The following is a 72,089-nucleotide window of genomic DNA, read 5'->3' as shown; positions in this document are numbered from 1 at the left end:
TACTTTCTCTGACCTTCATAGTAAGAGAAGACCCATAATTTTGCACATTTTGTAAAGCCTGGCTATGAGACAAAGTATCTCTCCTATTGGTTGGTTTAAGGTATGAATGTCATCATCACACCTACATGCTAGGCCAAAATATATGTGAGAATCTCACGTTTGAGTAGTCAGCAAGCAGGAGGGTCTCATCACCTTGGTCATTGTAGGGATATATCACATTCTCCCCTGAGGACAGGGTCAAGGCAAGAAAGTCACATCCCTAGGTATTCTGCCAGGGATATGTTCTTGCCCCCTCCTGAAAGCATGACACATGCAGCAGAGTCACCTCACCTGGCTTCTGGGCCCAGTGACATGTCACAATTTTCCCTGTGAGCAAGGCACAGGCAGGAGAAACACATCACCTGTTTGCTGGGCCCAGAAATATGCTACAGTTTTTCTTGTGAGCAGGGCTCAGGCAGAAATGGGGGGATCACATTTTCTAGGTGATAAATGCAGAGCTATGTCACAAGGTCCCCAGTAGTCAGGGCCTTGGCAGAAGCTTCCTATTGTCTAGGCGATTGGCCCAGTGATACAACACAATAGCTAAATTATGCAGGGCCCAAGGCAAAGAGGAGAGTTGCATCACCTAAGTGATGAACAAAAAGATACGTCATAATACCCAGGTGGAAATGGCCCATGCAGGTGAGTCACATTACCTAGGTGTTGGACCCAGTGATATGTCACAATACACAATATATGCAGGGCCCAGCCAAGAGGGGAGAGTCAAATCACCCAGGTGCTGGGCCCGATGATACATTGTAATCTGTCTTTGGTCAGAGCCCTAGCAGTAGAAGAAACTCACATCACCTCCATGCTGAGGTCAGCCATATGTCACAATACCCCTGAGAAATGAGCCCAGGAAAAGAGTCACATCATTTAAGTGAGAGGCCCATAGATATTTTGCAATTCCTCCTGTGGGTAGTCCTCAGTAAAAAGACAGTCACATTACTTAGAGTCTGTCCCCAGCGATGTGTAAGAATCCCAGCTGTGAACAGGCACCAGACAGGACAAGAGAGTCCCATCACCTGGGTGAACAGTGCACAGATATGTCACAATGACCCCATGTAGGCAAAGTCTAGACAAGAGTTACATCACCTGGGTGTTGGACCCAGCAATATGTCACAATGGCTCGTGTGGGCAAAGCACAGGACAGAGTCATATAACAAAGTGCCAGGACCAGTGTTAGGTCAGGATACCCTTTATGGGCAGTGCCAAGACAGGAGATTAGATTCATATTAATTAGATGCTGGATTCAAGGATATATCACAATCTCATCTGTGGGCTACACCCAGGCAAAAAAGTCAAATCACTCAGGAGCTGGCTAGAGGTGTACGTCAGAATCACACCTGCAGGAAGGTCCATGGACGAGACTAACAATCCCTCATAAGTGCCAGTTCTCGATATGAGAGTGAGCGCCTCCTGTATGTTGCATCTATGTGCATAAGTCACAATCTCAATGGAGGATTGGCTTTTTTCCATGAGAGCCTTAATCCCTTTTGAAAACTGAGTTATCTTAGTGTAGTCACAGCCTCACAAGTGTTTTGGATCTTGGTCAGGGAGTCACAAACCCACTTAAGGACAATATCCACTTATAAGAGCCAATTTTCCAACTTTTGACTGCCTCTGGGTGTGAGTTTCAGAACCTCATTTATGTTCCATGTTCGTGTAGGAGAATGACAATTTTGACAGATGGCTGGGCTCAGGCAGGAGCCTTTCATCCTGCAGGTGTTGAGACAAAGGATACATCACAATACCCAAAATATGCTGGGTGCAGGCAAAAGAGGAGACTCATATTAGCTGGTTGCTAGGTCCAGTTATATGTCACCACCTCCCTTTTTGGCAGGGCTAAGGAAAAAGAGGAGAGTCAGAGCTAAAGAAATGTCATAATGTCCCTGTGGGTAGGGCCTATGCATGAGAGTTGCAACACCTAGTCATTGAACCCAGCCATATATTATAATACACAATGTATACAAGGCCCAGGCAAGAAAGGAGAGTAATATCACATAGGTACTAGGTCTAGCAATATGTCACAATACACCCTGAGTGGAGGCTCCAGGCAACAGGGTAACATTACCTAAGTGAAGTGCCCAGAGAGATGTTTCAATGCCCCTGGTGGGTAGGATTTTGAAAAAAGAGAAGTTACAGAACCTAGGGGCTAGGCCTAGCTATGTGTCACATTCATCTCCAAGACGGAGCCCAGACATGAGAGAAAAGTCACATGATGTAGGTACTGGGCAAAGTAATATGTCACAATCCTTATGTGAGCAGGCCCTAGGAAAAAGTAGAGAGTCACATTACCAGGCTGATGAGCACAGAGATATGTCACAATGCCCCTGTAAGGCAGGGTCCAGACAGTTGGGTTACATCGCCTGAGTAGTGGACCCAGCAATATAACACAGTGTCCCATATGGGCAGTGCACAAGCCGGAGAGTCACATAACCTGGGTGTGAGGCCAAGCTATATATAAGAACGCTTCCAGTGGGCAGCGCCAAGGCAGAAGAGGAGACTCACATCTCCAGGTGCAAGGTCTAGCGATATGTCAAAATGCTCACTGTGGGCAGTGCCAAGGAAGGAGAATAGAGTTACACCCTCAATGTGCTGGATCCAGCAATATGTTAATATCCCATCTGTGGGCTGGGTCCATGCGAGATCATCAAGTCACTCAGGTGCTAGGCACCGGCAAATTTCACCATGAAAGCTGCAGAATGGTCCAGGAATTAGATTAACAATCCCACAACTGTCTCAGTTGTAGGCATGACATTCAACACCTCCTGTATGTTGGGTCTAAGCCCACGAATAACCCTCTCAACAGCAGACTGGATTTGTGCATGAGAGCTTCAATTCCTCTGCAGACTGACCTGTGTTCCCGTGAGAGGATGACAATAGTTACTGTTGGCTGGGTGTGCATATGAGTGTCACAATCTCACCTGTGTGCTCGGCCCAGTTAGCACTCTCTGTGTACTACCCAATGGCTCTATATAGTATGCATGAGAGTTGTAATCAACTTTGAGACCTTCCTAACGGTAGGGACCCATGATCATACTTGTAGCATTAAGCCTGGTATGAGAGTCAACATCATTACAATTAACTAGGTCAGGATAGGAGAGTCCTCCCTCGCCTATGAGCTGAGTTTAGATGTGGGACACCATTTCAACTCTGGTTGAATGTTTATATATGAACACGGGCCTAACACCGAGGTGATGTGAGTGGCCTAGACACTTCAAGCAGGAGGCAATGTTACATATCTCTGGGTCTATCAACTATTTAATGTGACCTTCCTTTTTTACCTGAGCTTTCCCCATAAAAGAGATGTGACATATGTCTAGAGCAAGCACCTGGGTGATGTGACTCTCCTTTATTGACTGAGCCCTGTGTATTTTGGGTATTCTGACGTATCCCTGGACCTAACTTCTGGAAGATAAGAAGATCCAACATGGGCCCTGCCTAAAAAGTTTCTTGTGACAAATTTCTACATGAATCACCTTGGAGATTTGACTCTCCTCTCTTACCCGAGTTTTGCCCATAAGAGAGATTGTTACCTCTGCAGCAAGCACCTAAATGCTGTGGCTCTTCTTTCTTGCCTGGGTCATGCCCAGAGATGAAAGAGTGGCTTATCGCTGTGTCCAGCACACTGGTTATGTGATTATGCTGCCTGATCTCTGCTCACAGGAGCCATTGTGACATATCCCTGGGCCCAGAAACTATTTAACACGACTCTCTTCAATGACCTTAACTTGGTGCCTGGGATAAGTTGTGACACATCTCTGGATCCAGCACCTAGGTGATGCGACTCTCCTTTTCTGCATGGGCTATGCTTACAAGAAGGAGGCTGACTTATTGCTGTGTTGACAACTGATGTGATACCTCTGTTCTTGTCTTCTTAGTTTTTAAGAATTTAAACAAGAGACACAAGGAAAAAAAGTACAGCATAATTTATTGGAAAAGAAAATATTTGAAAGTTAAGTGCAGAATACAGTACACCCTGAGAGAGATACTCCAGGGTGGGCTGCTCGTAAGAGTGAGACAGCGTGGATTGTCGCTGGAGAAACCCGCTTACGGGAGTTTTACATTATTATTAATAAGGAGGAGGGAAGAGGAGTTGCTAATAAGCATGTTCTGAGTGATATTCTGGGTGCACATACGCAGTGACTGTACATGCTTGTTCATATGTTGCATGTCTCGTTAGCATCTTAGATCTCCACCCAGGAGTGTATTTCTGTTTGTTTGTTTGTTTGAGACAGAGTCTCCCCATGTTGCCCAGGCTGGAGTGCAGTGGTGTGATCTCTGCTCACTGCAACCTCCGCCTCCTGAGTTCAAGCCATGCTCATGCCTCTGCCTCCAGAGTATCTGGGATTACAGGCATGCACCACCATACCCTGCTAATTTTTGTATTTTTAGTTGAGACGGGATTTCACTATGTTGGCCAGTCTAGTCTCAAGCTTCTGGTTTGAAGTGATCCATCTTCCTCAGTCTCCCAAAGTGCTGGGAGTACAGGTATGAGCCACCTTGCCTGGCTAGGGCCTATATTTTTTGCTATTAAAATAAGCAAAAGTTAAGTTTGAGGACAGGTGAAATCAAAATGCACATGCTTTCTAGAACAGAAAGTCCTTGATGAGGATAACTTTGCTTGAATAAGCCCAATTACAATGCGAATGCTACGGCTTATTGTGTTGGCTGTACAGTCACCATGGTTTCTGTATCCTGAGATCATGGTCATTTTCTGTACTATCTATTCTGCCTCAATTTCCCCCTAAGAGATTTTAGGGCAATAATCATATTGGAGGTTGAGGGGTTAGGCCATTATTTCTGGAGCTGTTTCCTGCTGAGTGGGTGTTACTTCTGCCTAGCCTGGGCCTTAAAGTTTCTTCCTGTGTGATCTAACAGGGTGTAAACCATGTCGTTCGTGGAACCAGTGGGAAGATGTTGGCAGCCAAAGGTTGAAAGCCTTGCAAAACCATCATGCAAACATGGAGCTGCCGTAAGCAAGAGAGCAAGAAATCAGTTAACATTTTAAACAAAATTGGAACAAAACTAAAAGCTGAAAATATAATAATGACTGGTACTATTAAAGAGAGCAAGGCAGACAATGGACATTGCTTTCATGTTCCCATGGAAGTTCCTAGAGATTCAATTTTGTCTGCCTGGGTGATGATATTATTAATATTTTCTTCGACTAAACCAGACTGATTGATATCAAAAACAGCATTCTGCTTTTAGATATAAACACGTTCCTCTTTACCCGGCTGGGAGAAGATCCCAGGCTCTTTGGTTTTGTCAGACTACAGTGGCCATGGAGTCCAGATGTTGCTGAAGTCTATTGAGGCCCTCTGCTGCTTGTTGGGGACCCATTGAGTTTTCCTGAGATAGTTTCTATTGGATTCCCGAGGCTCTACCTTATGGTGACATTTGTGCTGCAAAGGAATTCTGCATTAAAATGGTGAAAGCAGCAAAAGTTTTAAGTCTTTTCTATTTTTTGCCAATAAGCAAAAGTTTTCTGCAGCTACGTGGTCAGCAGTCATTGGGTCCATTTATGGATGGTGAAGTTGAATGGTGGTCAAAGTTAGAGCCTGGAAGTCTTCAGTAAATGTGCTGAAGTTCTCTGGGAGCCATCAGAGCTGTTGCTTGCATTGGATTAGATCATTTGTTGAGAAGAGAACAAGCACTCTCATGGTCCTCTCTCCATTTGGGACTTTCTGTAAGGGGATCAAATTCTCTGGCCCTGCATGGTGTGAAGTTCCACCGTGAGTAACTACAGCTGGGCTGGTCACTATTGTACCTGGCAAAGGCTGATAGAGAGGAGCATAAGGAGGAGGTGAAACAAGCTTAGATTCTACAGAAGACTCTGATAGTGTGGGGATGCTGCAGATTCTACAGGAGGTGTAGGCCCCTGAGGGTCCCTATCTGGAGCTGGTGTTGGGCTGTTGGGTCTGGGGTCCCTTCCCCTTAATAAGAGATGATCTTCTAATGCTTCTGAGGGACTTTGTGGCTTACTAGGCTTTAGCCCACAGGTGCTGCATAGAGCTGGGTTTTGTTGTCAGTCCATAAAGGTTTGCACATAGGATATTTCAGACCATTTTCCCTGATTTCTACAGAAAAGATCTAGCTGTAGGAGGGTGTTAAAGTTCACAGTCTCATTCCCCAGACATGTTTTGTGAGATAATCTGTATGCAAGCTAAATAGTATTACAAAAGAAGATAAGTTTTTTTTTATTATTATTATTTTTTGGTTCATTTAGCCAAAAGCTGTTTCAATTTTTAAATATACATCTCAGGGGTGTTTCAATGACAGTAGAGGAAGCGGCTCCCATGGTGCCGACAGAATCTTGCAACGTCAGAACATGTACTAAAGTCCAGGAGGCCATGGGCATCACAATGGGACAAGCGGAACCACCAAGGTATCCAGCACATCCCCTCAAGACCCCATTAACTGAAGCTCTAGGAGGTCATAGGCATTTGCCATACACCGTCCTATCTCTCACCAGCGCTGCCCATCTCCAGCCCTGCCGAGATGACCCCCACTGCTGGCTGGGGGGCACATGTCTGGCTGACAAGCCTTTCCCTAATTTACTGGTTTGCCATTTATGATGCCCAATTATAACACCTGCAATGCTCAGATTCAAACCCCACGACCGGGCATCTACATGACTTTGAATCGTTTGTTCAGCAAAGAAAACCTGTTGAAGAACAATTTCAAGGAGGTGGGAAATGCATAAAGCCTGAAGGGACAGGGTTCTCTTAATATTCCACTCAAAACAAAACAAAACAAAATTGTAAACAGAAAACCCGATCAGAAAATAAAGTACAATAGCCACTAGGTGGCGATCGAGTATTGCTGAAGGGACAGCAAACGCTGAGTCTGAAGGGTGGCCAGAAAGATGTGAAACTAAGCAGCAAACTAGCCCGAATATGAAATGTTGAGAGCAACCCATGTGGTTAATGTCATTTATGGATAGTACAGATGCAGCAGCCAAAAGGAGAGCAGACATATATTCTCTCTCTAGAGAATATAGGTGATTTAAACACGTTTCCCCCAGAACTTTAGTGAAACAGCGCTGGAACAACCAGCGATAGTTAACCAGGTATTCTGGAAGTGCCATAGTATTCACTGCAAGTAAAGGGAAACTGAAATTAATGGAGCAGACAAACCTCTCTCCGGGCCATGGCAAAAGAAATGTTGATGGCTGATGTAATACCTTGGTTCTTATCTTCTTAGCTTAAAAGAATTTAAACAAGAAACATGCAGCAAAAGAAGTACAACATAGAGTAATTTATTGCACACAAAAAAGAAAAGAATACGTTGAAAATCAAGTGCAGAATAGACGGTACAGTCTGAGAAAGAGATTCCAGGGCAGCCTGCTCATAAGAGTGAGACAGCATTAATTGTTGCTGGAGAAACCCTCCTTCAGGGAGTTTTACATGATTATTCATAAGAAGGTGGAAAGAAGTGTTATAGAAGGCATGCTTTGAGTGGTCTTCTGGGTGCACATGTGCAGTAGCTGTACATATTTTTGCATATGTTGCATGTCTCATTAGCATGCAATGACATTTCACCCAGGAATGTCTTTTTACTTGTTAAAATGAGCAAAGGTTCAGCTTGAGGACAGATAAAATCAAAATGCACATGCTCTCTAGATGTAAAAGTCCCTACTGAAGATAGTGGGTTTCAAACGACCCCAAGTGCTCCACAACTAAAAAGTCGCTCCCACGAACCTGGAACACTATCTGTTCCTGAGGGATCAGGTCCCATTTGTGTCTCTGAGACACTGGCAAGTCAGGCACGACTTGGGATGAGACGGATGATTTTAATTGTAAAATGCCTAAATAGTCAGCAGCTTCAGGTTATATTTTGGAGCTTGTCCACTTAAATGGGTTGATGAAAATGGCTCCCAAAGCTCACGCTTTGGAAAGGGGGTTTTCTCCTTTGCTCTTAGATTTTCTGCAACCCATTAAACTAACCTTCCTGATGCCTCGACTTTCACATTCGTGAAAAAGGCGCCATTGAGAGTGACGTTTCCAGGAAGGCTCAGCCCTTGTCAGCCCCTGCAGAGCTCTGAAGCTGTTCACAAGGAGGCCATGTGGAAGATTTCTCTCAAAAGCGATTGAGCACGCGCTCTGGCTAGACAAAAAAGAGGGCTGCTGCACAATGGACAGTGTCTCAGACATCAGGATAGTTTCCACAGCAGTTTAGGAAAGAAGGCAGTGCCCTGAGCTGCAGAAGGTGCAATGCTCTGGAAGGAACCCTGGGTGCAGCTGAAAGAGGAACCTGAGAAGCATAGGGCCAATCGGGTGAGGACAACCCGCCCGATTTGGGCAAAGGTAAGGTGCCTACATAGGGTAATACCCTCCTCAATGCTCAGCCCAGACCTGTCCTCCAGTTCCACCTCTGTACTCACTCTCTGTGACAAAGAGTCGGCATAGCATAAGAACTCAGCAGTGCTTTGGACACTGGGAAGTCCACACCGCTCTGTCCCTCCCTCCAGGGCTATGCACCCCGGATCCCGGTATATGCTGGGATTATGGTTCTGAAGCCTACCGACAAATAGGCTGACAGCAGTTAATGGACTACAGCTCCCAGCATATTAGGTGGGGCATGTACCACTTTGCCCCTTCTTCCAGGGCTATGCTTTACCCCGGAGACTGGCGCATGCTGGGATTGTAGTCCTGTAGCCATTTGACCAAAGGGCTGGGAGTGTTTATGAGAATACATCTCCCAGCAATCCTAGGGAGGAGCACACAGCCCCGCCTCTTCCTCCAGTGACACTCATTGTCCCTGAGACAGGTGCATGCTAAGATTGTAGTCCTGAATCTCTGCGACCAAAGAGCTGGAAGTGTTTATGAGCATATATCTCCCAGCAAGCCTAGGAAGACGCACACAGCCCCTCCTCTTTTTCCACTGACGCGGACTGTCCCTGACCCCAGTGCATACTGGGATGGTAGTCCTGCATCCCTGTGATGAAAGTTCTGGGAGTCTTTATGAAACTACATCTCCCAGGAAGCAGAAGGAGGCGTCCATAGCCTAGCCTTTTCCTCCAGTAATGCGCACTGTCCCTGAGCCGGGTGCATGCTGGGATTGTAGTCCTACAGCCTGGTGATGAAAGGTCTGGGAGTGTTTATGAGACTACATCTCCTACCAAGCCCAGGAGGTGCACACAACCCTGCCTCTTTCTCCAGTGACGCCAACTTTCCCTGAGCCCGGTGCATGCTAGGATTGTAGCTCTGCAGCCCTGTGACTAAAGGGCTGTGAGTGTTTATGAGACTGCATCTTCCACCAAGCCCAGAGAGGCGTGCAGAGCCTCGCCCCTTCCTCCACTGATTAGCGCATGCTCCCTCAGTCACATGCATGCTAGGATTGCAGTGCTGCAGCCCTGTGACCAAAGGGCAGCCCAGTGACCAAATGGCTGGGAGTGTGTGAGAATACATCTCCGAAAAAGCATAGCGAGAAGAGCACAGGTCCACTTCTTCCTCCACTGAGGCGCGCTCTCCCTGAGCACGGTGCATGCTGGGATTGCAGTCCTGAAGCCCTGTGACAAAAGGGCTGGGAGAAATAATGAGACTACATCTCCCAGAAAGCCCAGCGAGACGCACGTACCCCTTTCTCTTCCTCCATTGAGGTGGACTGTCCCGGTGCCCCGTGCATGCTGGAATTGTAGTCCTACAGCTATGTGATGAAAGGGCTGGGATTGGTTATCAGAATGCATCTCCCAGCAAGCCCAGCGAGGCACGCACAGCTCCACGTCTTCCTCCAGGGACACACACAGTCCCTGAACTCGCTTCATGCTGGGATTGTAGTCCTGCAGCCCTGTGACCAAAGGGCCAAGAGTGTTTATGAGACTACATCTCCCAGAAAACGTAGGGAGACGCACACAGCCCCACATATTTTCCCAGTGACGCATACTGTTTTTGATCCTGATACATACTGGGATTGTAGTCCTGCAGACCTATGACAAAAGGTCTGAGAGGCTTTATGAAACTACATTTCCCAGCAAGCGCAGCGAGGTGCGCACAACCTTCCCATCGTTATCCAGTGAAGGGGAATGTCCGTGAGCCCCAAGCATGCTGGGATTGTAGTCTTATAGCACTGTGAGCCAAGGGTAGGGAGAGGACACGAGACTACATCTCCGAGAAAACCTAGGGAGACGCACACAGCCCCACATCTTTTCCCAGTGACGCATACTGTTTTTGATCCTGATGCATTCTGGGATTGTAGTCCTGCAGTCCCGTGACAAAAGGTCTCAGAGTCTTTATGAAACTACATTTCCTAGCAAGTGCAGCGAGGTGCACACAACCTTCCCCTCATTCTCCAGTGACGTAAATTGTCCGTGAGCCCCAAGCATGCTGGGATTGTAGTCTTATAGCACCGTGACCAAAGGACAGGGAGAGGCCATGAGACGACAACTCTCAGGAAACCCAGCAAGGCGCACACTGCCCTGCCTCTTTCTCCTTAGACTAGCGCACTGTCACTGAGCTGGGTGCATACTAGGAATGTATTCCTGCAGCCCTGTGAGCAAAGAGCTGGGAGTGTTTATGAGAATACATCTCCCAGTACTCCCAGGAGGTGCACACAGCCCTGCCTCTTCCTGCAGTGACTAGCGCACTGTCCCTGAGCTGGGTGCAGGCTGGGATTGCAGTCCTTGGCGATCTATGACCAAAGGGCTAGGAGTGTTAATGAGACTACATCTCCCAAAAAAGCAGAGTGAGAAGCGCACAGCCCTCCCTCTTCCTCCAGTGATGCGTGCTGTCCCTGAGCCCAGTGCATGCTGGGGCTGGAAGTGTAGTCCTTCAGCCCTGTGATGAAAGGGCTGGGAGGATTGATGAGAATACATCTCCCAGCAAGCCCAGCGAGTAACAAACAACCCCGCCTCTTCCTCCAGTGACGCGCAATTTCCTTGAGCCCGGTGCTGGCTGGGATTGTAGTCCTGCAGCCCTGTGACCAAAGGTTTGGGAGTATTTATGAGACTACATATCCCACCAAGCCCAGCGAGACGTGGACAATCCCTCCTCATCCTCCAGTAACGCGCACTATCCTTGATCTTGGTGCATACTGGGATTGTAGTTCTGCGGCCCTGTAATGAAAGATCTGGGTGACTTTATGAAACTACATCTCCCAGCAAGCCAAAGGAGGCACACAAAGCTTTGCCTCTTCATCCAGGCACACGCACTATCCCTGATCCCGGTGCATGATGGAAATGTAGTCCTTCAGCCCTGTGACCAAAGGGCTGGGAGTGTTTATGAGATAGCATCTCTCAGCAAGTAAAGCAAGGCCTGCACAGCCCCGCCTTTTCCTCCAGTGACGCTCACTGTTCACTAAGGAGTGTTCATGAGATTACATTTTCCAGCAAGCCCAGCGAGTTATGCACAGCTCTACCTCTTCTTCTAGCAACGCGCACTGTGCCTGATTCCGTTGTATGCTGGGATTGTGGTGCTGCAGCCCTGTGACCAAGGGGGCTGGGAATCTTTATAAGACTACATCTCCCAGCAAGCCCAAGAGGCTCTCACAGCCATGCACCCCCACCTCCCGCCCCACTTTTCCTTCAGTGACGCGCACTGTCCCGTGAACATGGTTCATGCTGGAATTCTCCTGTTGCGGGATTCAGGAGGACGAGACAGACCTCAGGTTGAAACAGCAGAATCTATTGAGTGCACTCAGGACCAGCTGACTCACGTCAAAAAGACTGGGCCCGGAACAGAGACAACACCTGACTTTTATACACACTTCACAAAAGGGGGTGGGCTAGCTTGAAGCGAGCTTACAGTGGCGTGAAAGCAGGGATACAGAGGCAGGACAAAGACAGGATTGCACATGACCGTTGCCAAGCAACCCACACGTCCATTATCTAGGTTTCCCTGGGCATGGGCTTATCCTATAACCCTCACTATGGTTCCCAAACAGCTGTAGTTCAGCCTGCTCAGGCTTCTCATGACTTTCATTGTACTTCTTCGATAAAACACAATATTTGAAGTCACTAGTTACAGAGAACAAGAATCTATAAACTCATTCCATAAAACAAAGGGAATTTCTTTTTCTTTTCCCTGTGTTGGGGGAGTGTTGGGAGAACCTCCAGAGCACATTACATAATATTATCAAGAATTTTCCTGGGTCTGGGCTGTGCCTATTGCTGCCTCTGGGACAAGTCAGCCTAATACAAGAAAACTTATTTCTCTTTCTTTTTAATTTCATTTTTCTTTAATTTCCTTCCTTAGTCCTGCAGCCCTGTGACCAAAGGACTGGGAGTGCACAGTTACACATCTGTTCACTTGTCATGAGACTGTTTGCCTTTACCCCCATGAACATACTTACCATAGCTTCTTTCAAATCTTATCTACAGATTACAGCATCTTGCACATCTTGAGAATAGGTTCTATTGTCTGCTTTTTATCTTGTGAATCGATTACATTTTCATGCTTCTTCACGCATCTCATAAATTTTTAAATTGTGTGATAGGAACTACAGGGACTCTGGATTCTGTTGTATTTCTTTGAAAATTGTTATTTTATGAGGGAGTCAATTTGAATAGATGCAAACCCCAATCCTTATCTCTTCTACAGTGGCACAGCTAAAATCTTCATTCAGTTCTTCTAAACAGTGTGCGTTTCTATTTAGCAAAATATAGTATTTTATTAAACTTTATTATAGTATCTGTGAAACAGTTATTGAACAATCTACTCTACTTCATTATTACTGGAAGCCAGAACCTCAGTTGTGTTCACTTTCTGGATTTTATATAAGTGAAATTGTACAACATGTATACTTTTACATCTACTTTCTTCTATGCAATTTTATATTTATGATATTAATTCATCCTATTGCAGATAGCTATAGTTTGTTTATTTAAAAAATATTTTTTACATTGTGGCAAAGTATACATAAAATTAACCATTTTAGCTATTTTAAGTGTGCAGCTCAGAAAAATTAACTACACTCACATTGTTTTGCAACTATTATTCCCATTCATAGGGACCTTCTTTCAACTTCCAAAACCAAATTTTAATTTACATTAAATAACAGCTCCCTGTTACTCCCCCTCCAGATCCTAGGAACCACTCTTCTACTTGGATTTCTAGAATTTAACTACTCTAAGTATCTCATAAGTGGAATGATACAGTATTTGTCCTTTTATGACTGGCTCATGTCACTTTGCACAATGTCCTTAAGGTTCTTGCATAACGTACCATGTGTCAGAATTTTCTTATTTTACATAACTGAATAACGTTCCAGTGTATGTATAAATCACATTTTATCTATTTATTCATTGATGATAATTCAAACAACACGGGTAATTCAAAAACCTTTTGGGTGATGTGAGTAATGCTGCTATGAGCCTAGGTGTACGTGTATTATTTTGTGTCTTTGCTTTCACATCTTTTGCTACATACCCAGATGTGAAACTGTGGGATCATATGGTGACTTTAGGTGTACATTTTTTAGTTATTATACTGTTATTTTATAGCAGCTGCAGCATTTTACATTTCCAACAACAGTGTACAAGGGTTCTAATTGCTCCACGTCCTCACCAACACTTGTGATTTTCTGTTTTGTTTTGTTTCTTTTGGTAGTAACTATGCTGATGTGTATTAAGTGATATGTCATTTGGAGTTATATTTGCATTTTACTAATGATTAGTTTTGTTGAGCACCTTTTCATGGACTTATTAGCCATTTCACATAATTTTTAAAGAAATGTCTGTTTAAGTATTTTGCCCATATTTTAAACAAGCAGTTTGTTTTATTATTGCTCAATTGTACTTTGTATATTCTGGATAGAGTCCTCTTTATTTTTCTTTTGTTTCTTGCATTTTTTGTGTCCTGTTAAAAAAAAATCACTGCCAAATCCAGCGTTATGACGTTTTACCTACATTTTATACTAAGAATTTTGTAGTTTTAGCTCTTACATTTAGGTTTTTGTCCAGTTAGTTAATTTTTTCTTATGGTATAAGTTAAGGGAACAGCTTCACTCTTTTACTTGTAGGTACCCAATTTCCCCAGCACTAACTGTTGTAAAGGCAGTTCATTTCCCATAAAAATCATTTGACCATATGTATGAGGGTTTATTTATATTGGCTTTCTCTATTACTCCATTAGTCTATTTGTAGCATGCTATTTTGGAATTTTGTAGTAAGTTTTGAAATCATTAAGTGTGACTTCTCTAACTTTGGTATTTTTTTTTCAAAATTATTTTTGCAATTTAGGGTCCCTTGAGATTCCTCATAAACTTAAAAATTGATTTTTTAATATCTACACAAAATAATTGGCATTTTGCTTCTTGGTTACTTCCTAAGTATTTTATTCTTTTGATGCTATTGTAAATTGAGTTGTTTTCATAGTTTTCTTCTCAGGTTATTCGTATTAGTACATAAAATACAGTTTATTTTTCTATGTTGATTTTGTATGCTACTACTCTGCTGAATTTATTAATTTTAATATTTTTTGTGTGGAATCTTTAAGATTTTCTACATAAAAGAATATATTTTCTGTACACACTTTGATGCAGTTTATTTCATTGTCTTTTTTAATTTCTCTGAATGAAACTTCTAATACAGTGTTGAATAAAAGTGGCTGGCAAGAGCAGACATTCTGTCTTCTGAGCTTAGACGAAATAATTTTGGTCTTTTCCTCTAGAACATATAGTTTGCTGTGGGTTTTTTATACGTGAATTTTACAAAGATGGTTTTCTTTTATTCGTAATTTATTGTGTTTTTATTATAAAATATTTTGAATTTTGTAAAATACATTTTCTGTATTAATTAGATAATGTTTTCTAAAAATTTTGTTAATGTGTCATATGCATTGATTATTTTTCATATGCTAAAACTTTTGTTAAGAAAGGCTAGCTAAGTGAACCAGTGAGACTGGAAAAAGGATAAAGAAATCTATGCTGGTTGTGATCAATTAGTTGTAAACACCATTGCACTGAAACCATCCATACGCTAAATCTTCCTTACATTCCAGTAATAAATTCCCCTTGGTCATGTGGTGTAATCTTCCTAGTATGCTGCTGAATGTGGTTAGCTAGGATGTTGCTGAGTAGTTTTGCATCCGTGTTCATAAGGGATATTAGTCTATGGGTTTTTGTAGTCTCTTTGTCTGGCTTTGGTATGAGCTAATGCTGGCATCATGGAATAAGTTTGGAACTGCTCTCTTCAGGCTTTTGGTAGATTTTGGAAAGGATTTTTGTTCTATAAATGCTTGATCTAAATCACTAGTGAAGCCAACAAGACAAGGGCTTTTCTTCATGAAGAGGTTTTTAGTTACTGATTCCATTTCCTTAGTAGTTTTGTATCTATTCAGATTTTGTATTTCTTTGTAATCAAGTCTTGTATACCTAGGAATCTGCCCAATTTATCTAGGTGGTGGCTCACGCTTGTGGTCCCAGCACTTTGGGAGGCGGGCGGATCACCTGACGTCGGGAGTTCGAGACAAATTTTGTCTGCTCAGAGATTATTGATAAGTGATCTCCATTTTAATTTATTTTAACAAATTTTCTGTACTTTTACTTTCCATCCAAACTGTAACTTATAAATTATTATTGTTGTACATATGTAGGCCCATGTTGTGTATGCTTTGAAGACATGTACTGCTTTCAAACTCATTTGTATTATGTTATTATTGAATTTGCCCCATTTATTGGAATTATATACTGCAATCTCCCAACTACAAGAGGTATGAGTTCTGAGGAGATCACAGTAAAGATGAGTCAGAAGTGAAAACGGTTCTCCAACTCATGCATGCAGTAAAATCAAATTTCACGTGGATACAATGAGTAATTATTTAAAATTTAAAATACCCTGAAAACATTAACGTTTATCTCATTACTATGTAATATGGAAATTACAAGACCAAAAAACCCAAAGACTTATTTTTAAAATAGAAATAGAGTTTTTTATATGATGAAATGGTCTATAATTTAAATGTAAAAAGTGAATAGGAAATATATGAAATAAAATAAAATTATTTGTAAAAGTGACAATGCCTGTATTAGATTTAACAATATCTTACAATAAAATAAGTTGAAACCTACAAAATAGAAGAAATTTTAAAATTAGGCAAATGTTATGAGCCAGATGAAGAATAAATACATATATCAATAAGTATTTAATGTATTTAGTCATAGATTTTATATGAAACAATAAAAAGTAAGCAAACCAATAGCAAGGTAATTTCACCCTGATTGATTCAAACTGAAAACATATTAACATTTCTCCATTAGAAGTTGGATCCATGGATTGGACTCATGCTGCTTTCAAGGCACTTTGGCCAGGACCCAACACTCATTGCCAAGAGTCAGCAGGCTAGAAGTTTGCTTTTAAGATGTTCCCCGGCCTGCAACCCAGACACTTTGTCTTGACTACTTCTTCAACTCTGACATAGGTTTTGCTGATATAAATGGAAACCCAGCTCTATATCTACCAAGCATCTACGTGGCTAGAGCTGCACATTGAGCATTTAGGCACTAGGCAAGAGGTCTTCCGAGGTTTCCAAGCAGACTTTCTAGAATTTCCCCAAAATACTGACATTGTCTTTTTCAGACCCCATCTCCCAAAGAGAATCAGAGAGGCGGTCTGGAAGCCATTTAGAATCTCCAGCCTCCAACCTAGTAACAACGGACTTGGATACAAAGACGCAACCTACTGACCTCAGACACCAGCCCAGATTCTGGGCATTGAATTCCTGCCTCCCCATGAAAGATCTCATCTGAGTCACATCAAAGCCCACACTCTTCTTCAACGTTCACCTTCCAGACACGCTCCAAAACAGCCCTTCAGAATTGTCTTGAGATGAAACAAAAGGTGATGAAGCTTCAGGTTTGGAATGCCTGCCTCATTCCTCACTCCTGAAAGTCTACACCTGCTGTTTAGAACTCTCACACCTTAGGGAGCCCGGGCTCTCAGAGTGCATCCTCTAACAGGACCTCCTGGCCTTTTCCTCCTTGGAGGAGAGTGCCCAAGAATAAGAGGGAATACATGGCCTCCACTCTCACTTGACTTGGTTGACTGATGAACTGATGTCGGAGGAGGAAACATATGTAGGGAACAGCCTGGGTCTTTTGAATCCCTGTTTCCCAGCTATGATGCCTGTGCAAATGGAGGGAGAATCCCAAAGTATTATTGGGTGGTAGAGAGACACTGGCTAACACAATTAAGTAAATATAAGGTTACTTGAAGGGGAATTTATCATATGTCATATACAAAATTTTAGTTAGTGAACTTTATTTAAAAACAGTCACAATTTGTAAGGGGAGTAAAATATAATTGTAATAGGGAGCTATGAAAATTATCTGCACTTGCTATGTAAATGATTGAGTTAGGGGTAACTATCTGAAGGTCATGAGCTTGATATCTGCTACTTAATTTCATAAGACATTTACTTGCAAATGGTTGTCATTTTTGCTCTCACCATATGAAAATTTTTTCTTGCTAAGAGCATTCCTATGAAAGAAAAACTAGAAATTTTGCCAATTTCGGTTATTAAAACAATAAAATTGGTTTGTTTGTTATTCTTAACAAACATATGTGCTCCTACAGATGGCACATAGTACCCATGCTTTGATTGTTTTTTTTCCCACCTTAAGTCAATTGCCTTTCAATTTATTCATCAAACCGTATTTACTGTGGATAGACATTGCAGTTGTCATGTGCCCTATGGATTTGTACTTTGTTAGAAATATGAATTCTCAGGCCGAGTATATTGGCTCACGCCTGTAATCCCAGCACTTTGTGAGGCTGAAGAGAGTGGATCACCTGAGGTCAGGAGTTCAAGACCAGCCTGGCCAACATGGCAAAACCCCATCTCTCTACTGTTTACAGTTGGCATTGTACCTTGCAATGAATATACGCTTTATCCAAAAAGCCTAAAAACAATAATGAAATTGGGGGTGGGGGCATGGCTGGAAGTATAGATAAAACAAAAATGACAATGACTAGTAGCTGTTAAAGCTGGGTGACTGGTCTGTTATACTTTTTTTGTATTGTGTATACTTTTTTAATGATCTGTAATAAAACACTTGTAGAAAATGACAAAGTTTATCTGCACTTAGATCTTAAGATCTTGGTTACCTTTGGGAAGGAGAAAGTGTCAAGGGCATGAACAAATCTGATTCTTATATACACAAGTGCACTTATTTAGTAATAATTCATCAAGCATTCCCTAAATGTTTTGTGCCTATATTGCTGTATGCATGTTATACATCAATAAAAATTTAAAGAGTACATATTTGCATAACAATCTTAAATTAATATTTTAGAATAATAGCAATGTTTTGTTTTGTTTTAAAGTGGGGCGTGTTCACTCAGGACATCATCAGGTGTATGTTAATGTTCCAAGTTATTTATTTATGTTTTAACTTTTGGGTGAGCCCCCCTGGGTCTTTTAATTTTTACTTCAACACTGTAAGTAGCATGGTTTTAACTTTTTGGAATGCAGCTTTGTTTTCAGAAAGGTTCTCCCCGAAGAATGATGCTCACCCAGGCCAGGGCACACAATGATCCGTGCACAGGATGCACTGAGCACACACAGTACTGGGTGAATCAGGAACAGAGGGAGCAGCACTGCCTGGGTCTGCAAAATATACTTTGCAGGAAAAGCAGGTAAAATTGAAAGGTCACAATTCAGCAGCAAACGTTTTTACATTCATTTGAGAAATCATTTCTAACAAAAGCTCCTGGTTAAAGCCATGGTTTTGTGGCTTGCCTACACATTGTAATCACCTGCACAACTTTCAACCATATTTTTTTTCAGATCCAGCTCCAAGGATTCTGATTTAATTGAGCGGTTACAACTTCGGTTTAAGGGATTTTGAAAGTTTTCCTCCCCGCAGGTGATTCTCTTGCGCCAGGGGTAAGAAGCGCTGGATAGGGGTGAGGGATGCTTTAGCTGTGAGAGATAGCCATGTACAATTCAGGATTTGCCCCATCGCATATCTGGAGTTCGGGGTCTTAGAAAGCTTTCTTGCCCTGTTAAAAATTAAAGGATGGCTTCAATACTTACTTAGCTGCTTGGCTACATTGCAGAAAAAGAAAATGCCTTTCCAGAGATCAGTTTTTTGAGTCAGGGTTTTGTTCTGTCAGCCAGGCTGGAGTGCAGTTGTGTGATCATGGTTCATTGCAGCCTTGACCTCCCAGGCTCAGGTGATCCTCCAGCTTCAGCCTTCTGAGTAGCTGGGACTGAAGTCATGCTCCACCAGGCCTGGCTAATTTTTCAATATTTTTTTTTTTTTTTGTAGAAATGGCTTTCTCTATGTTGCCAGGGCTGATCTCAAACTCCTGGTCTCAAGTGATCCTCCCACCTCAGTCTCCCTAATAGTTCGACCTACAGGCATAGGCAAGCACGCCCGGTGTATTTATTAAAATGTAGCTACTAGAATATTTAAAATTCGCATGTGCCTCACATATTATTTCTTAGAGAATTGCCTCCCTTTTAAATCTCAGGCTGCCTGCTCTAAAGCCTAGATGTACCAGGAAAGTAAAACATCTGAAATTTTAAAATAATTCTCATTATATTGTTTCCATGTATGAATAACACATATATATTATTCATTAATACAAATAATCTTACATACAAATGTAAATGCAAATATTTTACAGGCAGGGCCAGTTTCTAGTTCACGGAGGAAGCCCTGCCAGAAAAGAATCCAGGGAAAACCTGTAATTCTTGCTTTATTCAACCCAGTGTCAAATCACATATGTCACTCATGGCCTGAGGGGGCAGGGTAGGGATTTGAACTATATCCAATCATGGGTGCCGGAGTGGAAACTATATAATCAGGTGCACAGCTGGAGAAGAATGGGCAGATTTTTGGAACTAGGGGGGCCTTGGCCTGTCTCTCCACTCAGAGCTCAGGACACTAGAGCCACCTCAACATAATCACCTGTTTTTTAGTTATTTTAACACTCCAAAAGAGAACTAGTTTTCTGATGCATTTTCCAAACGTGTGGCAGGCAGAGACTCAAATCTACCTCCCTGTTGCCCCAGCCTAACTCTGGCTTGCAATCGGATTTTAAATTTCCAGTTCTTTCCTGACACTTACCAACAATAACTAACCTTCGATAATCCACAACATTATCAACTGTTCTTTACTGTACATTTCAGACACAGTATTTTAATTCTTCATTTTGTCAAAAAGCAGTGGACGTCATTTAAAAAAATTTCATTTGTAAACATTTTACAGGAGATGAAAGCAGAGAATAATCCCCTGACACCCCACTGTAAAAAAAAAAATAAAACGCAGAAAACCTTTGTGTCCCTTTCTTTAATCTTCCCTTGGCACAGACACCCCATCAGAATGTCTTTGGGTTGAGGTTTCATTTTGGAAACTTCACAGGGCAATACATCCTCAGCCATCCTGTTATTTTCTTGGTTTTGAGTTTCAAAACTGCTTGAGAATTCCCAAAGATGCCAACAGTGGCCATGACTCTTGAGGTGTCTAGTAAATAGCATCCCTTGTGTCACCTCCTCTCAGGGAACAGCCCAAGGTATGGGAATGCAGCCTCTCTGTGGAGTGGTTGGATGAGCTGTGCCTGGAAGGAATCTCCAGGTATACCCTTGCACTAAAAGCAAACCCCTTAGGACATTAAGATTTTCTTACCCCAAAGATTAGTTTCCATTCCTTAGAGACACATTGCAGGCCAGGCAAATGGATGCTGATATTGAGGAAAAAATGTCCTCAGAATGGTGAAGGGAGAGAAAATATTTCAAAGCACAAAGAAACCCAACCCGGTGAGGCAGTGCAAAAACCTGCAAAGTAAAATGCACCTCACAGACACAGTGGAGCACAGCGCAGCGGCTCCTGGTAGGACGCTCATCACCCACTTCACTGAACCAGATGTGAGTGGGGAAAATATCCCAAGTTATAGAATGGCTTGACTTGACACTTGGGTCTGATATGTCTGTGTTTCAATTGGCATTGTCACCTCCTAAGTTTGTCACCTTGAAAATATTTTTGTACTTAGTTTAAATTCACTTTTTAATTAAATGTAAATTATGTTTTTATCAGTAGAGCTTGAAAGGTATGAAAATATTTATAAAGCACATTAAGTTGGTGAATTTTGAATAAAATTAAGTAGTAATATATTTCACTTGTTAAAAATTGTTACTTGCCTATTTCTTTAACAGAATGAGCATAGTATCTTTCCCAGTTCTGTTTTTTATTTGTTTGAGAGGTGATTTCAAGCAGAATCTCATGGCTTACTGTTGGAAATGTTAAAGACAGTGATAGTCTCTCTTCCACTACTGTGGTAGGAAATGAATACATATCTACAAGCACATGAGGTAGATTAATTGTCAAATTACATACATTTATTACATCAGTTGTTCTTTTTTTCAAAACAGAGAATTTGTGAAAGTGAATATCTCTGTTCCATATGCTGCTATCTGGGTGTTTGAGGTTAATGCTAAGTTTTAGGAGCTGGGACTTGGCACCTCCTGGAAGTGTTCACATATGATTAATTGTTTACTAAATGATTTGTTTTGAACATAATTAAATTACATGTTTATTTTCTGAAAGGGGTAGATACTTTGGCTTTTCTTGTTGAGTTATAAAATGTAAGCCCCTTATAATTTTCTTTTTTTATTTTTATTTTATTTTTTAGACTTAGTTTCACTCTTGTTGCCCAGTCTGGAGTGCAATGGCACGATATTGACTCACTGCAACCTCCACCTCCCGGGTTCAAGCAATTCTCCTGCCTCAGCCTCCCAAGTAGCTGGGATTACAGGAATACACCACCACCCCCGGTTAAGTTTGTATTTTTAGTAGAGAGGGTGTTTCTTCATGTTGATCAGGCTGGTCTCGAACTCCTGACCTCAGGTAATCTGCCCACCTCGGCCTCCCAAAATGCAGGGATTACAGTCATTAGCCACCATGCCTGGCCATAATTTCCTCTCTTTTAAACCTTAGATTTGAATAATTTTTGCTGGATTCTTCAAACATGAAGTATTTTTTAAATTGAAAACTAACTGAATGACTAATTGGGAAGTAGAAGTCTTAGACCATTGACTAAAAGCTAAGGCTAACGGTGACCCTGCAAAAGGGGGCCACTGATGGCCCAGTTGATTATTCCTGAGTGTCTGTCCTGCAGGTATCGAAGCCTGCTGACACCAACCATGGAAGAAGCCTTTGTCACTGTCAGAAGATACAGAGCTTTGGTAAGTTGGAAGTTCACAGGCAGATGCAGTTGAGATTGAGATAGAAGAAATGTTGGGAGATTCTTTCTTGAATAGAATTGTTATTGTCCTGAGACTGTTTCTAGGCTTTGTCTAAGAAGTTACTTAAGAAGTGTTGCAACAAAGAAAAAGTACAAATGATTAGATCTTTGGGGATCTCAAAGGTTAGGCGGAAAAGGGCTTTATTTCCTAGGAAGGAGAAAACAAGTTTACAAAGAAGGTTGGAAGGGAAGCACAGGATGGAGGGTAGCAAAATCAGATCCCAGATAAGATAATGTTTCACCTTGAAGTCAGCCTGTTCTTAGGAGGGATGTGTATAAGTATGGGTTGTAGGTTCTCTGAGGCTGTGGGTGAGTCAAAGTTCAGGGGCTGAGGGAAGAAGAGGAACAAGCAAAGTTTTGTTAACAAGTACTCTGTTTTGACCACTGAAGACTAAATTACAGAATGGTTGTTCATTTTTAAAAATGGGAATTTGCAATCTGTGTCCATCTTTGTGATAGGTTAAAAAAAAGGGGGAGAACATCCACAAAGTCATAATGGGAAGCACGTTCTCTTCACTAAGCTGTTCTTTGAGAACACAAAGAATGGGGGAATTTCTTTAAATATAGCTATTTCAAGGATTACCTTCACCCACAACTGTTCCTTGTCCTAGACATCTCTTCCATTTGGCAGTTTCTGAGTTATATTTTTATAATAAAGTAGTAAATATAATTAGCCTTATTTGTTGAGTTTTTTTTGAGTAATTCTATCAAATTATTTAACTTGAAAAGGGGTTTATGGGAGTCTCAGATTTATAGGAGGTAGCTCAGAAGTATAGATGGGCTTCTGGGATATGTGACTCTCCTCTGCAGTGAGAGCGGTGATGTGGGACTGAGCCCTGAATTTGTGGGATCTGTGCAAACTCTAAGTGGTGTCAGAATTAAATTTTTGGGCAACAAATGGATGTTGGAGAATCAGTGGGTTTTCAGGGAACTTTACACATTTAGGATCAAAATTGTTGTAAGAAGAAAGACAATGTGGAGCCTCTGCTGGAGAGAGACTCCAGGTATCTTGGGGAAGGTAGGCTCTGCTCTGCACACAGGCTGCTACACCATGCACTGCCCTATGGTTCCAGGCATCCTCCCACGGTGAGAAGGACCGAGGACTCTGAGGGAAGAAGTTCTGAGAACAGATGCCTTCTACCCTCCTGCCAACCTGAGGCCACCACATATCTTTCACCCACTGAACATACGCACTGCGTGTTGATGTGATCAAGCCCCTCCCAGCACAGGTCTCTGGCATCAAGATTTTTGCCCATGCTACTTTTCCTCATAGACTTTCCCACCAAAAACCCACACACATGCCTACAAGATCCCTGGCATATGTTCTATCTTAGACACCGAATCTGCAGTGGCAACCTGTTTTTTTCACCATCCCAGGTTTCTGTGCCACCTGATCATAATCTCGTCTTCCTGCATGGACATAGAAATAACTCAGAGGAAAGTTTCACCTGGGTCAGTATCCATAGCATGAACCAGTCCTTCCACCAACCCTGTACTGTCTCCCAATTGTGGGTTCTTAATAGCACCTTCCCCTCTTTTACCTTTTAGTACACCTCAAACTCTTTATTTTATGTGCACACAGTGTGCACAAGGCCACCCCTCAGTTGCCTGAATCCAGCACCTACTAAAATCCAGATGTCCAGTAGTTCAAGATCATGGGCCTAGACCAAGTTTTTGCAGAAGGAAATACAAATTAGAAATGAGAGGCTCTATTCTCCCATTTGAAAATAAAAAAAGATTTTTTTCCCTTTTCTTAAACAATGTAATTTAGAAAAATTTCATTATTAATTTTTTGAGACAGAATCTTACTCTTTTACTTACCCTGAAGTGCAATGGCATAATCATAGCTCACTGTAACCTTAACCTCTTGGGTTTCAGCAGTCCTCCTGCCTCAACCTCTTAATTACCTAGGAATATAGGCATGAACCACCATGCCTGGCTAGCTTTATTTATTTTTGTTTTTATTTTTTTTTCAAGACAGTGTCTTGCTCTGTGGACCAGGCTGGAGTGTAGTGGCATGATCTTGTCTCAATGCAACCTCCACCTCCCAGGTTTAAGCAATTCTCCTTCCTCAATCTTTTGAGTAGCTGGGATTACAGGGGCACACCACCATGCCTGGTTAATATATTATTATTATTATTTTTAGTAGAGAATGGGTTTCACCATTTTGGCCAGGCTGGTTTCAAACCCCTGACCTCATTATCCACCTGCCTCCAACTCCCAAAGTGCTGGGATTACAGGTGTAGGCCATCATGCCCAGCCATATTTATTTTATTTTATTTTATTTTTTTGTAGTGACAGAATTTCACCATGTTGCCTGCACTGGACTCAAATATTTGGCTTCAAGGGAACCTCCTGCCTTGCCCTCCCCAAATGTTCGGATTACAGGCAGGAACTACCATGCCTGGCCTGGAAAACTTGTATATGTACCTTTTTTTCTCTGCTTCTTTGAAATATAAGCAAATCATTTTAACAGCTAAATAAGCCTTTTGTCATTCTTCATGACAAAGAATTGTCTTTATCTAAGACCTGGAAACTATTGCTTTATTTTTAATTTGGCAAAGATTTATCGATTTTTTATTTTCAGTCTTTTGAAGTAGGCACAGCTCAGTACAGTGGCTCATGTTTTTAATCCCAGTGTTTTGGGAGGCTGAGATGAGAGAACTGCTTGGGCCCAGGAGTTTGAGACCAGCCTGGGCAGCATAATGAGACTCTTTCTTTATAAAAAATTAAAATCAACTAGCAGGGCATGGTAGCACAGGAAGCTGAGGTGAGACAATCATTTGAACCCAAGAGTTTGAGGCTGCAATGAGCCATGATCACAACACTCTACCACTGTACTCCAGCTTGGGTGACAAAGGGACACCCTGTCTCTAAATAAATAAGTAAATTTAAAAATGCGTTTTTCCATACATAAAAATAAGTAAACAGATAAATAAAATAGACATAGATTTGCTTAGAATAAAGCTAATTATGAGATAACAGAAAAGTGAGCACCAAAGATGAGGTTCACCCTAGCAAATGAGTCCAGCCTCTTAAGACACTCACAGAATATTCCCTGCAGCATGACCGACATGAAAGTAGAATGTCATCATGTCAGGCTGTACCAGCGTCGGAAGACTAAACACTGTGGGGAAGAACCTCCCTTATGGAATATTATCAAAAGGTGAGAGCCCAGCCCCTGCCCTGATGGGCTACAGAGATGAGTTCTTGAGATAACACATTGCAGAAACATGCATAGAAAAGTTTAACCTTTTTTGTGTGTAACCCTTTCTCCATTTTCCTGTGAAATCCTCCCTAGTAATAGTGTTAGCTTTTAAGTTTTGAGGGTCTGGTAGGACTGAAGCTGCATGCTGCAGCAGATACCTGGGGCAAGAAACTAATACAAACTGCAGCCACAGGCACAAATACTCATGGCCTAATGCAAAGTGAAAACAATAGAAAGGCCTTTACTGTTATTCACACAAGTTGAGTGAACAGAGACTTTCCACATAACCAACTTGCAACTGACACTAATGTAGGCCAGATTCCACTGGATCAAGACTATCAGTTACTCATGGGAAGGCCATAGGACACAGCCCAGAGAGTTTTCCTATATGAGTCTGGGTACTGGGTCTGTCCCGGTCTTCTCGGGTTTCTGTCTGTAGAGACCCCTATGTGGCTGCTCTTACCACAGCCCGATGCTGGCTGTGGTTGCTGGTTTAGTGCACCTGCTCTTTTTCCAAAAAGAGGGTGGAGTTGGCCACATCAAACAGCTCCTCATCAATCTGAACGCAGCTCTGAAAAACGTGCCTAGAAACCACGCAAAGAAAAATCAGTGGTCTGCCTTGTTTTCACCATATGTGACACCTCCACTAGAAATTCTGCTTTTCTCTGCACTCCAGGCTGGGTGACAGAGAGAGACTTCCTCAAAAAAAAAAGAGAAAGAAAGAAAGAAGAAAAGAAAAGAAAAGAAAGAAAAGAAAAGAAAAGAAAAGAAATTCTGCTCTTCAGATTAGGCACATAAGGAGAATCTGTATAAATCTCCAGCAAGGAAGGAAACCAGAGGACAAGTTAAAGTCTTGGAATTCACATCTGAGTACACAGACTCGGTCTTCAACCCTCTTCTTTTTATTCTGACAGCTTTGGCCTAGGTATGAACATGACAGGTACACAAGAGTTCCAACACCTGACAATCTGCTTCAGTCCAAGAAGAGTGCCCTCCCTCTTGCTCCCCATACAACTCATGGTACTAAGAAGTGGTGTGGGACGGCCCAGATGAGTTGACAAGAGAGGACTCACGTGGAAGGGCCTGTCCTGGGCTGCCCTGTGTTATTTGTAGGTGCACTCGACCAATAGCCAGGGACATCAGTGATGAGGGCTGAGTTGACATCCGTGTTTTCAGATAAGACTTTTACATTGAGCCTTTGTAAGGCCAAAACTCAGAAATTTCAGGGCACAATGAAAGAACATCTCACTCTCTTGAGCATCTCTCACTAACAGAGGTGGATACAGAGCTGTCTCAACGATGTGGGTTCCTGGTTTCTTAACTGCTGTTGGATTTTGTCACCAAGAAAGTGTGTTAAACTCTTCAAGGTTCCATCTACTGGGCCCCTTCTTTCTGTAAGACCTACCCAAAGGTCCCACTATGCTACTAACTGCTCAGTCTCCTCTTCAATGTCAACTCTTCATTTGTACACAATTATGCAAACACAACTTCCCCTTAATTCCCTGGAAAGAACTAAATGCAGCCTAGGTTCCAGGATATAAGAGACAGCTGGAACATAAACTTGTTTTTCTTACCAGCTCTGGGACCCAATAAAAGTCACTGTGTATTCGAGGCTTCCCCAGCCTCCTAGCATGCACAGTGGGGATGATGCTAACATCTACTTCCTAGGGATCGTATTAAGTGTATATAAGATAAAACATAAAAATCATGATGTGGTGTTACCTGTAGATAATGCACACACTTAGAGATGGAAGCATTAGGAGAAAAGCTGGGAGGTAGCATGGGCCACAACTCAAACAGTCCTGGGTCTGGCAGGGTGATCTTGGGAATGTCACTTCTCCACTGGGCCTCATTTTCATTCTGCTCCAGTATGGAGTTGAAATTAAATGTAGATATTGTCCTCTGGCATTCATATAGTTTAGCTGTGTATCCCACCCAAACTCCTCTGTGTATTATAACCCCCAGGTGTTTAGGGAGAAACCTGAGGGGAGAGGATTGGATTATGGGGACGGGTTCTCCTCATGCTGTTCTTGCGATAGTGAGTTCTCATGAGATCTGATCGTTTCATAAGCATCTGGTACATCCCATGCCCTCACTCACTTCACTTGTCAGCCACTGTAATTGGAAGGTTTCTGAGGTGCTCCCCCAATTATGTGGAACTGTGAGTCAATTAAACTTCTTTTCTTTATCAATTACCCAGTCTCAGGTACTTCATCATTGCAGTATGACAATGACATAATACAGCCATTCAACTTTCTAGTGCTTTCTCTGTATATTTAGAATCATATCCATGTGCCTTATCACACCTGTGACAGGGGAAGTCTTCACAAAGCCTCCCAGTACTAGGTGGTGAGTGACTCCATTTTTTATTGAATAAAATGGCCTACTGCCTGATGCCAGTAGTATGGCCCTTGGGTTTTGAGGAAAATATCATGTTGTAGGTTGGCCAACAAGGAGATAGCAGTCCAGCTGAAATTTGTTTTCTTATACTGGCTTCAAGACAGTGATTAGAAAAGGCCTAAGAGGTGGGTTCTATAAGGGATTGCTGGAAGGAAAGTAGGAATATGGAAAGTCATGAGACATACACAGTCATCTCTTCTTGCTTCCTCTCAGGTGACATGCAAATTCAGGGAGAGTTAGTATGAAACACACAATGGAAATTTGGGCTCTAACATCTGCAAACTGGTTCTTCATGGACTTCATTTAGCCATATTGGTTCCAACAATTTCAGCCAATGTTCAAAAATCTTATAAGCCGATAAAATTTTAGTGTTTCAACAAGCCGTTTCCTATCTTTCATTATGAAAATCCATTTTAAGTCTTTTTTTTAACAGTGTAGTGGTACAAATTCAGCTTCTGTCCAATGAAATACAGAGAAGGATATCACTTTTCTATTACTTCAGGCTGCTATGCCAAAGAACCATAGATAGGCAGCTTACAGACAACAGTACTTAATTTCTCATACTTCTAGAGGTTCGAAATTTGAGATCAGGTTGTCAGCATGGTTGAGCTCTGGTGATGACTAGCTTCTGAATTTCAGACTGCACACCTCAAGTTTTATCCTCATTTTGCAGTAGGAGGATGAGAGGCCTCTGTGGTTTCTTGTATAAAGCCGGTAATCTCTATAATGAGGGTCCCACCCACGGGAGTTAATTACATCTTACATCCTTACAGCATTACACCAGGGGTTACAATTTTAACACAAATATAGGAGAAAAATTATTTTAACTCTCAAGATTTTTTTTCCTTTTTTTTTTTTTTTGAGACACAGTTTCGCTCTTGTATCCCAGGCAGGAGTGCAGTGGTGTGATCTCGGCTTACTGGAACCTTCACCTCCCAGGTTCAAATGATTCTCCTGCATCAGTCTCCCAAGTAGCTGGGATTACAGGCATGTGCCACCACACCTGGCTCATTTTGTATTTTTAGAAGAGACCGTGGTTTCACCACGTTGTCCAGGCTGGTTTCAATCCCGTGACCTCAGACGATCCACCTGTCTCAGCATCCCAAAGTGCTGGGATTACAGTTGTGAGCCACCGCACCCTGTCAAGATATTCTAAAGCTCTCATTTTTCTCCTACTGGGTTTTTCCTGTTTGTGCCCTCGATTTTTCTCTCTCTGTGTCTTTTTGTGTAAACCTTTTTGTCTAATTCTGTCCCTATATTGTATTCCTCAAACACAGGAAGCAAGCTTCAATGCTATGAGATGCTCCATGTAGTGACTCACATAACAGAGAGCTGAGGGGGTGCTCAGACCAGTAGAAAGAAGGAAAGTCAGGCTCTCCAGCCACACTAAACCCTACCAATTTTCACATGAGTCAGCTTAAAGGCTGATGCTTTCCCAGTCCTGCTTCAGTTAAGACCACAGCCCCAATCTCATAAAAGACCTGAAGGCAGAGGTAGCCAGCTGAACTGTATCCAAATTCTGGTCCACACATTATGAGATATTATATGTTGTTGAAAAGTGCTGAGTTATAGGGCAAAGTTGTCAGAAAGGAGCAGATATCTAACCTCATCTCCCAGGCCCTAGGATTCTCCAGCCCTCTGCTTATCTCTTCCTCAGGCTGTCTGCAGCCAAACTAGTCCCTTTCTAACCTCTGCCAAACTCACACCTATGAACCTATTCACTAAGGGTGGCTTCTTCCTGACACATACTTGTGCAGAGACACCTCCCTGTTGTCATCCTTATCATGGATTAAAAGTCAACTCAGTGAGGCCTTAGGTCCTCCCATGCAATAATTTTCCAGCTTTTCTTCTCAACATTCTACTTTATATTATAGTCCTTGCTCTTTTCTTTCACATATACTTGCTTTAGTGCTTTTGTCCAGCTGTCCTCAGACTGTTTGGTCCTGAGTTGGGGGGTGCAGGCATCATGTAATAATTTTCTGTACCACGTTGCACCCACCTGGTTAGCTGGCAAAGGGTGAGCACAAGGGAAAAAAGACTGGCTAAGTGATTATATGGGGGATCTCTAATATCCCTTCCTCTTTTGACCACCTGATAATGTGGAGATCATTGATAACAACATGAGGTGTGTGACTCTTACTTGTTCCAGCTGCTCCAGCAAAGCTCAGTGGGCACCAGAAACAGAGCTGGCTGTAACCACCTCCAGGCCATCACTAACCCTACAGCCCCATGCAGGAGCACTATGGAACAAATCAGGTACCTTGATTTTTCTGTCCTCAAGACACTGGTTCTTCAAGGTCCTAGGGGATAAAGTAGCAGAATCTGAAGGCCCCAAGTACAATGAGTGACCTGGGAATCCCCCTTTGCCTTCTGTTTGCCTCTGCCTTTTAGGTTGTGCTATTTATTCATGAGGTATCCTCCCCTTATCCAGTGAAATTATTTTCTACCACTTTCAAATGAGGACCTTAAGAGCCCAACAGGAGCTGGGATTTTCCGTGGACTTCAGCCTCAGAGTCCAATGCTCTGGCATATTTAGCTCCGTCTCATCTTCATCTACCCAAGATGCCTCTGAAGCTGCCATGCCTCCCTTTGATTTGAAGGACCGGAAGAGAGTGGATGCATTTTTGCACAGTCTCAGAGCAAGAACCCAGGCTGGCAGACACTTATGAGTATGTGAAATCATCGAGGTCACGCACTTCAAGCACTCCTATTTATGAGGAAGAAAACAGGCTTTCCTGTAGGCATTGTCTACATTAGGCTGAGGTGGAGCATAGCTCATTTTACTTCCAGGTGCCCTCAGAGCTGGATGCAAAACCCCAGTCCTGTTATCTTGAAACTCACATGGAGAGGTCCCCATGTGAACAGAACCCTGGATCTGCTCATTCTCTGTGCCCCTGAATGTGAAGCTACAGGCTCTAACTTCCAAAGCAAACCTGATAGGTGGGATGGAGCCAAGGCCTAGGAAGCTGGAGCCCTCCCTAATGCTCTGGAGCCTGCCCACCTCCTGAGATCTGGATCAGTCCCTGCCTCTTTTGGGGCCTCACTTTCCCAATTGTAATGTAATGAGAAATTAAATGTAAAACTGCATAAGCATATGCTCTGGGAGAATTTGGTGTCAGAGTCCTCGATACTGGATGATATATTAGGATGGGATGGGTTTGGGCCCCAGGGGTTCTTAGGCTGCCTAACATACCCAGTGCAGTAGGTGTAGAGCTCAGGAGAGCCAGGTCTTCTTTCCTGAGCCAGCTGATTGCAATACAATGGACCAAGGGCTCTGAACTTAAATATGGTTTCACAGGATATCCCACCTTCAGCCACCACCTGCTCTGTGTTTCCCATATTTTGGGGATCTGATGACAACCCCCATTATAGTGAGGAAGTCCAAGAAACTAGACTTGTGGGCCTGGAGAAAACAAAAAACACTTTTCTATTTCTCTCAAACTGTAGAATCTGTTGTCAAATATTTAATTTTGATTATATCTGAGCTTGATATTATGTTCATGTGTTAACAGCTGCTTAAATTTATTTTTTCTGTGAAGTGTGGGATAATGCCTTTTCTCATATTTTAAATCAACTTCTAAAAGCTCTCTTTAGAGTGGAGATGTGAGCATCTTTGTGATATAAACTGCACGTATTTGTTGCCAGTGTGTTCTTTTTGTTTTTGTTAAAATGTTTTGTTTTATTCTGGTTTGGATGTCCTTCGGGGTTTTGTTTTGTGGCTATTTATTACTACAATGCAACTTCTCCCCTAATTCACTGACTGGTTTGTACATTCTCAATAAAATATTTTGGTAAAATATTTGTAAAAACTGTGTAGTCAATTTTACAGTTTACATAAACATAAAACAGTCAAGAGTATCATGATGAAAAAGAAAGATTGAGGGCTTAAAAAGTAAAATACGACACAGCTAAAGTAGTGTGCAAAGGGAAATTTATAGCACTAAATGCCCACAAGAGAAAGCAGAAAGGGTCTAAAATCGACACCATAACATTACAATTAAAAAAACTAGGGAAGCAAGAGCAAACAAATTCGAAAGCTAGCAGAAGACAAGAATTAATTAAGATCAGAGCAGAACTGAAGGAGATAGAGACACAAAAGCCCGTCAAAAAAATCAATGAATCCAGGAGCTGGTTTTTTGAAAAGATCAAGAAATAAATAAACTGCTAGCCAGACTAATAAGGAAGAAGAGAAGAATCAAATGCATGCAATAGGAAATGATAAAGGGGATATAACCATTGATCCCATAGAAATAAAAGATACCATTAGAGAACATTATAAATACCTCTTTGCAAATTAACTAGGAAATCTAGACGAAATGGATAAATTCCTGGACACATACACACTCCCAAGTCCAAACCAGTAAGAAGTCGAATCCCTGAATAGGCCAATAACAAGTTCTAAAATTGAGGCTGTAATTAATAGCCTACCAACAAAAAGAGGTCCAGGACCAGAAGGATTCACAGCTGAATTCTACCAAACGTACAAAGAGGAGCTGGGACCATTCCTTCTGAAACTATTTCAAACAATAGAAAAAGAGATACTCCTTCCTAACTCATTTTATGCGGCCAGCATCATCCTGAAACCAAAACTTGGCAAAGACATAACAAAAAAGGAAAATTTCTGACCCGTATCCCTGATGAACACCAATGCGAAAATCCTCAATAAAATACTGGCAAACCGAATCCAGCAGCACATCAAAAATCTTATCCACCACGATCTAGTCAGCTTAATCCCTGGGATGCAAAGCTGGTTCAACATATGCAAATCAATAAATGTAATCCATCACATAAACAGAACAAATGACAAAAACCACATGATTATCTCAAGATGCAAAAAAAGCCTTCAATAAAATTCAACACCTCTTCATGGTAAAAGCTCTCAATGAATTATGTATTGATGGAACTTATCTCAACATAATAAGAGCTATTTGTGACAAATGCACAGCCAATATCATACTGAATGGGCAAAAACTTGAAGCATTCCTTTTGAAAATCTGCACAAGACAAGAATACCCTCTCTCACCACTCCTATTCAATATAGTATTGGAAGTCCTGGCCAGGGCAATCAGTCAAGAGAAAGAAACAAAGCGTAATCAAATAGGAAGAGGAACTCAAGTTGTCTCTGTTTGCAGCTGACGTGATTGTATATTTAGAAAACCCCATCGTCTCAGCCCAAAATCTCCTTAAACTGATAGGCAACTTCAAAAAAGTCTCAGGATACAAAATCAATGTTCAAAAATCACAAGAATTCCTATACACAATAATAGACAAACAGAGAGCCAAATCATGCATGAACTCTTATTCACAATTGCTACAAAGAGAATACCTAGGAATCCAACTTAAAAGGGATGGGAAGGACCTCTTCAAGTAGACCTACAAACCACTGCCCAAGGAAATAAAAGAGGACACAAACAAATGGAAAACAATAAGTGCTCATGGATAGGAAGAATCAATATTGTGAAAACGGCCATACTGCCCAAAGTAATTTATAAATTCAGTGCTATCCCCATCAAGCTCCCGTTGACTTTCTTTACAGAATGATAAAAAAAACTACTTTAAATGTCATTTGGAATCAAAAAAGATCATGCATAGACAAGACAATCCTAAGCAAAAAGAACAAAAGTGAAGGCATCACGCTAGCTGTCTTCAAACTATACTAAAAGGCCACATTAACCAAGACAGAATGGTACTGGTACCAAAAAAGATATATTGACAAATGGAACAGAACAGAGGCCCCAGAAATAACATCAAACATCTACAACCACCTGATCTTTGAAGAACTTGAGGAAACCAAGTAATCGGGAAAGGATTCCTTATTCAATAAATGGTGTTGGGAAAACTAGATAGCCATATGAAAAAAAAATGAAACTGGACATCTCCCTTACTAGTTATACAAAAATTAACTGAAGATGGATTAAAGACTTAAATGTAAGACTTAAAACCATAAAAACCCCGAAGAAAACCAAGGCAGTACCATTCAGGACATAGGCGTGGGCAAAGACTTCATGACTAAAACACCAAAAACAATGGCAACAAAAGCCAAAATTGACAAATGAGATAAATAAAACTAAAGAGCTTCTTCACAACAAAAGAAACTATCATCAGAGTGAACAGGCAACCTACAGAATGGGAGAAAATTTCTGCAATCTATCCATCTGACAATGGGCTACCATGCAGAATCTGCAAAAAACATAAGCAAATTTACAAGAGAAAACCAAACAGCCACATCAAAAATGGGCAAAGGACGTGAAGAGACACTTCTCAAAAGAAGACATTTATGCAGCCAACAAACATGAAAAAAAGCTCATCATCACTGGTCATTAGAAAAGTGCAAATCAAAAACACAATGAGAAACCATCTCACACCAGTTAGAATGGTGATCATTAAAAAAATCAGGAAACAACAGATGCTGGAGAGGATGTGGAGAAATAGGAACACTTTTACACTGTTGGTGAGAGTGTAAATTAGTTCCACCATTGTGGAAGACAGTATGGCAATTCCTCAAGGATCTACAATGAGAAATACCATTTGACCCTGCGATCCCATTACTGGGTATATACCCAAAGGATTATAAATTATTCTACTATAAAGACACATGCACACATATGTTTATTATGGCACTGTTCACAAGAGCAAAAACTTTGAACTACACCAAATGCCCACCAGTGATAGACTGAATAAAGAAAATGTGGCATGTACACATCATGGAATATGATGCAGTCATAAAAAGGATGAGTTCATGTCCTTTGCAGGGACATGGATGAAGCTGGAAACCACCATTCTCAGCAAACTAACACAAGAGTAGAAAAGCAAACATCACATGTTCTCTCTCATAGTTGGGAGTTAAACAAAGAGAACACATGGACACAGGAAGGGGAACACCACACACTGGAGCCTGTCAGGAAGTGGGGGACTATGGGAGGGATAGCATTAGGAGAAATATTCCCGGTCTAGGCCACTATTTACATTTTCTAAATTTTGTTTCAAAAACATGATATGTTTCAAAAATCGTTATTGATATGTAATTATACAAATATATAGTTCAGAAAAAAGTATCAACATTAATTATGCTTTTTCCAAAATACTTTATGGTTTTGAGCTCTTCTAGCAGTGACATTTTTGCTGTAGGTAGCTGCTGTATATCTGGTATATTCATCATAACATCCTTTGTGCCCTTTACACTTATCCTTCAATTTCCCACTTTCCTTACGTGTAAATTTTCAAGGCCAGGGCTCCCAGATCTTCCCAATAGTACTTTTTGAAAAGAAGCTTCTATGTACTGTTTTCTCTGGGTCTTGGTTGGATATAATGCTAAAAGAGCTGAAAAATATTAATTTTTTAAAAAATTCAGTTATGAGATTAAGGAAAATATATTTTATAAATCGAATGTACAAAATGAGGCCAGCTGAGAACACAATGACAGTTGAAGCAGAACCTGAGATCCTGTTTCTCTCAATGGATGTATGAACTTAACTACAATTGGGCGAGCAAAGCCAGTTGAGTTTGTAGCACCCCACATCAGAAAAAAGCCAACCATAACCACATTTAGAAGAAAGAAAATTTGGTTACATTTGTGCACTACAGAACAGTGCAGTTAGATAAAAATCTGTCCATTCTATGATTCTCCCTCGGGAAAGAAAAAAGGGTGAAATGTGTATGCAAACTTCTGACTTATTGAGTCATACCGGGGTTCTCCAAAGACTGGATATTGCTTCCTTTAACATTTAATGTTGACCAGAATAGAGATAGAGTTTAAATGACAGCTTGGGTCAACTGAGAATAAAGATAAATATTTCTTACAACAACAGAGATGGTAGTGCCTGTAACAGTGACAAAGGGAAGAGGCTAAAGGCTCCTAAAAGGAAACAGAGGTAAACCTTATTAACACGAAAATACATACACTAGTCCAACGAAGACACATTTTGACAACAGATTGGAGAAGCTCCCAGAATGACTAGTGTGGCAGAATGTTGTCAATTTTCCCATGTACAAAGCTATTTCATAAAGGATAAAATAGGTAGTGGTTTCTTAATTGACCAAAACCTTAACAAAACCACAGTATGTAAAAGCAACCAGGAAATATAGCCTAATCTAATGAGAAAAATATATATTCAAGAGAACCAAAAGAAGTGGAGATCTATGAATTTATTTTTAACTTAAAATAATTTTATTTTTCTTTATTTTTTCATTTTATACACAGGATCTTACTCTATATCCTGGGACAGAGTGAAGTGGTGCAATCACAGCTCACTGTAACCACAAATTTCTGAAGTCAAGCAGTCATGCCGCCTATGTCTCCTGAGTAAATATGACCACAGTTCTGCACACTACCACACCTGTGTAGTTTCTTTAAAAAAATTTGTACAAACAGAATGTTGTTATGTTGCCTCAGTTGGTCTCAAACTCCTGGTCTCAGGCAATCCTACTGCCTCAGTCTGAAAGTGCTGGGATGAGCCACCATACCTGGAATTGTTTCTCTTTTAAGAAAAAAGGACTTTAAATCATTAATAGTAAAATAAAACAAAGAAAGGCATTGCATAATGATAAAGGGTTCAATTCAACAAGAAGACTTAACTATCCTAAATGTAGATGCACCCAACTTTGGGGAACATAGAGTTATACAAGTACTGCTAGACCTACAATAAGACTCAAGTAGCCACACAATAATAGTAGGAGAATGCAACTCCCCACTAACAGTGTTTGTCAGATTATCTAGGCAGAAACTTAACAAAGAAATTCTGGAGTTTGATTTCAGGCTTGATCAATTGAAACTAATAGACACTTATAGCTAAGCCACACATCATCTAAGGAACATAAATTCTTCTCATCACTCACAGAATATACTCTAGGATTGACCACTTCCTAGCCATAAAGCAATTATCCATACATTTTTTAAAAATGAAAATTATGCCAACCATACTGTCAGGCCACAATGGAACAAAGATAAAAATCAATACCAAGAAAATCTCACAAAATCACAGAATGACATTGAAATTAAACAACTTGCTCCTGAGTGAATTTTGGGTAAATAACAAAATTAAGGCAGAAACTTTAAAAAAATTTTGAAATAAATTAAGAGACACAATTTACCAAAATGTCTGGGTTGTAGGGAAAGCACTGTTAAGAGGAAAGTTGAGAGTGCTAAATACCTGCATCAAGAAGTTGGAAAGATCTCAAACTAACAATTTAACATCACACTTAGAGAAACTAGAAAAATAAAAACAAACTAACCCCAAAGATAGCAGAATGGGAAAAATTTTCACAACCAATGAACCTGACAAAATCTAATACTCAGAATCTATAAGAAACTTAAAGAATTCACAAGCAAAAAATTACCCCATGAAAAAGTGGACAATAACAGACACTGTTCAAAAGAATACATACAAGTAGCCAAATAACGTGAAAAAATATTATCATCACTAACCATCAAGGAAATGTAAATAAAAACCACAATAAGACACCATCATACAACAGTTAGAATGGCTTTTGTTAAAAAGTAAAATGATAGTAGTTGTTGATGAGATTTTAGAGGGAAAAAAACCACTGATACAGTGTTAATAGGAATATAAATTAGTTCAGCCACTGTGGAGAGCAGCTTGCAGATTTTCCAAATAACTGAGAATTGAACTATGATTCAACCCAGCAATTTCTCCACTGTGTATATACCAGAAAGACAATAAATTATTCTACCAAAATAGCACATGCACTTGTTGGTTCATCGCTGCATTATTTATAATAGGAAAGTCATAAATCAACCTAGGTGCCTATTAATGGTAATTTTTTTTTTTTTTTTTTAGATGAATTCTCACTCTGTTTCCCAGGCTGGAGTGCAGTGGCATGATCTCAGCTCACTACAACCTCCACCTCCCAGGTTCAAGGAATTATTCTGCCTCAGCCACCCGAGTAGCTGGGACTATAGGCACATGCCACCACGCCCGGCTAACTTTTGTATTTTCAGTAGAGACCGGGTTTCATTATGCTGTCCAGGATGGTCTCGATCTCCTGACCTCATGATCCACTCACCTTGGCCTCCCACAGTGCTAGGATTACAGGCATCAGCCACCGTGTCCAGCCTATTAATGGTAAATTGAATTTAAAAAGTGTCACTTGTACAGAAATACTACTTAGCAAAAAAAAAAAAAAAAAAAAAACTTGTCATTTGCAGCAACATTAATGCAACTAAAGGTCATTCTACAAAGCAAATTAATGCAGAAATGCAAAACGAAAATACTGCATGTTCTCACTTATAAATGGAAATTAACACTGGGTACACACGGACATAAAAATAAAAATAATAGACAACTCTTAGAGGGTGGAGAGAGGGAGGGATCAAGAACTGAAAAACTGTCTATTTAGTACTATGCTCACTGCATAAGTGATGGAATTACTTATACTTCAAACCTCAGCATTATACAAAATACCCATGTAAAAAACCTGTGTAGGTACCTCCTAAATCTAAAACAAATTTGAAATTCTAAAAAGAGGTCTTACTCTCTCACCCAGACAGGAATACAGTACCATGGTTATAGCTCAATGCAGCCTCAAATTCCTGGGAGCTCAAGGAATAATCTTACATCAGCCTCCAACTTCCTGAGACTACAGGAACATTCCACCATGCATGACTAATCTGTAAAAATATTTTTTACATATAGCTTCTCACAGTATTGCCCAGGTTGGTCTCAAACTCCTGGCCTTAAGTAATTGATATTGTTTGGCTCTGTGTCCCCAACCAAATCTCACCTTGAATTGTAATAATCTCCACATGTCCTGGGAGAGACCCTGTGGGAGGTAATTGAATCATGGGGGTGGGATTTTCCTGTGATGTTCTCATGATAGCAAATAAGTCTCATGTGATCTGATGGTTTTATAAGTGGAGATTTCCCTGAACAAAGTCTCTTGCTTGCTCCAATAATTGTGAGACCTCCCCAGCCATGTGAAACTGTGAGGTCATTAACCTTTTTCATTATGAATTATCTAGTCTTGGTTATGTCTTTATTAGCTGCATGAGAATTTATTAATACAGAAATCCTCTTGCCTTAGCTTTCAAAGTAGCTGGAATTAGACATACATGTCATTGTGCCTAGCTAAAACACCTAGCTTAAGGATGCTCAGTCAGCTAAAGAAGAACATAGAAAACTAAACAGAAAAAGAAAACAACGCATGAAGATAATGAGATAATCAACGAAGTGATTAAAAGTACAAAATAGAAACATAAAGTGTGGAGCTGAAAAGTAAAATACCTGAATTTAGAGAGTCACTAGAAAGTCCAACAACAGGTTTGATCTAGCAGGAAAAAAATCCAACAAGATTGATAAGAAGTCATTTGAAATTATAGGGTGAGGAGGCTAAAAATAATTTAAAAAATTAAGAGAGCCTAAGGGACTTATGGGATACCATTAAGATAGCCAATATACTTATAATGGGAATTCTAAAATTAAAAGAGAGAAAAGAGAGCAGCAAAGTTATTTCAAGAAACAAACAGTGTCTGAGAACTCTCAAAATTTGAGGGAGAAAATGGCCTAAAATTTAGTGAAACTTTACCAACTCTAACTAGTAGCAACACAGGGAAACCCATGACAAGACACATTATAATCAGAGATTCAAAAGTTAAAACACCGAGAATCTTGAAGTCAGCAAGAAAAAAGTGGCTTAGCATGTACAATGTTACCCCTATAGGATGACCTGCAGGTGTCTCAGCAAAAAGCATACAGGCAAGAGGTTGTAGGATGACATACTCAAAGTGCTGAAAAAATGTTAAGTACCAACCAAGAACACTAAGTCTGCCGAAACTATCATTTCAAATGAATTAAAAAATAAAAATAAAGAATATTCAAGGTCAACAGAAACTGTATAAATTTATACACACTAGGCCTGTCTTAAAAAATGCTTGTCATTCACATTGAAAAATAAAATAATGATGAGAGCAACACAGAATTATGTAAAATATAACGTTTTCTAATAGATAATTATGTGCACAATTACAATATTCTTTGTTATTATAATGAAGATGCACAGAATACTTTTAATTCTGTTATGTATTTGAGATAACAAAGACTTAAAAATGACTATATAACTTTGCCAATAGATTCACAATACAAAATGATGTAATTCACAACATCAATAAAACACATACGGAGCCATAAAGAGGCAGAGTTTTACATGCTAGCTATAGTAGTTATTTTTGGTAATATTTATAGTAACAACAAAGAAAATACCTATAGTATTTAGGATTTTGAGACTAGTCTGGGCAACATGGCAAAACCCTGTCTCTATGAAAAATAACAAATATTAGCCAGGAGTAGTGGTGCACATCTGTGGTCCCAGGTACTCAGAAGGCTGTGGTGGGAGGATTGTTTGAGTTGAGCCTGAGAGGCAGAGCTTGCAATAAGCAGAGATTGTGCCACTGCCCTCCAGCCTGGACGACAGAGAAAGACCCTGTCAAAAAAAAAAAAAAAAAAAGGAAATACCTTTAGTACACACAAACAAAGAAAGACACACACACACTCAGAGTAGTGAGAAAAGAATTAAAACATGTCACTGCAAAAACCAATAATACACTAAGAAAGAGAACAAGAGAGAAAAACAGGAACAAAATAGCTACAGGACCAGCCAGGAGCGATGGCTCATGCCTGTAATCCTAGCAATTTGGGAGGCCGAGGTGGGTGGATCAACGAGGTCAGGAGATTGAGACCATCCTGGCTAACACGGTGAAACCCCGTATCTACTTAAAAAAAAAAAAAAATAGCCGGGCATGGAGGCGGGCGCCTGTATTCCCAGCTGCTGGGGAATATGAGGCAGGAGAATGGCATGAACTCGGGAGGCGGAGCTTGCAGTGATCCATGATCGCACCACTCCACTCCACCCTGGGCGACAGAGCGAAACTCCGTCTCAAAAAAAAAAAAGAAAAAAGAAAAAAGCTACAGGACCTAAAACAAAAAAGAAACAAAATTCAATAGGAAGTCATAGGAAATCATTCCCTTTTAGTAATGATTTTATATATACATAAATTATGTCAATCAAAAACATACTTTCACTAAACAAATTCATGAAACAAGATTCAACTCTCTGCTTCCTACAAATGACCAAATTATGACCTGGAACAAGTATAACCTGTACATGAAAGAATAAAAAAAAAATTAAATGCAAAATCAAATACTGTCATGGTAGACTGAATATATATTATATCAAAAACTTCCTCAAGAGAGAAGAAAAAAAGGACAATAAAAACAACAATAAAAGCAACAACAATAAAACAACATACATCAATAAAAGCAACAATAAAACAACATACAACAATAAAAGCAAGAGTAACGTATGTGCCTTACATCACAGTTCCCAAAATATGAAGCAACATTTTACAGAATTGAAACATGAAATAGCCAGCACATGATAACAGTAGATGACTTTTATATCTGACTTTTAGTAACGTAAATTAAAAAACAAACATAAGATGAATAAGTAAACAGAGGATTTCAACAACACAATAGAACAATTAGACCTAACAATCACATTTATATCTCTCCACTCAACAGTAGAATACGCAATACTTTTAATCACACATGCCACAATATTCCAGATAGACCACCTGTTAAGTTAAAAAACACATCTTAGCAAATTTAAGCAGATGGAATTACACAAATTATTGCTAACTATGATACAATAAAACAAGAATTTAAAAACACTAGCATGTCAAAGAATAAGTAAAAATTAAACAACAAATTCTCAAACACACTCTCGTTCAAGAGGTTATAGACTTAATATTGTTAACATGTCACTACTACCGAAAGTGGTCTACGGATTCAATGTTCTTTCTTTTCTTTTCTGTCTTTTTATTTTGAGACGGAGTTTTGCTCTTGTTGCCCAGGGTGGAGTGTAATGGTGTGATCTCAGTTCACTGTAACCTCCACCTCCTGGGTTCAAGCAGTTCTCCTGCCTCAGCCTCCTGAGTAGCTGGGATTACAGGCATGTGCCACCACACCTGGCTAATTTTGTATTTTTAGTAGAGATGGGGTTTCTCCATGGCTCGTCTTGAACTCCTGACCTCAGGTGATCCACCTTCCTCAGCCTCCCAAAGTGCTGGGATTACAGGCATGAGCCATGACCCTCAGCTGATTCAATATACTTTCTATCAAAATACAAAAGAAAATTTTTGTGGAAGTTTTAAAATGTTCTACAATTTTTATGGAATTTCAAGTGATCACAAACAGCCAAAAAATATAGGGAAAAAAATATAAAGACAGAGGCATCATACTTTCTAATTTCAAAACATACTACAAACATATAGTAATCAAAACAGTTTGATACTGACATAAAGACAAATGATGAAACAGATGAGAGAGTCCAGACATAAGTCCTCATGGGTATAGTAAACATATTTTTAAGATGTGTTACAAGAATTCACAATAAGGAAAGAACAGTCTCTTCAACAAACAGTATTGGGAATAATAAAAATTTACAAGGAAAAAATAACACAGTTAGACCTTACCTTGCACCAGATAAAAACATAAACTCAAGGCCAGGTGCAGTGGCTTACACCTGTAATCCCAGCACTTTGGGAGGCTGAGACAAGTGAATCACAAGGTCAGGATATCAAGACCATCCTGGCCAACATGGGGAAACCACGTCTCTACTAAAAATACAAAGAAAAATTAGTTGGCGGTGGTGGCACATGCCTGTAGTTCCAGACACTCGGGCGGCTGATGCAGGAGAATCTCTGGAACCCTGGAGGCAAGAGTTTCAGTGAGCCAAGATCACGCCACTGCGCTCCAGCCTGGTGATAGAGAAAGTCTCCACCTCAAATAAAGAAATAAACTCAAAATAACTAATTTTGGTAGCTATTAAAATGGAATTTAAAATTTTATTTTTCAGACAGTTTGCTATCATCATACAGAAAGCTACTAATTTGTTGATTTTCTGCAATTTTACTGAATTTGTTTAGTAGTTCTAATAGTTTTTGGTGTAATGTTTAGAGTTTTTCACATATAAGATTATTTTGTCCACAATGAGAGACCATTTGACTTCATCCTTTCCAATTAGTATGACTTTTATTTCTTCCTCTTGCCTAATTTCCTTGGCTAGGACTTCCAGTACTATTTTGAATAAGAGGCCTGAAAGTTTGGATGATATGTCTTGTTCCAGATCTCAGAGAGAAAGCTTTCAGCCTTTCCTTATTCAGTATAATGATAGCATTGATTTGTCATAAATGGCCTTTATTGGGTTAAGACACATATCTTCTATTCCTAACTTGTTGAGAGTTTTCATCATAATGAATGCTGAGTTTCATCCAATTCTTCTTCTGCATAAGCAAAAGCTACAAAAATGAAAATACTTAATGTGATGGCTAATACCGGGTGTCAAATTGATTGGATTGGAGGATAGAAAGCATTCATCCTGGGTGTGTCTGTGAGAGTGTTGACGAACGAGATTAACATTTGAGTCAGTGGGCTGGGAAAGGGAGATCCACTCTTAATCGGGTGAGCACCATCTAATCAGCTGCCAGTGAATATAAAGCAGGCAGAAAAACAGAGACTGGCCTAAGCTCCCAGCCTACATCTTTCTCCTGTGCTGGACGCTTCCAGCCCTCAAACACCAGACTCCACGTTCTTCAGCTTTGGGACGTGGACCGCCTCTCCTTGCTCCTCAAACTTGCAGACAACCTATTGTGGGATCTTGTGATCTCTCTAGGGAAGCCCGACTAATACACCTAGCAAAAAAAAACTAAAAAGGTAAAAGCTCTCTACTCTGAAAACGACAAAACATGGATAAGAAATATAAAATACAATTGAATAAAGGAAAAAATATTGTGTTTATACACTGGAAGAATACTGTTAATATAGCTACCCAAAGTGATCTACAGACTTAATGTGATTTTTATCAAAATACCAATGACATTTTTTCACAGAAATAAAAAATATTTTAAATTTATATGGATCCACAAAAAACTCTGAATAAACAAAGCAACATTGAGCAAAATAAGCAAAGCTAAAGGCATCACTTTATCAAACTTAAAAACTTCCTATAAAGCTACAGTAACCAAAACAGCACTGTACTGGCATGAAAACAAACTCATAGACTAATGTGCCCAATAAGCCCAGAAGTTAATTTATGCACCTAAAGCCAACTGATTGTCAACAAAATTGCCAAGAACACACTTTAGAGAAGAGCTAATCTCTTCAATAAATGGTGCAGGGCCATTTAAATATTTACATTCAGAAAAATAATACTAGACCCTTGTGCCTTGCCATATTTGAAAATCAACTAAAACTAAAGACTTAAATGTAATGCCATCAATTATGAAACTATTAGAGAAAAACATTAAAAAATGCTTTATAACATTGGACAGTGAAAGGAATATTTAAATAAGATTTCAAAACATAGGCAACAAAATCAAGAATAAACAAACAACATTATGTCAAACTAAAATGCTTTTTCATATTAAAAAACAACTAGAAGATTGAAGAGACAGCTTAGGCGATGAAAGAAAATGTTTTCAGGCTATACATGTGACAAAAGGTTAATATTCAGAATATATAAGAAACTTTAAAATCTCAAAATGAAATACACTTATAATCTAATTTAAAAATGCAAAAGACCTTAACAGATGTTTGTCAAAAAGAGATACAAAAATGGCTAACTGGAACATAGAAAGATGTTCTACATTAGTAATCACCAAGGAAATGCAAATCCAAGCCACAATGAGGTACCACCTCATTCCCATTGGAATGGCTATAGTAAAAGTAAATAAATAAATAAATAAAAAATAAAACAAGTACTAATGAGGATATAAAAAAGAGTGAATGTATACCTTGTTGGTGGACTTGTAAATTAGTATGGCCATTATAGAAAATAGTATGGAGGTTTCTGAAAGAAATTAAAAATATATCTATTATATGATCCCGCAATTTTACTTCTGGGTGTATATCCAAAAAAAAAAGGATATCACTTTGTCAAAAAGATATTTGCATTCCCATGTTCGTTACGGAACTATTTATAATAGCTTACATATGGAATCAATTCAAATGTACAGCAACAGATAAATGGATAAGGAAAATGTACTATATATACACAGTGAAATCCTATTCAGCCATAAGAAAGGATAAAATTCTGTCAGTTAAAAGAGCATGGATGAACCTTGAGCATACCATGTTAAGTAAAATAAGCCACATAGAAAAACACTTTATGATCTTATTATCTCACTCATTTGAGGAACCTGAAAAAAAGGGTTGATATAAGCAAAGAGTACAACAGGGGTTACCAGAGACTGAAGCGGGAGGATGGGAAAAGTCTGCTTCACAAGTATTGTGTTATGATTAGATAGGAGAAATAAGTTTTTGTTTTTTATTACACAGTAGGATAAAAATAATTAATGAAAAGTTATCTCATATTACAAAATAGCTAAAAGAGACCAGTTGTGTTGGCACATTCTTGCAATCCATACATTTTGGGAGACTGAGGCAGGAGAATTACTTGAAGCCAGAAGTTCAAGATTAGCCTGGACAACATAGTGCGACCCCGTCTCTATGAAAAATTAAAACATTAGCCAGGCATAGTGGCAGCTTCCTGTAGTCTCAGCTAATTGGGAAACTAAGGTTAGAAGATTGTTTGAGGTTACAGTGAGCTAGGATTGCACCACTGCACTCCAGTCTGGGTGTTAGGGCAAGATCCTGTTTCTAAAAAAATTAATACATAAAGATAAAATAGCTAGAGAAGAAGTTTTTGAATATTCTCACCACAAAAATAAAACATGCATGAGGCAACAAATATACTAAGTACTCTGATTTTTATTGTTATACAACATATATATATAATCATTTCCCCAAAATATGCACAACTACATGTGTCAATTTTTAAAAATGAATGAAGATTACAATGTAAAACCTATAGCTGTAAAATTCCTGGCAGAATAGAGAAGGGTGAAGCTTCATGACAATTGGTCTCAGCAATAATTTGGGGGATGTAACATCAACGGATCAGACAACAAAAGCAAGGGAATACACATACGACTGAATCAGTGTATGAAAAAATCCCAAACAGGCAAAGCAGAACATGGAATAGATATATGCACATTTATGTACATTGTAGTATTACTCACAAACATGCTACCTCGAAGCAAATGTACCTTTAAGGATGAGTAGATTCAAAAAACAGGGCTTGTATATTCAATGGGATAGCATTCAGCCTTAAAAATAAGGAAATCTTGAAAAGTACTACAATAAGACAAATCTTGAAAACATTCTGTTAAGTAAAATAAGACAGTCAAAAGGAAAACTGTATAATTACACTTAACGTAAAATATTTAGTCAAACTCAAAGAAACCAAGTGTTGTAGTCTCAGCACTGCACCAAGATGTAACAGTCCCTCGTAGTCTGAGATAACACCCAGAGTTCTTTGTTCTACCTCTAAGGAGATTAAGGAGCATGAACACAAAGGTGAGGTTGGAGTGAAAGTTTGATAAGCAAGAGAAGAAAGCTCTTTGCCAGCAGAGATAGGTGTCTGAAAGGGGTGCCCTCTGCGACGCTGGGGTCCAGGGTTTTTATGGATTGGGAAAGGAAGGGAATGTGCCTAGTTCACAGGCTGTCTTGAAAAACGTGTGGCTCAACTTGGCCCAGGACTTTGGCCCGGGAACAATAAGGAGCTGAAGGGATGATTGACAGAAGCTGCTTAGCTTGGCCCAGGACTTATCAGAAGCTAAGGTGAAAGCTTGGCGTGGGAGCAATCAGGGACTGAAGTAATTATTCATACAGGTCAGACTTACACAGTCCAAATAAAGGAGAGCATCGACAGGAACGTACCCGAGCCCACTGTGCCCATGCCCACAAAAAGAGAAGAAACTTTTTCCTGGGAGCCCACTGACTGCACAAAGACAAAGGCATTTCTTTTTTTCTTTTTCTTGTCTTTCTTTTTTTTTTTTTTTGAGATGTACTTTCTTTTTTTTTTTTTTTTTTTTTTTTTGAGTTGCAGTTTTGCTCTTTTTGCCCAGGCTGGAGTGCAATGGTGCGATCTCGGCTCACAGCAACCTCCGTTTCCTGGGTTCAAGCAATTCTCCTGCCTCAGCCTCCCAAGTAGCTGGGATTACAGGCATGCAGCACCATGCCCGGCTAATTTTGTATTTTTAGAAAAGACAAGGTTTGTCCGCCTTGGTCATGCTGGTCTCGAACTCCCGACCTCAGGTGATCCGCCCACCTCTACCTCCCAAATTGCTGGGATTACAGGCATGATCCACAGTGCCTGGCCAAACAAAGGCATTTCTATGCTAGGTCGTTCTTGTTCCTTTATCTGAGTAAGCTGGAGTTTTGTACAAATTTTTATCAAAATGGGCCAGAGGTTTTTCTATCTGTGCAGCCACGGGCATGTCTCCAAGCACAACAACATATGCTAGTTCCCTTGTTAGTGTCTGCAGCTTGATTTTTTCCAGGCTTCTTTATATGTTATGCAGGGATGAGGCACTGACCAGGGACTTTCCAGGGACTCTTCTCTTGCTATCTACCTAAGGCAAGCTAACTAACTTCTTTCACAAGTAATGAGTATTCACTTTTACTTTTGTAAGACACAAATTATCTAAAACCTACTGCAAAACAATAGAACCATACTAACCACTTCTAAACCATATACTTAAAATGTCAGAAATGACAATGGCATGTTTTTAACTACAATTAGAAATTTAAGACTAACTAAAAGGCACAGTTAGAAAATCTTTCAAACATCACCTTCAAATAACAAAGGGTTCTTCTCACACAATTATATGGATTTAAACTATATGTTGATTGTAAATTTAAGATTATTTCCCTGATGACTCACCAAGATAGAATAAAATAATCACTGGACACCAAGAAAAGAGGGAAATTTATAGCACTAATGTCCACATTAAAAAGCTAGAAAGGGCTGGGCGTGGTGGCTCATGCCTGTAATTCCAGCACTTTGGGAGGCTGGGGTAGGCAAATCACTTAAGGCCAGATGTTCAGGACCAGTCTGAACCACACAGCAAAACCCCACCTCTACAAAAAAAATTCAAAAATTAGCTGGTTTTTGTGATGCATATCTGTAATCCCAGCTACTCAGGAAGCTGAGACAGCAGAAATCACTTAAAACTGAGAAGTGGAGGTTGCAGTGAGTGGAGATCATGCCACTGTACTCCAGCCTGGGTGACAGAGTGAGACTCTGCCACAAGAAAAAAAAAAAGAGAAACTAGACAGATCTAAAGTTAACAGCCTAACATCTTGATTAAAAGAACTAGAAAACCAAGTGAAAACTAACCAGAAAGGTAGCAGAAAACAAGAAATAACCAAGATCAAAGTAGAGCTGAAGGAGATAGAGACACTGAAAACTCTTCCAAAAAAAAAAAGTCAACAAATCCAGGAGCTGTTTTTATGAAAAAAATTAATAAACTAGATGGAACACTAGCTAGGCAAATAAATAAGAAAAGAAAGGAGAACCAAACACAATTAGAAATAATAAGGGAGATATCATCACTGATCCCATGGAAATATGAACAACCATCAGAGAACACTATAAACATATGTATGCACATAAACCAGAAAATCTAGAAGAAATAGACAATTTCCTTGCAAAATAAACCCTCCACAAGACTGAACCCTGAATAGATCAATAATGTGTTCTGAAATTGAGGCAGTAATAACTAGCCTACCAAGCAAGCTGAATTTGACCAGAGGTACAAAGAGGAGATGGTACCTTTTCTCCTAAAACCATCCAAAAAAAATTGAAGACAAAGAAGTTCTCTCTAACTCATTCTATCAGGCCAGCATCATCCAGATACCAAAACCTAACATAGATACAACAACAACAACAACAACAACACATCATGCCAATGTCTTTGGTAAACATTGTGCAAAAATCCTCAATAAAATACTGGTAAACCAAATACAGCAGCACATTAAAAAGTTCATCCGCAACAATGGAGTTGGCTTTGTCCCCAAGATGCAAGGTTGATTCAACATAGGCAAATCAATAAATGTTACTCATCACATAAAGAGAACTAAATACAAAAACCACATGATTATCTCAATAAATGCAGAAAAAGCATCCAATAAAATTCAGCATTCCTTCAGGTTTAAAATTCTCAATAAACTAGGAAGTGAAGAAACATACCTGAAAATAATAAGAGCCATATACAACAAACCCACAGCCAATATCATACTGAATGTGCAAAAGCTGGAAACGTTCCACCTGAAAACTGGCACAAGAAAAGAATGCCCTCTCTCACCACTACCATTCAATATAGTATCAGAAGCCTTGGCCAGGAAAATCAGGCCAGAGGAAGAAATAAAGAGTATTCTAATAGAAAGAGAGGAAGTCAAATTATCTTTGTTTGCAGATGAGCTGATCCTACATCTAGAAAACCTCATTGTCTCAGGCCCAAAGCTTCTTAAGGTGATAAGCAACAGTAGCAAAATCTCAGGATATAAAATCAACGTGCAAAAGTAGCTAGCATTCCCATACACAAACAACAGGCAAGCAGGGAGACAAATCATGAATGAACTTTCATTGACATTTGCTACAAAGAGAAAAAAATACCTAGGAATACAGCTAAGAAAGAAAGTGAAGGACCTCTTCAAGGAGAACCACAAACAACTGCTCAGAGAAATCAGAGTGGACACAAAACAGATGGAGAAAGATTCCATGCTCATGGAGTGGAAGAATCAGTATCATGAATATGGGCATATTGCCCTAAGTAATTCATAGATTCAATGCTATTCCCATTGAACTACTGACATTCTTCAGAGAATTAGAAAAATAAAAACTTTTAAAGTTCATATGGAACCAAAAAAGAGCCCAAATAGCCAAGCCAACCTTAAGAAAAAAAAAAAAAGCTGGAAGTGTCACTCTACCTAACTTCAAACTATACTAGAAGAGTACAGTAACAAAAACAGCATGGTACTGGTATAGAAACAGACACATAGACAAATGAAACAAAGTAGAGAACCTAGAAATAAAGCCAGAAACCTACAACAACCTGATCTTTGACAAAGTCAACAAAAACAAGGAATTAGGGAAAGGTCTCCCTATTCAAAAAATGGTGCTAGGAGAACTGGCTAGCCATATGCAGAGAATTTAAACTGGAACCCTTCCTAACACCATATACAAAAATTAACTCAAGATGGATTAAAGACTTAAATGTACAACCCAAAACTATAAAAACCTTAGAAGAAAAAATCTAGATAATACCATTCAGGATATAGGCATGAGAAAAGACTTTATGACAGAAAGGCAAAAAGCAATAGCAACAAAAGCAAAAATTGACTAATGGGGTCTAATTCAACTAAAGAGCTTCTGCGGAGCCAAAGAAACTATCATCAGAGCAGACAACCTAGAGAATGGGAGAAAAATTATGCAACCTATCCATCTCACAAATGTCTAATATCCACAATCTAGGAGGAATTTAACAAAATTTACAAGAGAAAAAAAAAAGGCCTTATTAAAAAAGGGTCAAAGAACATGAACAGACATATCTCAAAAGAGGACATACATGTGCCCAACAAACATGAAAAGCTCAACATCACTGATAACTGGATAAATATAAATCAAAACCATAATGAGATACCATCTCACACAAATTATAATGGCTATTAATAACAAGTAAAAAAAAAAAAAACAGATGCTGGCGAGGTTGTGGAGAAAAGGGAACACATTTACACTGTTGGTGGGAGTGTAAATTATTTCAAGAATTGGAGAAGAGAGTGTGGAGATTCCTCAAAGACCTAGAAGCAGAAATACCATTTGACCCAGCAATACCATTACTAGGTATACACCCAAAGGAATATAAATAATTCTATTTTAAAAATACATGTATACACATGTTCATTGCAGCACTATTTACAATACCAACATCATGTAATCAATCTACATGCCCATCAATGATACACTGGATAAAGGAAATGTGGTACACATACACCATGGAACACTATGAAGCCATAAAATGTAATGAGATGATGTCCCTTGCAGGGACATGGTTGGAATTTGAAGCTATTACTCCCAGCAAACTAATGCAGGAACAGAAAACCAAACACCACCTATTATTATTCTAACTTATTAGCAGAAGCAGATTAATGAGAACACATGGACACATCAGGAAGAACAACACACACTGGACACCTGATTCATGGCATGGGGGAGGGGAAGGAGAGCAGCAGGAAGAATAGCTGCGGATACTGGGCTTAGTACCTGGGTGATGAGATGATCTGTGCAGTAAACCACAGTGGTACGCATTTATGTATGTAAGAGACCTGCATACTCTGCACATGGACCCCTAAACTTAAAATAAAAGTTGAAAAATAAACTTTATCACATATGGACCCCTGAACTTAAAATAAAACTTGAAAAAAAAAATGTGTTTCTGGTGGATTCTCTATGTTAGACCCAAACTGAGGATCTTGAAGCTCTCGCTGGGGGAATCGGGGCTGGGGGCACACTGGGGAGCCGCTGCCAAGGCCATCCACCCTCCCTACAAGCCACCTCCCTTCCCTGCCAGTATGGAAAGGAGAAGGGGTATGTGAACAGCTGTGGAGGTCAGAATCTCGGGAACTGAATCAGGCCCCAGCCCATGCCCCCCAGCCCAGTCCAGCCAGCGTGCTTGCCAGTCTTCCCACCCAGCCAGCCCAGCCCTCAGGATTGTTAGATGGAACAAGGCTCCATCATCACCCAGGCATGGAGGGAAGATGCCCTGGTCCTTACCAAGCAAGGCCTGGTTTCCAAAGTCCTCTCCGAAGAGGCCTCATGTTTGTCACATCTTAAAAGTCCCCTTTCTGCTGTTCTTGCACCCAGCATGTTGGACAGTCAAGTTCCCCCGCTGAGCAATCCACACATAAGGAGGGAGTCAACACCATTGCTATGTCGGATCAGCTCCAGCCTCTCCATTATCAGTTTTATCAGATCCCAGGAACCTGCCTGCTCCCAGAGGTGACAGAGAAAAATCAAGGAAGGATCTGTATGGTCACTGACCTGGATGAAACCCTTGTGCATAGCTCCTTTAAGCCAATCAGCAATTCTGACTGCCTAGTGCCTGTAGAGCTTGAGGGGACCATGCACCAGATCCATGTGCTCATGAGGCCTTATATGGATGAGTTCCTGACATGAATGGAGGAAATGTTTAAATGTGTTTTCTTCATTGCTCTCTTCTTCCCAGCCTGAACAAGTAGGCAGATCCTGTGACGGGTGAGCTGGACGGGTATGGGATGGTCTGGGGCTGCCTGTCCCATGAGTCATGTTTGTTTCACCAGAGCTGCTATGTCAAGGACCTCAGCCATCTGGGGAGGGACCTGAGGAAAACTCATCCTGGACAACTCGCCTGCTTCTTACATCTTCCACACAGAGAATGCAGTGCCTGTGCAGTCCTGGTTTGATAACATTCCAGACAGCAGCTGCTGCACCTGATATCATTCTTTGAGGAGATGAGTGGAGGAGCAGAGGGTGTCTACACTAGCCTTGGGCAGCAATGGGCCCTTAACCTTCCCTGCTTCCCAGCAATGGCCATCACAGTAGGGGATTTTCCCGCACTGTCCTTTATGATCAGCCTGAAAGAGTGAAGCCTGGAACACCTACCCACATGGGCCTGGAAACAGTGAGAAGTGATTGAAAAGAGCTTTAGGACAGCTTAGATGCCCAGTGGGTGAATGCCAGACCAAGGATACCCAGAGCTACCTGCCATCAAGTTGTTGGGTTCCCGAGATGTGGGTGTGAGAGAAAGAAAGAGAGCATGTGTGTTTTGCTATGAACTGTGGCCCCAAGTATATAGTGTTTCAGTAGGGGAGAAGCTGAAGGACAAAGACTCTTCCCAAGCTAGCTTGTCTCCTCTCCTGTCACCCTATAAGCCCCTGAGATCCATAGGGATGAAGAGTATTGAAGGCTCCGTTGCAAACCTGGTCTTTCTTCAGTGCTGCAAGGTCTATGCCAAGGAGAAAGGAAAGGTACGCCTTTGGGTGTTCCAGGCACACATCTTTCTGAAATATTTCTCCAGCCAGTTGTTGCAGACAAAAGACGACATTTCTGGGAAGATGGGGACTTATGTTCAGACGAGTACCCAAACTATCAGGTCTTCTGGCCCAAAGGCTATTTTTACTTACCTCTAGCCAAGTGCCTGGGATGGATCCTTTCTGCATCTCCCCAAGGCTCACCACTTAGCCATAGCCTCAAACCCGTGGGGAAGGAAGGTCTCCCCGCCCTGCAAGAGGACAAATAACTGATTTTTGTTCATTTGACTCTGTTTTAAAATTCTCTTTAAAAAAACAAAAAAAAAACAAAAAAAAGAAAAAGAAAGCGTATCTGAAACTTAAAAAAAAATAAAACAAGGAAAAAAGATGAAAAAAATGACACACTTACATAGGTGAAAAACACATAGATATATCTATAAGCAACAAACACGGCTAATTCACATATAAATTAAATATCACATTGTCATAAAGTGTACCGAGTTAAAAAATTATCATTCAACTCATGATATCAAGCTTTAAAAGCAAAAATACAATTAACTGATCTGAGAAAACATACCCACCCAGAAAAGAAACACAACAACACAGAATTGAAAATAAGAAGAGAGATTTTAATGCATAAAATCCTGAATACGACATAAATATACAATGAAAAATAAGCCCTTTTTTTTTTTTTTTTTTTTTTTGAGACAGAGTCTCACCCTGTCACCCAGGCTGGAGTGCAGTGGTGCCATCTCGGCTCACTGCAAGCTCCGCCCACTGGGTTCACACCATTCTCCTGCCTCAGCCTCTCGAGTAGCTGGGAATACAGGCACCCGCCACTATGCCCGGCTAATTTTTTCTATATTTAGTAGAGATGGGGTTTCACCGTGTTAGCCAGGATGGTCTTGATCTCCTGACCTCGTGATCCACCCACCTTGGCCTCCCAAAGTGCTGGGATTACAGGCATGAGCCACCGTGCCAGGCTGAAAAATAACCCTTTAGATATCTACAGCTTTAAACTGTGTGCAGTCATGAAAAGCAGACATTGGAAGTCATTGGCATTTAATAAATTGCAGTAAAATTATACAGAAAATACATTACAATCATTAATAATAGGCTCTAATGAGAAGAATTTAATAAATAATCATTAAAAAGACAGCAGAATTTTATTCTGTTCTCAATATGTTGCTGCTCTTCTTATCAAATACTATAATAAAACTATATGACTATAATATAGCTTTCAGGAGCTAAAAAAAAGCCTTATATTTTCAAATAAAAGAACAATATAAATTTTGCAAAATACAATGAGCATTACTGAAGCATAAAGTAAATATTTGGAATTAAAATATGTGGTCATTTAGATACAGACTAAAAAAGAATAGAAATCTTAATGATTCCTTTCTGCCTACAGTGAGCTTAAAATTACAACCAAAAATTTTAATAAATATGTAGCACCTACAAGACATTTTATTAACAGCTTACATAATGTGTAAATTTGAGCAATTTATTTTAGAACTTTTGAATCTGAAAATCACCTGCTTGACATTCATTTGAGAAAGTGAAACATAAAGGAGAGAAACATAAGCAAGATGACAGAATGTGAGGTTCTGCATCCACATCCCCCACGACATAATGCAGCTGCCACAGCAAACATAAGTGAATTCATGAAAGCCTTGGAATCCAGTTCAGAGTTTGTGACACCCAGCTGGAGGCAAAGACCAAGGAAGACATCTTTAGAGGGTGAGCACTTGACCAAGTGGCAAGCTTACCAATCATGGTCCCGGCTTCAAAACAGAATACTGCCACATCTTACTGTAGACTTGGCTATAACTCATTTGACCTTGGTCCTGACACTGCAACAATCTGCCAAAAACACAAGAGAATTCATACTCACCTGAGACTTAGGTGACAGGCCTGCAGAACTTGGTTCTCTCTATAGTCGCTGAATCAGGCAAAACACACCTTCTTTCCTTCTCCAGCCATGGTCTGGAAGAAATCTTCACACTGATATGATGAAATGCTAACTAACAATATGAAAAATACTAAAGTATAAATGTCACTAAAAATGGTAAATACATACTGAAATTCAGAATACTCTAAATTGTTATCATCTTAAACTAGACTATTAAAATACAAGATGTTTTACATAAGTCTCATGATAACCACTAGGAAAAAAAAAAAAAAAAACCATAGTAAAGAAAAAGAGAAAGTAATTAAAGCATACACAAACAACAAAAATTACACATTGGATACGGTGGCTCCTGCTTATAATTCCAACACTTTGGGAGGCCAAGGCGGAAGAATCAAATCTCCTTGGGTGTTGTGGTACATGTCCAAGTAGTCCAAGCTACTTGGGTGGCTAAGTTGGGAGGATTATTTGAGCCCAGGAGGTTGAGGCTACAGTGAGCTGTGATATGCCACTGCACTTCAGTCTGAGAAAGCATAACTTTGTCTCAACAAAAATGAACAATACCACAGGAAAGACAGAACCAGAAAAAAAAGAAGCAAACTTAAAATGGACAGAAAACTACAAATGTACAATAGTAACTGCTTACCTATCACTACCTTACAAATAAAAAGATTAAAGTATCTACTAAACAGATACTGCTGTAGACTGAATGTCATCTCCAAAATTTAGGATAAAATTTAATAGCCAACATGTTAGAATTAAGAGGTGGGACCTTTAAAAATTAATTAAGCTATAAGAACTCTGCCCTCATGAATGGATTAATGTTCTTATTATAGGAATGAGCTAATTATAAAAAGAATGGATCTGTTATATATTTTTAAAAAAAGCTCTCTCTCCCTCACATCTTTGTCTATGTTATTATCCAGCAAGTAGACCTTCAACAGATACCAGTATCATGTTGTTTTGGCTTCCCAGCCTCCAGAATCATGAGTCAAATAAAATTCTATTCTTTTTTAATTACCAGTGTGTGATATTCTGTTATAGCAGCCAAAAGAGACTAAAGCAGACAGAATGGATAAATTAATCCTTTAAACCTCATAATATGCTGCTTACAAGAGACTCAATTATGAATTAAGACCATAGGCTAAAAGTGAAAGGATAGAAAATGATATTCCATGCGAATAATAACCAAAGGAGTGCAATAGTAATGCTTAAATTAGACAAAATAGACTTTCTAGCAATGTCTCTCACAAGCATGAAATGAGTTTACCATACAATAATAATAGAGGTTAATTTCTCAAGAGAATATAGCTTTATGTATTTATGCACCCAAAAGGGAGGCTTCTAAATATAAAAAGCAAATATTGCCAGAACTGTAGGGAGAAGTAGAAAGAAACCCAATAATAGAAAACTTTAATGAAATGTATAATAAAGGACATATAGTTAACAGCATTGTAAATTGGCAAGGGAAAGCTGGTCTCATGCGTTGCATTTGAGAATGCAGCAAAGAAAGTGGGAACCGATAATTTTACTGCAAGCCTGAGTTAGGATGAAAAACAGGGTGGTCGATTAGAGGTTCCACTTGCCATACATTAAAAAAACACAGGAGAAAACCAGTCCTCCTCTGGAGTGTTAAAATAATTAAAGATCAGAAAATTAGTCTAAAGTGGCTCTAGTGCCCTGTGTTCATAGGTAAAAAAAAAAAAAAAAAAAAAATCTAAAACCTAACTCAAATACATTTCCTATAAAACCCTATCTTAGCCTGAAGCAAAATGCAGGTTTAACCCATGACAAACATGCAATTAACCTCTGAATATGTAACCAGGACATTTCCATCTGGATAGTTCAAATAAGGCTACCATATAACTGGAACCAATTCTTGAATTTGGGTTGCTTTCTCATGCATCTTATAAAAGCCTTTCCTTTATGCCCCTCTGGTGGACCAGAAATCATGGCTGGGTGCTTTCCATTTCACCAATCACTCTTTGTTCAGATAAACTGATGAAACTTTTAACATAGACTCCCCTTAATTTTAACAAGAGAGACTGGGGACCCCACGGGCCGCAGCTCCTCCCACGCAAACACCCAGTCGCGGTTTTTCCCTGATGACCCATCTGGCCTCCTGAACAATCTGGGAAATACTCATGGCTGTGGGCGCAGAGCAGGGCGCTGCCCAGGGACAGGACCGGATGGGCCGGGCGGGACGTGGGGGCCTCGCTGCTGGCCCAGCGGCCATCTTGCAGCAACAGGGTACTGAGGGCCAAGCTGCGGGAGACTCGGAGCTAACCGTGGGGAGGCCGGTCCTGCCAGTTTCACAGCCTGTTCTCCCCTCTCGGGATGGCGAACCCCGTATACTCACCATTTCCCAGCTTCCAGGATGTCCTGGCACCTTAACTATGCGTCCCCAAGGACCTTCAGATCACAGGGCAACAAGGGCTGTGAGAGAGTAGCCCGGGGCTCCCAAGGTGGAGGAGGCGAAAGAGGAGACGGATCCCAAGCTCCTGTGCCAGCGCCAGCGAGAGACAAAGACCTCGCCAAATGCAGGAAGCCACGCCCTCCTTTCCTCGCCTCTGCCACCGCGCGCCTGATTGGGCGGTTCCCACATCAGTGTCAATGATTGGATAAAACTCCAGGACGCACCCACCCGAGCCTGACTCCTGCCCTTACCCCCACTCCCCCTCAGCCTTAGTGCATTTTTGTTAGTTTGTTTTTCTTTAAGTTCTGGAATACATGTGCAGAAAGTGCAGGTTTGTTACATAGTTTTACATGTGCCATGGTGGTTTGCTGCACCTATCAACCTGCCATCTAGGTTTTAAGCCCCACATGCATTAGGTATTTGTCCTAATTTTCTCCCTCCCCTTGACCTCAACCCCTTAACAGGCCCCAGTGTGTGATCTTTGGCTCCCGGTGTCCATGTGCTCTCATTTTTCAACTCCCACATATGAGTGAGAACATATGGTGTTTGCTTTCCTGTTCCCGTGTTAGTTTGCTGAGGTTAATGGTTCCCAGCTTCATTCACGTCCCTGCAAAGGACATGAACTCATTCTTTTTATGGCTGCTTATTATTTCATGGTGTATACGTGCCACATTTTCTTTTTCCAATCTATCAATGATGGGCATTAGGGTTGGTTCCAAGTCTTTGCTATTGCAAACAGTGCTGCAATAGACATATGAGTGCATGTGTCTTTATGCTAGAATGATTTATATTCCTTTGGGTATATACCCAGTAATGAGATTGCTGGATCAAATGGTATTTCTGGTTCTAGATCCTTGAGGAATCACCACACTGTCTTCCATAATGGTTGAACTAATTTACACTCCCTCCAGCAGTGTAAAATTGTTTCTATTCCTCCACAGCCTCACCAGCATCTGTTGTTTCCTAACTTTTTAATAACTGCCATTCAACATGGTGTGAGATGGTATCCCATTGTGGTTTTGATTTGCATTTCTCTAGTCTCCAGTGATGATGAGCTTTTCTCTTTTTTTCTCTTTATGACCACATAAAGGTCCTCTTCTTCTTCTTCTTCTTCTTCTTCTTCTTCTTCTTCTTCTTCTTCTTCTTCTCCTTCTCCTTCTTCTTCTTTTTCTATTTATTTTATTTATTATTATTATTTTTAAGATGGAGTCTTGCTCTGTCACCCAGGCTGGAGTGCAGTGGAAGGATCTCAGCTCACTGCAACATCTGCCACCCAGGTTCAAGTGATTCTCCTGCCTTAGCCTCCCCAGAAGCTGGGATTACAGGCCGCCCGCCAACACATCCTACTAATTTTTTGTGTTTTTAGTAGAAATGCGGTGTCACCATGTGGCCCAGGCTGGTCTTGAACACCTGACCTCATGGTCCACCTGCCTCCACGGCTGAAAGTGCTGGGATTACAGATTTGATCAACCGTGCCCAGCCAAATATCTTCTTTTGAAAAGAGTCTGTTTATATTCTGTGCCCACTTTTTGATGGTTTTTGTGTGTGTGTGTGTGTGTGTGTGTGTGAATTTGTTTAAGTTCCTTGTAGATTCTGGATATTAGACCTCTGACACATGGATAGAGTGCAAAAATTTTCTTTCACTCTGTAGGTTGCCTGGTCACTCTGGTGATAGCTTCTTTTGCTGTGCAGAAGCTCGTTAGTTTAGTTAGATCTCATTTGTCAATTTTAGCTTTTGTTGTGATTGCTTTTGGTATTTTATTCCTGAAGTCTTTGTTCATGCCTATGTCCTGAATGGTATTGCCTAGGTTTTCTTCTAGGGTTTTTATGGTTTGGTGTTTTACATTTAAGACTTTAATCCATCTTAAGATAATGTTTGTATAAGGTGTAAGGAAGGGGTACAATTTCTGTTTTCTGAATGTGGCTAGCCAGTTCTTTCAGCACCATTTCGTAAGTAGGAAATCTTTCCCCATTGCTTGTTTTTGTCAGGTTTGTCGGAGATCAGATGGTTGTAGATGGGTGATGTTATTTCTGAGGCCTCTGTTCTGTTCCATTGGTCTATATATCTGTTTTGGTATGAGTACTGTGCTGTTTTGGTTACTGCAGCCTTGTAGTATAGTTTGAAGTCTGGTAGCAGGATGCCTCAAGCTTTGTTGTTTTTGCTTAGGATTGTTTTGGGTTGACAGGCAAACAGGCTCGTACATTTGGGGTCACATGCCCAGAGTATCACAGCTAATTAAGAAGTGAGCTGAGACTTGAAATGCACATGCTCTTTCCCTTACCTGGGTCTGTTGTATAATGCATCTTAGCAGCTATGTAACAGTAGGAATTAGAATATTTAGACATCTTTTTAGCAACTTTTTAACCTGCATTTTTGTAACACGGTAAAGACCTTCATCCCTTCCCTGAGCCCCTCTCTCACAACACTGCACCCCACTGCTGACCACACTGTGGTGTGGCCATTAGGAATCAGGGGGGCAGCGGGGGCTGGAAATAAATAAGAAAGGATTATGTTGCCCATGTTTGCTCACCTTAGAAAGTCTCCTCAACCATTCTGTGTGAGGTGATTTTTCCAAGGTAATTGTGCCCTGACTGCGCTGGATGTCAGTGTGTCTTGTCTTTTTGAAAATCACTGGATTACTCTCATGAACGGGGTATTTCTCTTTCTATTTGAAAATGGTCAACTGTCCTCTGCAGGTGTCCTGACTTGCTAGTTTAGACCCTGAAGGTAGCGCTGAGAAAATATTTGGGCCACATCAGAATACCTATTCTCAGCTGGAGGATATATAGAAATTTCTTAATAATATCTAACCATTTTCTCAATAACTATTATATTTAACATTGATAGCTTGGAGGGCAGGGAAGGACACAGATGACACAATCTTCAAAGTTTAATTTATTTATAAGGTTTTTTTTTTTGTTCTTATTTAGTTTTGCTTAGTTTTTGGATACAAGGTCTTGCTCTGGTGCCCAGGCTGGAGGGCAGTGGCATAATGATAACTCATAATTTGGTTGTAACTGTTCTTTAAAATATATTTTTGCTGAGAGTGCTAGCTCACACCTGTAATCTAAACAATTTAGGTGGCCAAGGTGGGATTATCGCTTGATACCAGGAGTTCAAGACGAGTCTGAGCAACATAAGTAGGCTCAGTCTCTAGAAAAAAATTAAAAAATTGTCTGGGTGTAGCTTTGCATGCCTGTAGTCCCAGCTACTTGAGAGGCTGATTTGAAAGCATCACTGGAGCCTAAGAATTTGAAGATGCAGTGACCCATGATTCAGCCACTGCATTGAGAGAGTGAGATATGTGTGTGTGTGTCTGTGTGTGTGTGTATAAAGAATTTGTATGTGAAAAAAATTCAAGCACAGGAGAAAAGTGAAAGCCCATGGTGGGGGATGTGGAGAAATGTCAGTGTGGCTCCAGCAACTCAGTGAGAGTTGGTTTTCCATCTTGAAGGATTGCCCATCCACACTGAAACCATAGCCTAACATATGCCAGTTCTCACACTACACCTGCTGGGATACCAGTATGTAGCCTTTTGAAAAAAATAAAATCTTTCACCTAAGAGAAGGACAAGAGAAAACGAGGGTTTCACATCTAAAGCCTTCATTTTCTTTATGAATCAACAGCCACTTGTCATTTCAATTGTCCAGAGGCGACTGACAGCACTAATACACTTAATGAATCAACCAGGAAAAATGGGCCTCTCAGGTGAGGAGGAGGCACAATGGTCACAAAACCCAATCCGTTCTCAGCTTTGCATGGTGCTCGCATCTCAAGAAGTGGTGTTAGCCATGTGAACCGTGTTCACTGGACAAGGCCAGAGGAAAGAATATTTAGTACAACACAACTATGGGGCTGCAAATCAAACTGGTAGTGGGAGCATGCATGAGGCTTCAGTGGCCGAGACACTGGTGGCTACCCTTCGGTGTCACTTAAACCTTTGAGGTGAAGGACATCTTTTTTCCCAACTGGCTCAGAGAAACTAATCAACATTAAAATTGAGATTTGTTTTTCTTTTCAAAATTTCTAAGACATAGAGGACTCTCTAACACTCCAAAAGACATTCAGCTATACATGCAGCTGAGGACCTGCCTGCTCTGTAGAGGGATGGCAGAGCAGCAGCCACCAGCTTTAGTAGCCTTAAGCTCCTCCTCTCATAGGGACAGGCCACCCCCACACAACCCCCCTAACTTCATAGGCTCTGGCTGTCAGGTGCACCTGGGGGACTGTCTTCCTCCCATCTCATTAGCTCTCGAAGACAGTCCAGCTCAATCTAAAACCTACCTTAGGATGGCGAGTTGTAGGCTCTCCTCCATTCTCCCAGCGCAGTGTGACTTCTGGAGAGTGCTTCTCCATCCTCTTACCTCAGATGATGTGAAAAGAGCCGGTTCCCGGGCAGTTAGATGTTCAGTGACATAACAGGCCCAGCATGCACAGGCCTGGCCCCACAGCCTGGCACCTCTCCCCTACCTGGCCTTCACGCTAGACTTTTCTCTTCTGCCACAAATATCAGGTGATGATCACCTCTGCCACACTCTCATGAGCTTGGTAAGTAGCAGGGGTGTAAACCCCAACAGATTTCCTGTGACTCTACCCTCTTACCACCCACTCAAGTGACATTATAAGCATAATTTTACATTTGATCTTATTTATGCATAATTTTTTTTATAACATTTCTGACAACAGCCCACACAACGAAATGAGTCTGCGTTACAGAACACACGGGCGAGGCTGGGGTAGCAGGTTTCAATTACTTTATTTCAATGTGAAATGAAGATTGATGATTTAAAAACAAGACAAAGTTGTTTATCAGCTGTGGGGTGGCTACATTTGCTAGCTCATGCTCACTTCCTTTGAAACAAGGTATCTGGACAGACCATACTCATAAGTAGCTCTTCACAAAACTGCAGACAGAAGCCCCAGTCAGACACAACTCCCTCAGGCTCAAAGGGCAGCAACATCCTCCTCCATGTTAGGCTCTGACAGCAGGCAAGGGAAGAAGCACAGGCAGCAGGGGACAGGGAGATGTCCCGGACTGTAGGGATCCCCAAATGCCCCAGAGCTATCCTCTGTAGAAGGGCGCACGCAGGTCTCACTGTGTCAGTGCAGTGGCTGAATCATGGGTCACTGCAGCCTCAAACTCTTAGGCTCCAGTGATGCTTTCACCTCAGCCTCTCACGGAGCTGTGTGGCAAAAAGCCTCCTATTTTTTTACTTAAAACCTGGACTTTAAGCCAGGTTGGGCCTGGGGATAGTGGCAGCAAAAACAGCAGCCAAATATATACACTCCAGATGTCTACACTCATGGGCACAGGCATATTCCACACTTGCTGGAACACGAGAGGCCTGAGAGGCACCTATTTCCCAGTTGCTAACTGATGTCCACACACCACATTCACGTGTCTTCATTTAGGTCTCTGCATCGTGTATTTGCTCAGCCAGTGCAAACACATCTTCTGGGGGGCATCATTAGTTACAGCACCTGCCCCACTTGTTCTGGAAGGGAGTCAGGAGGAATCTGGTCAGCTCCTAATCCCCCAGGACAAAGGTGCTGCCCCCTTTTCAGCACTCACATCCAGCAATGCCATCTCTGGATGGGTTTTTCAAACACAAGCAGCATGAGGTAGCAAGAATGGTGTGACAGGCTCAGGGCCGTGGGCAGCCAGTTGCTGGAGAAGCAGCACAGGGCAGGCACATCTGTGGGTGGCACCATGACAAGCCAAGGCAGCCACAGCCCCTAATCCCAACAGCTCCAGCCCAGATGGCATTCAAATCTTCCCGGATAGTATTGGGGTACCCGATGCCCATCACTCGCCCTCTCATTAGCACGGCCTTGTTGGTTACTCAGGGACTAAGGAGAGGGGGTGGGGGATGTAGATCCAGGGTGGGCACTGCCTCACAGCCAGAATCCACCTGACTGCAGGCCAGCAAGCAAGCCCAAGCAGCTCAGCTCTAGTCACCTCTGGCTGTACTTTATGTGTATACATTACACAAAGGTAGAAAAAGAGGTCAACATTAGCTGTTGTGACATGAAAGTCTATGCCTCATTAAGACCTTAAAAGGCTATTGTCTTAAGCTCTCTTTATTCTAATAAAATTTATACAAATAAACACATGCAAGCTGAAACTACTATAAATGAAATATTAGGATTTTTTAAACCCATAAACAGACACGAAGACAGTCACTGTTTGATTGCAGAGAAAGTGAGATTCTAAAGCAGCTGACCACAAAACAGCCTCACCAAACCCCAGGCAGGCCAGGCAGTCTGAACACTACAAGGCCACGTGATGGTCACAGAGGATGACAGCTCCCATGAGTATTGCAAGGCACTGTGTTAGCTTCTCACTCACAGTCTCAGAATACCCTGTGAGGGGAGGCCCCATCTCACTAGAGCACAGGAGGTTCCGGAGCTCTTCCCAAAAAATGGTCATCAAATGATGGAGCAGGGGGAAGCCCAGACAGAACAAGTGAGTCCCTAGGGTCTCCTTAACCTCCCTCAGCTCCTCCACATGGGTCCCTGAGGGAAAGTGAGCAGCCTCCTAACCCCTTTGTTAGGGTTCCAGTCCTGCAGGTCTGGACTCTCTCATTTTATGCTACCATAGGGGGTGACAATGCAAACCCAGGCCCCTTATTTGCCATCCCTCAATGCCAGGCCAGGCCCAGAGTCCTTTGCTGACACAGCCCAGGGGATGCTAAAGGCCCACCTCGGCACAGTCACTGTAGTGTACTGAGATGAACAAGGAGGTGCAAGTAGACACAAATCCGCATGTGCTTGTCCTCAGCCATGTTCCACAGGCTCAGGGCCTCGCAGATGAGCTCACAGCCCTCCTTCAGGAATCCTGCAGATCACACCCTCAGGGAGCAGTGCTCAGATCAGCAGGCAGTCTCCACATCCCCCACCCCATGACACTCTGTTCCACTTTGCAGGCTTCTGCATTGGCCAGTCCCCACTGCTTTCTGGTGAGATGTCTGAGTTGAAGTGAATGTTGAAGGCCACACAGCTGATGGAGCTCACTGCCTTGCACATGTTGTAAATCACCTCCTGGCTTCAAGGGTCAGCTGTGGAGACACAGCTTGATGGGAGGTAGGCCCACTCCACCATCAGTGGTGCTGGGTGGCCCTGATCTGCACCTTCCAGGTCCTTCCTGAGATGTCTGCATGCTTCTCTAAGGGACTGTGTCACGAGGCACCCCTGGCATGAATCAGGTGGCAGAACAGGCTGGACACTCTCCCTCAGCCTCCCCAGCAGCCCTGCCTGTGCTGTCATCTGTGCTGATGATCTCCGTGGTATGATGATGGGAAATTTTTTAAAGCATATTTTCCCCGTTCATTTCCCTATTTTAATAACAGCACTGATGACTTTTAAGCCCTAGCAAGCTGAAACTGCAAGACACATGATCTTCTGCCTTAGAAGGGCCATGTTTGGGCAGTGTGCGCCCAGGTGAGAGCCCCATGGTTGTTAGTGGAAGCGGGGAGCTGGATAGGCCTGGCCCCATAGCCTAGTGAAAAGTAGGACCCTCTCCTTCCAGAGCATGAATGTCTCAGAGGCCAGAAAAGGGTCTTGGGTGGCCTGCCAAGAAGCAGAAGGCTAGAAGGCCTGGAAAGAACCCCAACAGCCTTCAAGCTGCCTGAGAGGGCTGGCTCATTCCAGCTTTCTTTGCTTTCATGCTGTTAGCAAGAAAACCTGCTCACAGATGGCAGGCGGGCCTGAGGCTGCCATTCCCTCATCAGGGGCTATAGGCACCTTTAATGTGGCTCTTTCTTGAAGCAGCTGCTCAGGCCGGTTCTCGAAGAGCAGTTCCCTTATTATCCACAGGTCCTTCTTCCAGCCCCATGTCTGCAGAGGGACTAGGGAAGGAGACAAGGGCTCAGCCTGTGCCCCACAACCTCCTTTGAGACATCTCTTTTGTTACTTCCTCACAGACAGCCTGAAACTTCCAAATGAACAGACCAGAATGGAGCCTCCAGGAAAGTGTACAGAATTCTGTCTAGTACCCAGAGGGAAGGGGGTTCCCAGTGAAGGCAGGGCCAGGCTGCATGCACCTCTTCAGGAATGTTCTCCTCATAGTCCACCCTCAAGGTGTACATCCTCTGTGTGCTTGCAGTCCATGGCAGCCTCTGCCTTGGGAACCGTCCAGCTGCACACCTGCAATATGGTGGTGACCCTCTTGAATGGATGGTTCTGGGCCCCATTGCAGGCAGCAGATAGGGAGATGCTCAGCCCATCAAGCCCAGAGCCCTGCCACAGGCTTCGTTGAGGCCTCCACCTGCTCTGGGTTCTTGCCCTGAGAGGCTGTCCTGAAGTCAAACAGAAGCAGGTGGGACTCTCTTCCACAGCTGCTCTCTCTCCCACTGACAGCTCCCTAGAGGGTAACTCAGACAGAGGGGATAGATTTCTCAGGCAGAAGGACTGGAGTTTCATCTGATGATTCATTCCATAGCCCCACATGACATGACACAAGGCAGGGGCTGTGGGACAAAGGCATTGCCTTTCCTTCTGGCATGAGGAATGGCTTAGGAAGCAGGTCTGGTGGGGCTAGGGTTGAGCGATAGGCTTCAGGCCACAAGGAGTGGACGGACACTGAGCAAGTGTCCTGGTTATCTGTCCACAGACCCAGAACAAGTGGCATCCCAGGAGCCTGGGAGGGGCTGGCAGAGACTTACTGTTTCCAGCAAAAGCCCCATGTGGATGCGGTAATGCTGCCTGCTGGTCCTTGGCTGTAATTACAAACAGGTACATGAGGTCCCCATGCATCTTGCAGCTCTCAGGGAGTGGGTTCCAGCTGCTCATGGTAGGCACTTTTAGTCACTGAACATCCTTCAGGAATGGCCAAGCTTGATTAAGCCAGGCGTCTTGCTGTGAGACCCTCCACCCAACTGAGGATGCTCTTCCTTGTCCCCCCTGACAGTTTACCTTCCAGTTCTGGTTCTGGAGACACGATGGTCCTTCTTGGACCCCTGGGAGAATATGCTCAGATGACACACAGTCGACAGGGCCCATTTCCAAGCCATTCTTCCATTTCCCACTGTTTGAGGGGCCGAGGCCGGTGATCAGCATAGGGCCACCCAGGGCCAGCTGTCTGCACCTAAACGTCATGCTGGTCTGGATGTCTCAGGGCCAGAACTCTCCAGGTAAGATGGCCTGGTCCTCAGCACCTGGCCTCCATGCTCCTTTTTCCTCTGTTCAATCCTGGCCCCAATGCCTCCCGCAACTCTCAGGTCACCATTGGAGAAGATGCTCAGGAAGAAGAAGCCGCTGCAGTCAACCCTGCTGAAGGTGGCATATGGGTCCAGGCTCTTGAGCTGGTCTTGGACATGGTACATGTGGATGCAGGCTTTGAGCAATGTGAGTAGCTCTTTCCGGAAGGAGGGGAAAAGGGTGTTACCAGGGTCCTACACCCTAGAACGACCCATCTAGCACAGAAAATAGTTTGCAACGTGCTATCATGTGTGATTTTAATTTTCGGCTTTAGGCTTTCATTTCCAAATTCCACAATAAACACATAAGGTAGGGTTCTGATTTCAACACACACACACACACACACACACACACACACATTCTCTCTCTCTCCCTCTCTCTTAGAATCTTCCAGTGCATTCACACTGAAAGCCAAAGTCCTCCCAGAATCTTGTGAGAACCTAAATGATCTGAATAGTTTGTCATTGCTTTTGGGGATCTGGGAAAATCTCTGCACATTTCTGGAGACCGCTGTTATGCCATTTTTAATAAATCTGTTGTGCTTCAATTCAGAAGTGTGTGAGGGGAGTTGTGGAGGAATTGGCATTTGGGTTAGAAATTCCAGGAACATCAGAGACAGATGACACCTGTTTTCTGCTTCATAATGTCAAGTTTTATGAAGGCTAAAACCTAATTCTACAAGAAAATTAGACTGAAAAACTTTATAGGCAAAAATTATCTTCTTAAATAGGAAAATCTAATTATTTTATTTTAAAATTTTCTTTTCCTTAGTAAGACCTAATCATAGAAATTTAAACACTGTATGCCAACAGCCTCTACTGTAGGATGATTTATTGTAAGTACTCATTTTACAGATTTCTTACAAAAACATTTTCCGTAAGGGAAATTAGAATATTGTTCAACATATATTGAATTCACAATTATTACCTTATTTCTCACTTATTATTTTATGATTCTGTTTTCTTTAACATGAAGATTACTAAGACTGTGTTTTCACTCTCTGAATTATCATGTGTCACATTTTTCTGTAATTTCAGTTTGAGAAGTTGTAAAATAGCATGCTCAAATGTATATGTTATGTATAAATTATATAATTAATTATTAAAATATTTGGCTTGTATGTTTAATTGACTCTAGGCACAATGTTACTACTAGCATTTTCTTCCAGTTTTCCCAACTTTTATTTGACTAATAGTACAATTTATTTCCAATTTTTATTTTATATGTCAATGTTTTATACTGTATTTACAATATTTATATTGTTACCATATATAAAAATGTAAGACCTTTCTATTTATTGTTACCATATATAAAAATGTAAGACCTTTCTATTAAAGGCTAGATTACAGCCTTACCCTTTTGTGTAAGGAAAGCAACAATGCATCAGTAGCATAATTTAAAACTTTCTCTAGTATTACTTAAATTTTTATTCCTTAAAACTTTCTTATCACATCCCTTTTTAATAATTATAATGTGGTTTCTTTGAAATGTTGTTGCCCTAACTGTATCCAAATAATTCAAAATTTATACTTTTTATGGATTCAAAGGAAGAGTTGAAAATTGTAGTTACCTAGGATTCTTTTTCAGTTGGACACTATGGTTATTCAGGATTTTATAGATTAAAGTTTCTCTTAGTTATGTTTTATAATTTTATGTTTCTGTATTTTTTAGAGTAGGCTGTCTCACAGCAGTTAATTGTGTTTTTACTTTCTACCTATTTATTATGATTTTGAATTTCATTATTCAAGTAAGAATTCGGAGATGGTTTCTTTTAAATTTGTTTTGCAATTTTACATTTCTGTGTTTCATGTTTTAGGGTAGGGCACCTTACATCAGTTTATTGTTTTTAGTTTTAATTTATATAATATAATTTTCTATGACAATATTCAACTCTGTACACCTTAAGACAGTGTGAGGCAAAAGTCAAATATGAACCATCCCTATGGTCTTTTGTTAATATAATGATTTAATTGTTTGTTTGCTTGTATAAATATTGCCCCTATTTTGTTTATGACTTGGGTATTTTCTTCTTGTTTGATGGCCAATAATTGATTCTGTCTAAGTGAGTAATCATGGAAATTGTCTTAATTTCAACATCTATTGTTTATATTATCTTAGTGTGAAAGAAAGACTTATGCGATTTGAAGATAATTTTTCAAAAACTTTGTAACTCTCTCTCTTCGGGTGTCTTTATTTATTTATTTTATTTTTTGACAGACTCTCACCCTGTCGCCAAAGTGCAATGGCACAATCTTGGCTCACTGCAACCTCCAACTCCCAGGTTAAAGCAATTCTCCAGCTGCTGCCTCTTGAGTAGCTGGCATTAAAAGTGTGCACCACCACGCCTGGTTAATTTTTGTATTTTTCATAGAGCTGGGGTTTCACCATGTTGGCCAGACTGGTCTTGAACTCATGGCCTCAAGTAATCTGCATGCCTCAGCCTCCCAGAGTGCTGAGATTACAGGCATGAGCCATCTCTCTTCGCCCTTGGGTGTCATTTTCAATTTTGATTGTGGTAAAAATACATAACATAAAATTTAGAATCTTTAATATTTTTTCTTATACAGTTCAGTCATGTTAATGTATTTACATTGCTTTGCAACATATTTGTAAACTTTTTTCTTTTGCAAAACTGAAACTCAGTACACATGAAATGACAACTACCCATTTTCCTTACCACCTGGCTCCTGATAAAAATCATTCTATTTTCTGTTTCTAAGTTTCAATACTTTAGATATTACATATAAGTAGAATCATAGAGTATCTGTTTTATTGTGACTAATTTTACTTAGCATCATGTTCTCAAGATTTCCCTTTATTATGGATGGTACAAGAATTTCTGCCTTTAAAAGCTGAGTAATATTCCATTACTTTTGTATTACAAACTATATTTATTTATTCATTCAGTGAGGAAAGTTTGTGTTGCTTTCACCTATTGGCCTTTCTGAATAGTGCTGCAATGAATATGGGTGTGCAAATAACTATTTGCTCATATGTGCGAGGTTTATGTCTGTGCTACCTTCTGTTTTATTGGAAAAATTGTCTGTCTTTATGCTAGAAACAAACTGTTTTCATTGCTGTTGCTTTGTAATGTGCTTTGAAATCAGAAAAGTTGAGGCCACTAACATTGTTTTTCTTTTTAAACATTTTTGGGCTCTTTATGGTCGCTTGACATTCCATATAATTTGTTGGTTCCTTTTTCTATTTCAAAAAAATTGCTAATTTAAAAGGGATTGCATTGAATCTGTAACTCTTTAGGCATCATGAGCATTCTTCATAATATCAAGTCTTACAACCCTTAAACATGAGCATGCTCAAAAGTGAGTTGTTTAATTTCCATATATATGTTGCTATTTTTGTTTTCTTCTCTTATTCATTTCTAGTTTTATTCCATTTTGATCAGAAATAATAGTCACTGAAAGGCTAAACCAGTCTGGGAAGTGACCCCCATTATAGAACATTACAAAGATATGTGAGGGCACCACTTCTGCCCTGATGGGCTAGAGGGATGTGTTCTCTGGGATGACACATTACAGACAAATGCAGGGAACAATATAACCCCCTTTTCATGTAAACTCTTCCCTATTTTTCTAGAGTATTAGTGATAGTGGTGGCTTTCAAGTCTTGGAGAAGGTCTGGCAGTGCCGTGAAGCTGCCTGCTACAGGTGATACCAGGGGGGAATAATTAAAACCATACAAACTGTAGTAACATGAATAAATACAGCCTAGTGTAAAATAAAAACAACACAAAGGCCTTCTCTGGTATTTCTACAAGAATGTAAAAAGGGACTTTACACTTAACAAAGTTGCCTTTGGGACTACTTAAGGCTAGATTTTTGGGAGGCAGATCTTTGGGTCACTCATGGAAATCCCCTAAGAGAGAGCCCAGAGAAATTCCATATTTGGGTCTGGATCCTGGGCCCGTCCTGGTTTTGTCAGACCCCTGTCTGTAGAGACCCCCATGTGCCTGCTCTCACCGTAACTCACTGTATGCGATGCTTGGGGGTGTGGTGAACCTGCCAGTTGTCCAAGGAGATGGGTGACTTGAACCCATCAAATATCTGCTCAATGATTTTAATGAAACTCTACAAAGAGTGTTCCCAGCAGTGAAGCAGAAAAAAAAAAGAAAAAAGAAAAAAAAACTAATTGTCTCCTTTGTTTTTACCACCAGGTGACATCTCCATTAGAAATTCTGTTTCCTAGATCAGGAACATAGGAGTATCTGCATAGACCCTCAGCCAATGAAGAAACCCGAGGACAGCTTAAGGCCTTGGGATTCACATCTGAGTAGACACACTTGGTCCACAATGCTCAACTTTTTATTCCACCAGCCATGACCTGGGTATGAACATGACATACCCGCCAGGGTTCCAATGCCTTACAACCTGCCCCTGTGAGAAAGAGCCCTCTCCTTTCCTGCTCCCCTTGCAACACATGGTAATGGTAGGCAGGGTCGGGTTGCCCAGATTAGATGACACGGGTGGCCTGGCATGGACGGACCTGACCTGGGCTTCACTGTGTTACCTGTGTTTGCCTCTTGTCGAATGGCCAGTGGTATCAAGGATGTGGGCTGAGCCAATATGTACATTGTCAGAAAAGGCCCTCACTTTGAACCTTTCTCAGGCAACAGCTTAGGAATATAGCACACAATGAGAACACAGTGCTCTCTCAAGCATCTCCCATGAAATTAGCTAGATACAGGGCTGTCTCTAGAATGTGGGTGTCTGGTTCCCAAAGTTCTAAATTCTGTTAGGTTCTGTCACAAGGGAAGTCTGTTAACTTCTTCAAGGTTTTATCCCCTGAGCCCTTTTCCTCCATAAATCTATGCGAAGGCCCTGCTGGGCTGCTGATTGCTCACCCTCATCTCCCATGTTAACTCTTTTCCTGTAAACAGTTATGCAAACACAATTATGCCCCTTACTCCCCAAAAAGATCTAAATACAGCCAGGGCCCCAGGTTTGAGAGAACAGAGTTGGGTTAAAAATTTCTTTCCCTTTTCATTTCTGTGACCATATGAAAATGACTGTGTGCTTCAGGTCTCCCCAGCCCTGAAGTATGCATAATTGGATTAGGCTAGCATCAACTTCCAAAAACAGTCATTGGTGATATATGAGATAGAACGAATCAAAATCGGTTGGATGTAGTTGCTCTTGCCTGTAATCTTAGCAGATTGGTAGACCAAGACGGGTGGAACACTTAAGGCCAGGGGTTTGAAACCAGCCATGGCCAGCATGGCAAAAACCCTTCTCCACTAAAAATGCAAAAATTAGCCAGATGTGTTGATGCTTGCCTGTAATCCCAGCCACTCAGGAGGCTGAGTTGTAAGAATCACTTGAGCCAAGGAAGCAGAGATTACATTGAGCCATGATCGTGCCTCTGCACTCCAGCCTGGGTGACAGAGAGAGACTGTGTCTCAAAATAATATATATACTATGTATATATATATTTATATTTATATATTATATATAATATATAAAGTTATACATATACACCTTTATGTATAAAAGATACATATTTCATATATCTGTATACATAAAAGATATATATTTTATATATATGGCCTTATTTTTCCATTCTACAGCAGAAGAGGTTGAAATCAAAAGAAAATCAGATACTGTCTTCTGGCACTAAATATTCCAGTGCTGTGCATTATATTTGGAATCACATGTATATGCCTCATCTCAGCCTATGTGGTGGGCGCCCCCAACAAAGTCTCACAACAACACTAAGTTGTGAGTGACTCTGTTATTTAAAAACGCAGCTCACCTCTCAGTGCCTCAGAAGCAGGTACTATAACACCGA

At 40.9% G+C, this 72,089-nt stretch overlaps 1 long non-coding RNA gene and 1 pseudogene across 5 annotated transcripts; one reads left to right on the top strand and one right to left on the bottom strand.

Moving 5' to 3' along the window:
* Positions 1–19,222: 19,222 nt before the first annotated feature.
* Positions 19,223–57,230, bottom strand: LOC134808700 (uncharacterized). Of its 5 annotated transcripts, none has more exons than XR_010152115.1 (5): positions 57,031–57,230; positions 54,532–54,625; positions 52,916–53,013; positions 52,712–52,838; positions 19,223–22,559 (listed from the first exon to the last, which is right to left on the bottom strand). It is a non-coding gene; the product is annotated as an uncharacterized LOC134808700 (long non-coding RNA). The 5 variants fall into 5 exon arrangements; XR_010152112.1 differs by lacking the exon at positions 52,712–52,838 and adding an exon at positions 39,080–39,122 and having other exon boundaries at positions 19,223–37,912; positions 57,031–57,218; XR_010152113.1 differs by having other exon boundaries at positions 52,712–53,013; positions 57,031–57,219.
* Positions 51,472–52,334, top strand: LOC100611197 (carboxy-terminal domain RNA polymerase II polypeptide A small phosphatase 2-like; annotated as a pseudogene).
* Positions 57,231–72,089: the final 14,859 nt, after the last annotated feature.

Source organism: Pan troglodytes, chromosome 17, assembly GCF_028858775.2.
Source record: "Pan troglodytes isolate AG18354 chromosome 17, NHGRI_mPanTro3-v2.0_pri, whole genome shotgun sequence".
In the NCBI taxonomy this organism is placed as follows: domain Eukaryota; kingdom Metazoa; phylum Chordata; class Mammalia; order Primates; family Hominidae; genus Pan; species Pan troglodytes.
Note: the sequence above shows the minus strand (reverse complement) of the source record. Positions and strands in the feature narration are given on the sequence as shown.